We start from the raw sequence: 72,089 nt of genomic DNA on the forward strand, positions 1-72,089 counted from the left end.
CTTTAAGATGACAACTAATAGAGGAAAGACCATTTTATCAGCATTCAAATCTCCAAAAGTTGTTTGGAAAAAATATGATTTTCTATCAGTATATTGCATATACCACATTGCATCTAACTTCAATAAAAAATTCAAGAATGTTGAGGTGAAGAGACAATTGATAAACATGGGTATTCTTAATTTAATTGACTTCTATTGATTATTCTTGTTGCAACACAGTGAATTGAAATCATTTCATTTTTCACATGCTCACAGGTTACGAAATGAAACAACCAACTCTTCAGGAAAAGTTGTCGGCTCTAAGATCACAATTTCAACAAGCTTTTTCCTAAATAGATCAAATACCTTTGGAAAAATGGACACAAACATATGACGGAGGCAGCATGTATGACCACATGACAACAAATTTAACTGAGTTCATGAACTATGTATTAAAAGGGAGTACAATCGTTAGACAACTTTTGAAAGAACTAGATCTTGGTTTTTTGAACGAGGGACGAAGACGAAGTGCATGTTACAAACTGACCATCAATATTCAGAAGATATTACTACCTTGGTACAAAAAAATGAACAACAGTCTGCTATGTGTCATGTCCAAATGTACAATAGACAAAATTCACAGTTTAATGTTTAAGAGCTACCCACTCCCCAATTACGATACTTACCTATGTCATGCAAAGTAAGACTTAATGACTAGTGGTGTGATTGTGAGGAGTTTCAAGTTCTTCGGCTTCCCTATGCTCATGTCATCGTTGTTTTTTCGGCATGTCATTTACTACTAACAACATTCGTTGACCTTATCTAGAGTCTATAGTATATTTTGAAGGCTTACGAAGTTCAATTTTCATCAAACTCAAAATCAAGATTATTGGTCTACTTATATGAGACCGAATTTCATTCCAGACCCCCCACATGCATACCAACAACTTAATCATATATATAATGAAATGGATGAACGACTTCAAAATAAACCAAATAAATACTATTATTGTAGAAATGAAGGCCACAATAAACCAATTGTTCATATCAACAATAGTAGAATGTAGACTCTTGTACCATTTTTCTACTTTATATGAGAATTAAAATTTTCGGTTAACGTTTTAAGTTTTAGCGTTTCGATTAAATTTTCCAATTTGTTTTTAACGTTTCAGATTTAGAATTTTACCAACTTAATTTTTTATCATATAAATTAAATTTAGTTTGATCATTTTTCTTAAAATAGTTTATTATATTCTTTTATATTATTAAAGTATTATATCATTAATTTTATTAAAAATTTAAAATAATTTTAATATCTTAAAAACCATAAAGTTATATTTAATTTTTTAATCATATATAAGAAAAAAATATTTTCTAAAAAACCCTATTCATTCAACCATCCTTTAATTATATATAATAATAAAATATAAAATCTATTCAGCCATTTTTTAATTATATATAATAAAACAATATTTTATAAAAAAATATTTTTCTTTAATTATGTTAAAAAAACATTTTTAAAGCGTACACATATACGAATTCATTTCAAAATCGTAAATAATATATACGATTTTTCATTTTTTTTAATTCTTAAGATTCTAATTTTATTTTAATTAAAATTTTATTAGTTAAATAGGATTTTAAACGGATATACGAGTTCTTTTATATTTTAAAAACTCTTATAATTTATATATGATTTATCCATTTTTGAAAAAAAAAACTGCTTTTTCTAGAATTTTTGTTTTAAATTACACTACACATTGAAAAAAAAAACCATATTTACTCGTAAATATTATAAACTATATGGCAATCCATATTGAAATGAAAGATAGTGTAGAAACTAAAGAAAACAACACTTGTGGACTATTTGGATTCGGGTGATTGCTATTGAAATGCAAAGAAAGTGAGAGAGTATTCTCTCCTTAAACCACTCACAAACCTAACAATCTTTGACTCCTCACTATCATGCATATAAATTTTGGTCAAAGTAGTTTCTAAGTCTTTAAAATATTCATCTACATTCCTAGGTCCTTGTTGAAGTCGTTGGAGCTTCAAGAAGAGTTTCTTCCTATAATAAGGAGGAGAAAACCGCGCGCACATGCATTTCTTTAAATCATACCAAGACCACGACTGACCTCTTGTTCAAACCAATGTCCATTACAGTTTGATGCCACCACTGCATGACATAATCTAAAAATTCCAGGGAATCTAACTTAACCTTTTGGTCCTCTTGGACCTCATACACATTGAAAATTTGTTCTACTTTAGCTTCCTATCCTAGATACACATTGAGATCACTTTCCCCACTAAAACTAGGCAATTTAATGAAAGGAAAAGAAGGTTTGGATGTTGGGTGTTGGTGGCGCCTCTCTTCAAATTGATGCATTCTCCATTCTTGGTCTTCTTCTTGGCTCCCATATCATGTGTAGCTTCTAGAGGCTCTCCTTTGGTCCCATCCCCTTCCTCTAGGTTGCCTGTCTTGAGCTGCTTCAAGTCTTTGTAACCTTTCCACTAATTGTCGCATCTCCTCCTCCTTTTGGGCAAATGTCCTCTTAGTTTCCGCAAGTTCTCCCAAAAGAAAAGCTTTTGGGGGAGATTGAGGTTTGGAAGATTCTCCTAAAGACAAATGAGCCATAATTTTGCACAAAAGAAAACAAACAATTAGTGAAAAAGATTAACAATCATCTCCTCACTTGTATCACTCGGTTGTGTAGATAGAAGGAAAAGTAATGCACTCAAGAAATAATTTCTCTCTCAACCAAGGGTCTACACTTGGGTAACAAGCACTTCAAGTGAAAGATGACAAAGATCTTACACTTGCTTACCAAAGATTCTCACAACAAATTTAAAGAAAGTTTGAATGACAAGTAAGAAAAACTTAAAATCAAGAAAACTAAACCAAATTTGGAAATAAGAGAATGACAACTTTTAAGAAGACAAACAAGAAAAGCACTAAATAAAGACTCAAGGAAACTTACTTAAACTTTAATTATGAAGGTTTGAAAAAAATTTAGAAAATGTGAAAGCAATAAGGATTAAATTCCACAAGTATGAACTCAATTTGTCATATACTTATAATCCTTTTTAATAATTTGCAAAATGAAAGTTGAAATGTGAATGCTTCTCAAAACTCTTTTATCTTTGTTTTTATGGATTCAAAAGTTCCATATCCTTGATTTTGCATGCATATATTTTTTTTTTTGTCATTCCACTTTTCACTTTTCCGAAAAAGGTGTTAAGTTTGGATTCAAATCATATGAAAAATAAAGTTTATGACAATCATAAACATGGTCCGAAAATTTTACATAATTTATATTTTTTCGAAATTAGCTCGAACATAGTATCGAAAATAATATTTCAATTGCTGAAAATAATATTTTAATTAAAAAAAATTATAATTCACAAATAATCAATTAAATTAATTTTTTTAATAATTTTTAAATGCAAAGAAAAATGTGTAAAGTTATATTTTTATCAATTAAAAAAATACAATTTCAATCACACCCATCACATTATTCACAAATTTTCATAAATTTTTCTTATACTTTCAACTCTATTTACCTTAATCCAAACATTCTAACTTTCTTTACAAATTATTTCAAATCCACTTCGACATTTCTATTCCCAAATTTAAATAAAATATTAATTCCCAAATTCAAATAAAATATTAATTTGATATGATCCAATGTCACTCCCACACATTTATCAAAATTAAGTGTTTGATGCGGTTTTGGGATACTCAACTTGCTGCCAAGTTCTATTTGTTTATTTGGACTTTAATGAATGAGACTAAATCATTTACTTTTTACTTTTCACCTAGGAAGCTCATTGCTGTTTTCATGTCTTTTCTTCAGACAAAGTCAGTCCTTTTGAAAGCAAATTCAGTGAAAAAAAGGTAATCAATGCATTGATTGCTTAACAAAAAAGAAAAGAAAAGAAAAAGAAAGAACTCCTTTATTAATTGAAGGCTTTAATTAAATGTCTTTTTACCCTTTCAGTGACTGCATTATATAAACTGGAACACTTGACCACAATAGCTACTCTCATGAAGGAAATTTGAATGGAAAAGTTTTTCTTTTCAGATGAAGCACCAAAACAAAATTCCTCTTGTTCACACTTCAAATCCGAAAGCCTCATAAGGGTGGAAGCATCAATGTCCTTCTCAGTAGGCAGTACCCACACACCACATCCATTTTTCTTCTCATTGGTTCAATTTATGACATTAGAAGACGAAGATAAACAGAAATAATATTTTTTTAGTAATCATTCATTGATAACTCAGATTTTTCTATAATTCCATTACAATTTTCAATATTATTATTTTAATTTTTTATATCATTTAATTCTAAATTTACCCTTTATTATATATATATTTATTTTTAAACACATTATTACATAAAAAATTATATACAACTCCATATATGTCAAAATATCATATTCATAAAAAATAACATTTTTTTTAAACAATGAAAATATATAAAACAATAAAAATAAAAAGAGTGAAAAGTTCTGCGAAGAAAAATCATTTTTAATAATTTAAGCTACTTTATTAAATAAAATGCAACAAATATTACATTATATTTTAAAATAATAATTAAATTGATAATAAAATAAAAATATTAAATTAATTAATAAAATAAAATAAATTTAATATTTCATTAATATATATTTAATGTTAAATAAAAAATAAAAATATTAAATTAATAAATAAAATAAAAATATTAAATTAATAAATAAAATAAAAATAATTAAATTTGAATGATTTATTTTAATATATTTTTATTTTAAAATATTACTTTTTTATTTATTAATATTTTATAATAATTTTTTGTTTTAATGTAAAACTTATTTTAACTTTAATTTATATTTTACAAATTTATTAAATATATTATATGTTTATTATATATGTTTATACTTATTATATTAAATATATTATATTTTATATTAATATTTCATTAATATTTATATTTATATTGTAATAAAAAATAATTAATTATATAATAATATAAATAACTATTATGAAATAAAAAAATAATAATATAAAAAATAAAATGAAAATATTAATAATATATTTATAAAATAACAATAATAAAATAAGTAAAATAATTATAAATAATAAAAAATATTTTATTTTGTCACATCACTCGTAAACTTTTATAATTTTTTTTCATTTTTTACTTTATTCACCTTAATTATATAAAAAAAGAAAATCACTCTCGAAGAACATGCCAAAGAGAAGGAGGGTGAGACCCTTTTTGGGCATATTTGTATCCCTAGAGGCTACTGCATCCTAGGCAAAGAGAATGGGCTACCCTCTGACTTCCACGCTGCCAAACTGATCTCATCACAGACTTGTGAGCACACCACTGATATGTATCAGAAATCAGTCTTGAATTCATTCAAACCCATTTTTATTTACCCCTGTCACTAGTGGACCCCAATGTCAAATAGCTGTTCCAACTTCACTACCTTTTACATTCTTTACTTATCTTTTTCAGAGTATATAAATAACACATTTTATATATACTTTTTCAAAGTAAATAGAAAGGATTCTGAGTTTTACACACATCAATTTGTGAACTTCATTTAAGTTTTATGGACACATGCTTCAGTTTTGATTTTCCCTCAGAAATTCTTGGTATCCTGGGCAGGCCTAAGGTCCTGCCCAACATAACCCTTCAGTCTAATATTATTATTTTGGGCAGTGAGGCAGATAAAGAGAGGAATCAAACAAAACCGTTTTCCCATCTTTTGGTGTTCCCTTTTTTTCAGTTTCATAGAGTCACTTTCTTCACCTATCTTGTCCCACACCCTATATAAACATTCAGTTTCATTCAGTCTCATACATATCAACACCACAATCCCAACCCTTTAATAGATACACCATCTCACAGACATGGCTCTTCAAGGTTCAATGTCTTTTGCTGCTTTCACTCTTTTCTTGGTCCTCACAACAGTCTCTCATGGCAGAAATATCAACCCTCCCGTGTATGGTATATGTTCCTCTTCTGTCATTCTGCATGGATACAAGTGCCAAGAACACGAGGTAATACACTCTAAACAAATGCTTTGCAGTGGTGTTTGGAGATATATATGATCAAAATAAATGAAGTTCAGACTTAAAATAGTGAGACATTTTTGCAGGTTACAACCAATGATGGATATATTCTGAGTGTGCAAAGGATCCCAGAAGGTCGTGCTAATGGCAGTGGTAGCAGAACCAGGAAACAACCAGTGATCATACAACACGGAGTTCTAGTGGTAAGTGGGAAACTCTATATTATATATGCATCTACCCAGTTCCTACTTTCAAATTCAATTACCCTTTTCTTGCACCTTTCTATGGAATCTAAACACACTAATAAGCTCTTCAGCTTTTTAAACTGTTAAGTAAAATTAAACTTTTTAAATTCTTCATTGTTCGATACTTGATTATGTCTATACCATTCTCTTAATGAAAAAGTTTAATTATGTAATCTCCTACATTATGTATATCTACCCATCAAACACCTTTGAAGCAGTGCGTCATAATTTTTTTTACGTGTTTTGTTATAGTATTTAGGATAAACGGTTTATAACAATGCTGAGATAGCTTCAAAAAATAATTTTTGAAAGGTTATATAACAGATACATCTATTTTAATGATCTTATGTTCATTAAATTTTCTATACATTATTTTTAATTATATATATCTCGGATATTTTTTTTTCTCTTTTTTTCTTTCTTCTCTTTCCACCTAAACTTAGTGCAGCATGAATTAGAAGGGCAAAATTATATGTTTAGATTTTTTTTTAAATCTAATATTTTTTGCATCTCTTTTATAATAATTTTTTAAACTTTTTTTCTTCTCACGCAACATTTTATTCTCTTTTTATTCCTTTTTGCCCTGCATTCATTAATTTCACACCGTTTGCCATTCTTGAAACAAACGTTACCACAGGTTTATGATAAGGTGGCGAAAGTTCGGCGTCTGTCAAAATAAATTACGTGATGCTCATATGTCTCGTTGCTTAACGCATTACTATAAGTTACACTTTCTTTAGTGACGTTACAATTAAGCAATAAAAAGGTGCAATCATCACAATAGATTATTTTAAAATAAGTTTTTTTTTTCAATCCATCTCTTCTATAAGTCTTATCTTAGTTAAGATAAAACATTTATTAATCATCTTTATAAATGTTAAACTCTTTTGTAAAAAAAAAGCAATTTTATTACTTTACTCTTTAGTTAAAGCATGCATTCATTTGATTAAATGAGGGTCAACAAGCGTTGACCATTGTCAATGAGTGTGATCCAGCTGTTGAATTCCGCGTCATATGAATTTGATTTCCTTTAGACATGTTTCAAAGTAAAAAAATCATGATTTGTTTTTTTCTTTTTTCTTTTGTTACTTTTCTTTGTATACTCCCACAATCATCGGGGCTTCGAATTAACGACAAAGTGTATGAAAGCATCAATATCCTATGTGGTTTTTTTCTTCATTTTCATAATTTTCAGAAACCCAATCCTGAAATGATCCTTTTCATATTAGGAAATATATATATAAAAAGAGACACAGTGCAAGTGTCGGCCATGTTACCCATGATAAGTGTCAATATTGTTCTAATAAAACAAAATGTATTAAAAAGATTTTTGAATAGTCTCATATTTCCTTGATCAAGCACTAACAAAGCATGCTTGTAAAATTGAAAAAGCTATATTCACATTCTCAACCCTTAAGCAATGATAGAAACCCCACTCATGTCATGCGTACAAATTAAGGTTATTATGTATCTCTGTCACATGGATTATCAAGGTTGCCTTCTTCCCAACCAAGATAGCATGGAACATGACCCCCACTAAATGGAAGTGCACTTTAAAATTTTGAAGATCTTGTTCTTCGTATTATAATTTACTTTAATTTTTACTACACTTGTGTTTAATTTCTATCATAATTATACTCATTAATTAACAAAAAAAATAAATACTTCACTGTCCAAATTTTGTACGAAAGTGGGATAATTTTTCCACTTTTTTTAATAAAATTAGATTATTTAAAAAAAAACACACAAATATAAAAAAGTTGTGTTAACGTAACACTTTGAAATGGAAAAAAATGGTATCACTTTGATGCAACTTTTCACATATTCATAATTTTTTTAAAACAATCCTATTTTAATTAAAAAAGAAAATTACCACACTTTCATAAAAAAATTTACTATCCTCCCCAATGTTTAAATACAAAGTTAATAATAAAAGCTAAATAATAAAAGTGAGTGCTTGAAAGAATGTGGTTTAAAAAGTGAAATTATAGGTTTAAAATAAAAAATTATAGATAAAGTTATGAAAGCAAATAGAAAAAAAAAAGTGTCGACCAAATCTTATATAGTCTCTACATATAGTTATATACTTATTTATTGATTGATTAAAATAATACAATAATTACAATTTGCTATTATTATAGTAGATAATTTTGTTTCTTAAACCTGTGGTAAGAACTTTAATCTGTAGTTTTTAGGGAGAAAAAAATGTCTAGTAGGAGAAAATTAAAACTTGTTACAATACTTTTACAATACCATGGATGCAGGATGGTATGACATGGCTTCTGAACCCTCCAGAGCAAGACCTACCTTTGATTTTAGCTGATAATGGCTTTGACGTTTGGATTGCTAACAGCAGAGGAACCAGATTTAGCCGCCGACACATCTCATTGGACCCCTCTAGCCCGGTTGGTCTTTTTTTTTGTTTTTCTCCTGCTTTCAGGTTATCTTCTCTTCTGTTTTTCCTTTAATATGCTAAATTAACTCTTCTATATCAATCACCCAGGCCTTTTGGAATTGGTCTTGGGATGAACTTGTCTCCTATGATCTACCAGCCATCTTTAATTATGTATTCACCCAAACGCAGCAGAAGATCAATTACGTTGGCCATTCCTTGGTATTGCATTTGGAACTTATTAATAGCTTCAACTTTTCTTACAATCTTAATATAAATTATCATATATGTTATGTTCTCATGATTTCTAATTCATATTCATAATGTTAAACTCTTTATATTAACAATGTTTGATTAGAAAGTTGTTAGTTAAAGATAAAGAGTAGAATTTAGTTCTGAAAGTGATAGGCCATGTTTGGCAGGGAACTTTGACAGCTTTAGCATCCTTTTCCGAAGGGAAATTGGTTAACCAGCTGAAATCAGCAGCCTTGTTGAGCCCTATAGCGTATTTAAGCCACATGAACACAGCACTTGGTGTTATTGCAGCTAAGTCCTTCGTTGGTGAGGTACGTGGCACCTCTTGTTACTGTGAAATCATGTTCATACACACATAAATGAAGACACATTTGTTGATTCTGGGAAATGATTTTTGTTTTGCCAAACAGGTCACTACCCTCTTCGGTCTGGCAGAATTCAATCCAAAAGGGTAATGAAGTTGTCTCCTTATATGTACTTTTAAACCATAACCATGATTCTTACCAACTCCATGCATTGTATAGGTTACCTGTTGATGCCTTCCTCAAGTCTCTCTGCGCTTACCCTGGGATAGACTGCTATGACTTGATCACTGAACTAACTGGTCTATGTCTTTGCCTAAACTCCTTCACTACTTGTTAACCATTTGATTTTTAATTAAGCATCATATATTATTGGACACATTTTTCTTAGAAGTAAATCAAGGTTTAATATTATTGTTAATACCACTAAATATGGTGAATGTTAGTTTTAAAGAATTGATAATAGTGATCATCTAAAAAAACTAAAGAGAATCAAAATCCCAAATAATTTAAAGAATTAAAACTGAAAATCTCCATATTTCCACTGAAAACTTGGTTAAACCATAAATTAAACTGTAATGTTTTCTGACTATATCTGTGATCGGATTGTGATGTCCTATTTAGGTAAAAATTGCTGCCTCAATTCTTCTACTGTTGATATATTCTTGAGGAATGAACCTCAGTCAACATCAACAAAGAATATGGTGCACTTGGCTCAGAGTAAGATTTTCCCATCTACCAACATAACTCGTTTCTGGTGTTCTGAATTCAATTGCTTTTATACTGATCAAGGAAGCTTATATTACAATGTTTTGCAGCTGTAAGACGTGGGGTGTTGACAAAATTTAATTATGTGAGACCAGATTATAATATTATGCATTACGGAGACGTATTCCCTCCTATCTACAACCTTTCCAATATCCCTCATGACCTTCCTCTCTTCATTAGCTATGGTGGCAGAGATGCACTTTCAGATGCTCGAGATGTTCAGAATTTACTTGATAACCTCAAGTTCCATGATGTGGACAAGCTCAGTGTCCAGTTCATCAAGGAATATGCTCACGCTGACTACGTGATGGGGTTCAATGCCAAGGACTTTGTATACAATGCTGTTATTTCATTTTTCAATCATCAAGTTAACACTTGATGCCAAGCAAACTACGTCATAGAAAGAACCACGTGGCTTCATACGCTAGTGATCACTGAGATCAATCAAAAGTTATCTAGTGAAGATTAAGTAATGACCAATTACAAAAGTAATGAAGTATCACTACACCAGTGATTTGCTTTGGTGTTTCAATGGCTGTGTATCTATTGTAATGCAGAAGAAATTGGCTATTGGCCTCAACTATGTAACATGGAAACACGTGGATGAGATTTATCAAAAGAACTATAAACTAAGCTAGATGCATATGTGTATGTATGCAAATTACTCGCCGCTATTTACATTCTTAGTAAGAAGGTTCCAAATATATACATATCCCAATGGATGGTTGAAAGCTCACATCACTAAAAACATTTCGTAATTGAAGCTCATTTGAAAATCTAGTGTGCCAAATATCAGTTTATCATTATGAGCTACATATTCATATTTACTAAGATTTTCTCTGGGACAGTCATTTGCTTATATGCCTTCAAGATAAGGACCCTTTGGAGACCCATGAATCACTTTTCTGTTTAATATCTATATTCAAACGCCTACTACTGATTATGACCACTTGTTGTGAAATGAAAATTTTAACAAGTACCCATATGTATTTTTCCTTTTAATTTTCCAACTGGTTTTTTCCTACTCTATGCAGAGGTATAGAAGCTTCTCTGAGTTTTAGAAACTTAAGTTAATAATGAGTAAGATAAATTCAGAATAATGATATTAATGTTGGGAAAAACGGGTAATTTCTCCACTAAAACAGAACACTAACAGAGCTATCCGACAAATAATATTAAATAAACAGAGCGAAATAATAAAAGAGATAAAAAGGAAAAAACACACCAAAAAATTGTTAACGGAGTTCGGCCAATTTAGCCTAATCTCCGAGAAACAACCCGTTTTTATTATGAGAGAAGATATTACAACTTGGGATATTTAACAGTGAAGGAGGATATGTTAATTTATAACCCTCAAACCTCCTTCCCAAACAATGAACCCACCGATGTGGGACTTGGAATTAAGCCAAAATCAACAAATCTCCACTTTGGATTAATTTCAAGTCCCACCTAATACAAATCTTCTCAAAACATAACAAAAACAAACTTTGCAGTGCTTCAAATTTGCGCCTTTGGGCACCAACTTCAAATGTGCAAGATATTAACCAAGTCTAAACAATGTTCAAACTTGGCCCTTGTAACCACCTTGGTGAGCATATCTGCAGGATTCTCCGTAATGTGAATCTTCTGGAGAACAATCTCCTCTTCTTCGAGAATCTCACGCACAAAGTGATAGCGAACATCAATGTGCTTCGTCCGTGCATGAAAGACTTGATTCTTGGCTAAATGAATAGCACTCTGATTGTTAGAATATAACTCAAGTTGTTTCTGACCAACTCCCAAGTCTTTTAGCAACCCATGAAGCCAAATTGCTTCCTTCACAACCTCTGTAATCGCCATATACTTTGCCTCTGTTGTAGACAAAGCCACCGTAGACTGCAAGGTAGACTTCCAACTAACTGGCGCTTTTGCTAAAGTGAACAAATAGCCAGTTGTAGACGTTGCTTATACAAATCACCTGCATAATCAGAATCAAAATATCCAACTATGCATTGACCAAGTGATTCATCTTGCTCAAATGCCAATCCAACATCTAAGGTATTTTGGAGGTACCGTAGAATCCATCTCACAGCTTGCTAATGACCCTTACCCGGATCATGCATATACCTGCTAACAACACTCACAGCCTGTGAAATATCTGGTCTCATACACACCATTGCATACATCAAGCTTCCAACTGTTAGAAAGTATGGCTTTAAACTAGAGGGGGGGGTGAATGGTTTAAAGAGGGATTTCGAAAACTTTTAAGCTTTGAATGAAATTACTTTGAGAATATCTTGATTAAGAAATCAGTTTTTCAAAACACAAAGCTAAAAGCACAGCACCAGAAAAACAATCGGTTGTTTCGCAGAAACAATCGGTTGTTTATACCAGTTTACAAAAATAAAAACTAAATTTAAAGAGTTAAGGGATAGAGAAAAAAGCACACAGAGATTTATACTGGTTCACTCTAAACCCAGAGCTTCATCCAGTCTTCTCAGAACTCACTGAGGAATTCCACTAAGCAATCAAACCTAGATCACTTACAGGTTTTGTATCTTCGTGTATACCAAAATGTTGTAGTACCTTCTGCAAATACTGCTTCTGTGACAACCAAAGTTTTCCCCTCTCTCTGTCCCTGTTTATCTCCATGCCGAGAATCTTCTTGGCTTCCCCCAAATCCTTCATCTCGAACTCTTTACTCAACTGAGCCTTTAACCTGTCAATCTCAACTTGGCTCTTTGCTGCAATCAGCATATCATCAACATATAAGAGTAAGTAAATATAGGAACCATCTTGAATTTTGCGCAAATACACACAATGATCATATTTGCTTCTCTTGTACTTCTGATCCTTCATGAACTTATCAAATTGTTTGTACCACTGTCTCGGAGATTGTTTCAGTCCATACAACGATTTGCTAAGTTTACAAACCCAATCTTCTTTACCAACAACCTTGTATCCTTTTGGTTGAGTCATATAGATTTCCTCATTCAAATCACCGTGTAGGAACGCGATCTTTACATCAAGTTGAGCTAACTCCAAATTCAACTGTGCTACCAAGGCCAACAAAATTCGAATGGAGGAATGTTTAACAACTGGAGAAAACACCTCATTATAATCAATTCCCTCCCTCTGAGCAAAGCCTTTAGCAACCAACCTTGCCTTGTAGCGAACATCTTCTTTATTAGGAAATCCTTCTTTCTTTGCAAATAGCCATTTGCACCCAATTGCCTTCTTACCTTTTGGTACTTATGCCAGCTTCCACGTCTTATTCTTCTTCAAAGACTTCATGTCCTCTTCCATCGCACCCGCCCAATTACCACTCTCTGAACTCAGAATGGCTTCTGGGTTAGTGGATGGAATGTCATCAACAACTGAAAGTGCATAGGCAACCATATCCATGAAACGAGCAGGCTTTTGAATATCTCGTTTTTGTCTTCTAACTGCAATTGGCGCTGATTGTTGTTGAGATTCTTGGGTAGGAACCTCTTCCTTATCTGACTCTTCTTCTGCCATAGAAGAGTCACTTGTGGTATTTCGTGTTGGGATCACCACTGTCTGTTCAAACTCCACCTACTTCCGGGCACACTCCACCCGTTACGGAGTACTATCAGCTCCTTCTGGATTTACCTTATTTAACATGGCAGATTCATCAAAGGTAACATCCCTGCTGATAATCGTCTTCTTTGCCTCTAGACACCATAAACGGTATCCCTTCACTCTAGGACTAAAGCCCATGAAAAGAGCTTTCTTTGCCCGTGGATCCAACTTTGATTCAATCACATGATAATATGCAATAGAACCAAAAACATGCAAATAATCATAATCAGTTGCAGGTTTTCCAGACCATACCTCTAACGGGGTTTTGCCATCTATAGCAGATGATGACAAACGATTGACGAGATGTTGAGCGTATGTCACAGCCTCAGCCCAAAACTCTCTGCCTAACTCAGCATTAGACATCATACAACGAACTTTCTCCACAAATGTCTTGTTCATACGCTTTGACACCCTATTCTGCTGTGGTGTTTTTCTAACAGTGAAGTGTCGAACTATGCCACAATCTTGGCATACTTTCAGGAACAGATCACTCTTGTATTCTCCTCCATTGTCTATTTGGAGAACCTTAATCTTCCTTCCTATCTGGTTTTCAACTTGAGCTTTCCACTTAAGGAAAATTTCAAGCACATCATTTTTGTTCTTCATAGTAAACACCCAAACTCTCTTGGAAAAATCATCCACAAAAGTGATAAAATAATGCCTACCTCCGATTGACAGAGTCTTGGCAGGTCCCCACACATCTGAATGCACATAATCCAGAATACCCTTGGTATTGTAAATTGCAGTACCAAACTTCACTTTTCGTTATTTTCCCAGAACACAATGCTCACAAAACTCAAGTTTGCAAGCCTTCCTACCTTTCAACAATCGCTACTGTCCCCACCACTGTACTACCTTGATAGTAATACAGATTGTTCTTCCTCGCGCCTTTCAACATCACCAGTGCTCCTGAAGTTGCTTTAAGAATTCCATCTCGCATCGTCACAACTAGGCCTTTAGATTCTAAAGCCCCCAATGAGACGAGATTCTTCTTCAACTTTGGCACGTACCGTACATCCTGTGAATCCATCATGATTCCGTAACTTGATTGAACCTATCCCAGCTGTCTTGCATGGATTATCATTACCCATGTAAACAACCCCGCCATCAAGTTCTTGAAATTCAAAGAACCATTCCCGAATGGGACACATATGATAGGTACAACCTGAATCCAATATCCACTCATTTGGATACGATGATGTTGAAAGCGAGACAATTAAAGAGATATCTGATTCCACATCACTTTTGCATTCTGCAACATTTGCATCTTGCGGAGCCTTCCCTTTCTTCTACAGTTTTGGACAGTCTTTCTTCCAGTGTCCTTTCTCATGACAGAAAGCACACAAATCTTTGGCAACGGCTCGACCTTTAGAATTAGACCTCCCTCTTCTCCCCTTTGTATGGCTTTGCTAACGACCTCTTGCCACCAATGCTTCTTCTGATGTCGTTGATTTGGTTTTCATCTTATCATGCTTTCTCAATTCATGACTATATAAAGCAGAACAAACAACATCTAAGGACACATTCTCCTTCCCGTGAAGGAGCGTAGTCTCCAAATGTTCAAATTCACCAGGAAGAGATGATAACAACATCAAAGCCAAATCCTCATCCTCGAACTTCACATCTAAATTCAACAGGTCTGCTACTAATTGATTAAACATAGTGATGTGTGCATTCATAGTAGTACCTTGTTGGTAGTCAAATCGGAACAACATTTTCTTCATCCAGAGCTTATTCTGACCACTCTTCTTCAGAAACTTGTTCTCCAATGCCTTCCACAGTTTGTGTGCAGAAGTCTCATTTTTTACAGCATACTTCTGCTCTCTGGACAGGCAGGATCAAATAGTTCCGCATGCCAACCGGTTGATGATGCTCTAGTCTTTCTCCTCTACCTCTTCTAGTTTCTCTCCTTCAATAGCAATATCAAGACCCTGCTGAAAAAGAGAGTCCAAGACCTCTCCTTGCCACATGCCAAAATGTCCAGTGCCATCAAATATTTCCACCGCCAATTTCAAAGTGGACACCGGGAACCTCGACCATGATGACGAGGAGCCCGACACTCTGGATACATCCTTCACTTCTTCTTCTTGATTTTCCATTACAAACTCAAAATATAGTATTCAATATTACAAATAATTTCAAACAACCCAAGGGCGAACCTTCGACTCTGATACCACTTGTTGGGAAAAATGGGTAATTTCCCCATTAAAACAGAACACTAACAGAGCTACCCGACAAATAATATTGAATAAACAAAGCGGAATAATAAAAGAGATAAAGAGGAAAAAACACACCAGAAAATTGTTAACGGAGTTTGACCAATTTAGCCTAATCTCCGAGCACAGCTGAAACAGTCCGCTTTTATTATTATGAGAGAAGATATTACAACTTGGGAGATTTAACGGTGAAGGAGGAGATGTTAATTTATAACCCTCAAATCTTCTTCTCAAACAATGAACCCACCGATGTGGGACTTGGGATTAAGCAAAAATCAACAATTGATATCAGTCTTTCTTTTACATGTTCGTTTCTTAACTATTTTACTCATTCTTAAGGCCATCAAACTTTCAATTGCTTTATTTCTTCCCCAGTGGCACTTTTTCTTCCATTTCTTGAAGATATCGGAACTTAGAGATGAGATGCATGCGACCCCAACTTGTTGAGGCTAAAAATTATAGAGCGCAAAGAACATGAAAGAGGACTTTCGTAGAGTAACTCACTGTATTGATTTGAATGAAAAAAAGAAACCACTGAGTTTGATACATGTTCTATTTATAGAGCTTATTGAAGAAGTAATTAATAACAACAAATTAACCAACTAATCTCAACAGCCACAATTAACCAACAATTTGTAACAAAAGAAAATCAGGTGAGTAATTTATTGGCCATATCCACCAATTTACTCATCACTCAGGTGTAAAAATACCTGCTCCTCACCATAACCCTGTTTGGTTCTAGTCTTCTAGATGTATCTACCCATGATTTCTTTTTTTTCCTTTCCTTTCTTGTTGTGCCATTATCTGTCATAAAAATTGAAATTTGAACTTCGAGAGACTACCCCTTCAGATGATTCATGCTAACTTCGTTTGAACGCAAAGCTTTCACAACTTCTACCCACCTGAGTTTACTTGGCGGCTAATGCAAACACTTGAAACGAGGAAACTACACAAAAATGCTTTGCTTCTTTTGCCCCAGAGACCAAAAGCTGGTCAAGCTATGTTGAGCCAATTAGAAGGAAACATTCTTTATATTTTCTAACATGTTATTGTACAATAACTTAAATATGACATTATTTTTGAACATACATAAGATAACCAAATAACGTAATGATATCATATGTTAAGTTGTTAGAGGTGGGGTATAGATTTCACGGATTGTTGGCATAAATAGTAATGGATTACAACAAGGTTCACACATAACCAAGATAATAAAAAAAACACAGAAAGCAGAGAGACCCAAAAAGAGAGATGGGGCGCAAGAACACAATTTTCTTGGCACTGTTTGTTGCTTTGATTACAAATGAGGCCATGGCAGAACAACATGTAGTTGGTGGAAGCCAAGGTTGGGATGCATCCACAAACTTTAATTCTTGGGTTTCGGGCCAAACATTTAATGTTGGCGATCAACTTGGTACGTTTCTTACACAGAATTTAAAGGATTCATTTACTCAGTTACTTTGAGAAAAAAATTACTTTCAGTTCATACAAATTTAACTCTAATTTAAAAACTTAAACGATGAATTGGAATATTCCCCTGAAAATTGATTTAATTTGACTGATACTTTTATTCCTTTTTGTTTTGATAGTTTTCAAGTACTCTTCTGGGTTGCATAGTGTGGTTGAACTAGGTAGTGAGAGTGAGTACAAGAATTGTGATCTTGGGAATACAGTGAACTCAATGAGCAGTGGCAATGATGTTGTGAAACTGAACAAGCCTGGTGCACGTTACTTTGCATGTGGTACTTTAGGTCATTGTGGTCAAGGTATGAAGGTGAAGATCACAACAGTGTCTGGAACATCTTCCCCTGCATCATCATCATCATCATCGTCATCTTCTTCTTCTTCATCTTCAGCCTCACAATGCTTCAGCTCTCTTGTGTTCATTTTTGCATCGTTGATTGCCTCTCTGCTTAACCAGTTTTGATTCATGATTTGAGTTGAGCTTGTGAAGTTTTTCTAGAATGGACTTTTGGCCATGATTTCATTGTCTATGTTGAAATTATAGTTAAATAACAGGGGTCATGGGATATTTCTTTTAATCATTTTGGAAATTGCTATATACATAGAATATACATAGGGTTATACTGTTTTCCATCAATTTTTATGTCATTCTCCATTATTAATATTATTGTCATCTTATTAACCATTTATAAAACCAAGTACATTAAATTATTGTAAAAAGTTATTTCTTTGAGCATTCTAAAATACAAAATTAATAGTAATATTAATATCTTTAACACTTTTAATTCAATTTTTTCAACAAGTATGAGACAAGAATTTTATAGTTAACCCAAAAACGTTATCAAGGAAAATTGTACACCTTTTCAATGAAATGGAAAATAATGAATATATGTGTTCAACAATTTCAAAAAAAGAAACAACTTTAATAGTTGTGTTCGGATCCACTTGTGGCGAAAGATGGAAATGCGATTTGGATTGGAAAGTGAAAAGTTGAGGGTGTGAGAGTGTGGAAATGTGAAGATTTGAAAAGAAAGTTGATGATGTTTGGATTGGGGTATATTAGAGTGAATGTAAGAGAAAAATTGAAGTATGTGATGTAGTGGTTGTAAGGATATTTTGAATTGTTTTTAATGATGTAAATTGTAAGATTACAAATTTATCCTTATCCATAATAAAAAAATAATAATAATTAATTTTGTGCATATTTTAGTTAATTAAAATAATAAAAATTACAATTATAAATAAAATAATATAAAATTAAAATAAATAAATGAAATTAAAAATTTAAATATAATTATATTATTTTTCATTTTATTAATTTAAATTAATTTTGTTAGTTAAATTAGTGTATTTAGATTTTAATATTGTTTATGGTTATTTAATTTATATTATATTATATATATATATATTAAGTATATGTTTTTTATATAAAAACACAAATATTAATGATAATTTTTTGAATGGTTCCTATTCAAATACTACACACCGTCATACACATACATTTACTTGGGGTAAAAATGAAAATTAAAAGGTCCCAATGTGACTTTCCCATAATGTTTCATTTTCTCTTTAACTATGAGAGGATACCTTACGTCCCTCACTCACATTTCTTTGCTCCTACATCCGTGCAAATGATTAAGAGTCTGTTTGCTCCAGGGTGAGTCTTGTGCATGAGGACGAAAAGGAGGGGATGATTTGCATTTGGTTTAAGGGATATGCGCGAAAGAGAGAGTAAGTATACAAGCGTGAATAGTAAAATTGTTTCTCCTCCTCATAGCACAGAAACAACGAGAAAGACACATAACCAAATGTAATTTCCAATTTTGTCCCACATAGTAAACAAGTTTCAGTAACTTTATATTAATAAATTTGATTATCATAAAGTAAAAGTAAAAGTATATGAATTTCATTCTCAAATCTTTATAATAATATAATATAATAATAATAATAATAATAAATCATATAAATTAAATAATAAATAATTTTTAAAATAATGATAATAAATATAAATTAAATAAATTAATAATGTACTGAACAGAGTGCTCAATGCTTAGGGGTCAGAGCTCAGTGCATGGTGTGGGTAGGTCAGTTCGGCTGTTGGACTTTTAAAGTAGGTCATGAGTTTGTTCCAGTTACGTTAGTAAGCCCGTTGGAGAATAATTGAAATAATATTTTTATACGCTAATATAAAGTTAGTAGTAAAAGATATTTCTTAACCTAAGAGTGTGTGTTAGTACACGTAGTGGTTAAGTCACGTAAATATATTTTAACCTAAGTGTGTGTTTAGGGCACGTAGTGGTTAAGTTTCATACATAGTGAAAGATAACGTTGGACCATGAGTTAGGGTGCCCACGTAAACATAATATTTTCATGCAGTTAGCATCTGAAGATAAGTGGTGCCCCGTTAGCAAGTGATTTTTCTGTTGTTATTTTATGCTCTCATTAGAGTCAAGATTCTTTTTTGTTGTAGCACCCTGAGTGGAGGTGCCCATAAACAGAATGTTTTCTGTTACGTATGCTTCGGTTGAGATTAAATTCTCATGAGAGAAAACTGTTACAAGAGATAAGCTATAAAAGGGGCTTGAGACCCAAGGTAAATGTACGTTGTTTTTTAGACTGAAACTGAATACTTCTTTAATTTTAGTAAGCTCTTACTGATTTGATCGTCAGATTGTGATCAACAGGTATGACCCCCTCTGTTTCAACAGAGTCACGTTTCAATGCAACAATAAGATGTAGAACAAACTCCAGAAGAGACAGATCAAAAGTGGAGCTTCTCACCATAGTCAACCGACGAGAAAGTCAACTGGAAAGAACATTTAGCACCCACCGTGGGGCCTGATAAAACTTGATCCCATCCAAATTTGTGTTTGAGTTTTCTAGCGATATGAGGAACACTAGGCATGGACCGCTAGGATCTGAAGGGAATGATGCCCCTTCCCTACAATAGCTCATGGACACCGTGAGAGCTCTCCAAGAAGCCAACGAGCAGTATAGGCAAGAGCAGGAGTGGATCCAACAAGAGGCCAAAGCCAAGTAGGAAAGGCTGATGGCGGAAGCCAAAGTCAAGCAGGACATGCTAATGGCAGAGGCTAAAGTCGAACAAGAAAAGCTTATTGCAGAAGCTTGATCTGAGCAAGTGCTTAGGCAAGATCAACTGATGGCGAAGATAGATGCCTCATGAGCAAACAATAAGGAATTGCACAAAAATCTACAACAACTTGATTAACACTCTACAAGGGAGTGAGGTTTGAATGCGCCCCCAAGATCTCGTCCCAAGTCATTCTCACAGGCGATCATGGATGCGCTTGTGCCGCCACACTACATCACGCCTAAGATCGTTTTCACGATAGTAGAAGACCTTGAAAACCATCTTACGACGTTCAATGCCCAAATGATTATTTCTGGGGGAGCAGATGTTGTCCATTGCAAGATGTTCATGGGTACATTCACAGGTACAACGCTATAGTGGTTTAGTGGGCTTCCTGATCGTCACATCACCTCCTTCAACCAGTTTTCTGAGTTGTTTAGGGAACGGTCTTTGTCAACCAGGCCAAACCTCTGATTTCATATGACCTCTTCAGCGTGAAACAAAGACAAGGGGAGTCTCTAAAAAACTATTTAAACAGGTTCTGGGTGTTTATATTGAAGCTCCATACCCATGACGAGGCCCTGATGGTCAACGTCTTCGAACAAGGAGTCATGGAAGGACCATTTAGCGACTCATTGATTAGGAATTCGGCAGAGACATTCGTCGAAATACGACGGTGGGGGGTCGCCCATATTAACCTGGAGGAGGTAGTGTCCATGAAGCAGAACACCTTGTATCCAGTACAGAACAAGCCCAAGGAAGGGAGTCGATCCCGACCTCTAAGGGTCAACGAAACCACGATCGAGAAGAGGACGGACTCGAGGCGCGCACCATACCCAACCAGGAAGAACGTGCCCAAGGCGAAGGCCCGGGAGGACTTGACATTTCGACCCAAGTTTCGGATATCTTACAAGGAATTGATGAGCGTACCAGGGGTTGTGGAAAAACTTAAGTTCCCCGAGAAGCTTGACAAGAATCTGGGGTCGTGAAAGGAGGCCTGGTGCAAATTCCACAAGGGATTTGGGCATGACGCCGAGCAATGTATAACTTGTTAGAATTAATGGCCTAAACAAGAGGATGATGAATTGTTTGACAAAAGATTTTCGCAAAGATTGGATAGGAATGAAGTTTTATCAACAATCACAAAAGAAGTAATCAAGGAAGCCAATCAAACAAGGTAATTGAAACTGTTTGCAAAATATCAATCGGTTGTTTATGGAAGCAACAATACAAATTCAAATCAAACAGTTTATAAAGAGTGAGAGAGAGAGAAAGGTTTTACACAACCAATTTATACTGGTTCACTCAACCCTGAGCTACATCCAATCCCCAGAACAACCACTAGGTTTCCACTAGTAATCAATCACAAATTACACACACTCAAAGCCACAAAGAGGTGTTCTTGAAACCACAAGAGCACTCACCCTCTTTGCCTTCACACAACCTTAGTCAGAACACCCTTTGACCTTACAGGTTCACACACCTTTTACAAGTATAGAAAAGAACTATTACAAGAATGAGAAAGGAACAAATTACACCTGATAATTCAGGAATCACAAAGCTCCTAAGATTAGATCTTGAACCAATGCACAACTACTTAGCAATCTTGCAAAAATTTGATTTGAATCTGTTCTAAAAAACAATTTCAATCTCACTTTCTGTTTTTTTTAACACAAAGAGAAACCATATTTATAGCTCTTAAAAGTAGTCGTTTTAGGCAATCAATCATGAGCCAAAACAGTTTTAATTCAACTGAAAACAAATTTAACAGGTTTTTGAAAAGCTGTTAGGAAATGTGACAATCAACCGGTTGAAATATCGTTTTAATCGGTTGAATTGGTTATGACAGTTAGTCAACCAAGTCAAAAACAGTTTTGAAAACCTTCAATCAAGCTAAGTGTAAAACAACCGATTATATCGTGATTTCAACCGGTTGTTTTTCTCTTTGCTTAGAAAAACATTTTTCTCTTTTAACATAGATTGATTTAGCTTTGTGCATAGGACAAGAATGATCTGTACAAGAATTCTAAACACCCTAAAACTAAGCTCCAACCAAAAATACCAAAGCATAAACCCTTCAACACAGATTTGGAAGAGCCGCAAGGAGAGGTTGCTTCCAGGGACCAAGTGCATGAGGTACCGATCCATGGAGAGTTGAACACCATCTTAGGAGGATTCTCGGGAGGAGGGTGCACTGCCTCCAAGCGTAAGAGAAACGTGAGAGAAGTGATGAGCATGGAGGCGAGGAGACCTGACCATCCATTAGAGCCCACCCTCTGCTTTACGAGCTCTAACTTAGAGGACGTGATCCCTCATGAAGATGATCCGGTGGTGATATCTGTCATCACTGTTAGAAGAAAGGTACATCGAGTTCTCATCGATCAGGGGAGCTCAGCTGATTTGATGTTCTGGTCGGCTATGGTTGCTTGTTTGGCTTTGCGGGAGATCAGGTGGAAGTACGCGGATATGTTGAGCTGAGGATGACTTTTTTAGATGGCACCTTAGCTCAAACGATTAACATCAGGTACAATGTAGTTAATGCCTTTTCAGCTTATAATTTGCTTTTAGGGAGACCCTCTTTGAACAGGTTGGGTGCGGTGTACTCAACGAGGCACATGAAGATGAAGTTGTCTTCCCTTGATGGAGGGGTGATCACCATCAAGTCTGATCAGAAGACGACAAGGAAGTTCTACGAGAGTAGCTTAAAAAGTAAAAGGGAAAGGTACTCAATCACTGTTCAAGCAGGAGAGCTAGAGGAGATTATGCAAGCTGAAGTTGCCAGTGAAAGGCGACCTGGACCTGCTGGTGAGATTCAGGAAAAGGAAATAGGAGGCAAGAATATCAAGCTCGGCACGTCGATATGTCAAGAGTTGCAGTACAAGATACCCGAGATAATATTGAAGCACATGGATTCTTTCGCTTGGTCATCCGCAAACATGTCCGGGATAGACCCAAAATTTTTATGTCATAGGCTCACTATGGATGAGAAGGTCAGGCCGATAGTCCAGAGAAGGAGGAAATTCAATGAGGAAAGGCGCCTGGTCATAAAAGAAGAGATGCAGAAGCTTCTGAATGCCGACCACAAAAGGAAAATCCAACATCCTGAGTGGTTGGTGATATGATTCCACTAGCACACTTTGAATGATTCTTGACATTCTTAGGAATCATCTTGAGTTGGTTATGAGATAGGCACTTTATCATAGAATTGGATCAAGGTTCTATGAACAAGAACTCACCAAAACTAGTACCAAAACACAAACTCATATGGAAGTTCCAATTATTGTCAAATTGAACCGATTAAAATGGAAGGAAAAGCAAATGCACCGAACAAAATGGAATAGAACTGAATTGAACTGAACATAAAGACTAGAAATGAAGAAGAAACAATGTAGAACAGCAAGGAAGCAAAAGAACCGAAGCAAACACATAAGAAATGAAAATTGCCGAACTGAAAATCAAAGGAAGCAAGCTAAGACATGAACAATTGAAAGAGAAGGAAGGAAGGAGAAGAGAAAGCTCATGAAGATGGAGGAATGGTTGGATGATCACGCCACTTAGAGGATGGTGACTCCAAGATGAGTGTGCAAGCCGCCACTTGAGGTAACCATGGAAACTCTCAAGATAAGACTAGTGAGGAAGGCACAAAGCTCTCGAATGCTCTCTCAAAAATTGAGTATAGTTTCTCTAATCAAAATTCAAATCTGAATTGTACAAGCTAAGCACCTTTATTTATAGCCTAGAGGTGCTGAAAAATAGGTGGGAAAATTCAAATAAACTCATTTGAAATTCCCACAAAAAACAAGTCACATGGGAGGTGTGACCTTTTTCTACTATGACACCTCCTAAAAACTACACCTACACCACTCTCCTAAGTCACATGGACAATGTGACTTTATTTTACATTTTCACACTCCTTTATTTAATAACCACACCTCCTAAAACTATACAAGAGTATTTCAAAGCTTGGCCTTGCCCCTCATGGGATGGACTTGGGCTCTTTGGGCTTTGGCCTTCTTGGGCTTGGGCTTTGGGCTTGGGCCTCATCTTTATTTTATGTCTTCTTTTAATTTTGAGAAGACTAGAAGGAAGAACTTCAAATGTGAGGGTGGATGTCCTCTTCCTCCATTAATAAAAGCCTCCTTTATTTGATTCTCATCATACTCCTCGAGTTGGAGAGAATTCGTCCACGAATTCTAAATCCCTGCATATAACAAAGTCAGTTTATTCTTATAATTAAAAGTGGAAGAGTGTTGTCAACTGTTGAGTTTTCTTGGTGTCACCCCCTCATTGGCCCAAATCCTCTCCTTTATGAAAATGACAAGTGGCAAAGGCTCCACATGCTTATGTAGGAAGAGGCTAATCCTAACTTGTCAAACCAAGGTTTTTAACCTAATTGACACCTAAATTTCTTCATAGGATTAGATTATTTGACCTAATCTAAGTTTGACCCAAGTACAAGGTCCAAAATGAAATTATATGTTACTTGATCCAAAATACAAGATCCAAAACAATTTCTAAACTACTCAGTATAATTTTTACAAAATTAAGAAAAAGAAAAAGACTTCAAATATAGGTACTCTTCTCGAATAACGATTCATCTTCTTCTATCCTTCTTAGTCAATAATTTTGAGGTTGTTCTCATATTATAACGATGTTAAGTGACAACAACCTCTAATTATTTTATTTACTATTTTCTTGAATTTTAAATCTTATTTTTTTTAATACATTTTTGAAATTTCATACGTATCCATACTTTTGTTTCTCATAATGTATTTTTCTCAATTTGAGAACTATTTTTTTTGGAATAAGATCTTTGTTTTCCAATTCTATTTCAAAATTTAATTTTCATAATATAAAAATTTATTTTCGATTTTTTTAAATGTATTTTTTAATTATGGATTTTCAATTCAAGAATGTAAGATAATTTTGAAAATTCAAAATTTGATTAATTTTTTTACATTTTAATTCTGGATTTCAATTCAAGAAGTAAACTTAATTTTGAAGATTCAAAAGTTAACTGGTGCAGGTAAAATATTAGTGGGTGGAAGAAGCAATTAAGTGTTTAATTTATCCCTACCGTGAGCGTGATGAACCCTGACCCCCTCACTCAAATTTTCCCAAAATTTTTGAATCGCTAAAATTTCAGGTTTCAGTTTCAATCTGCATCTCTTCCTCGACAACAAGGTCGTTCGTTAGGTTTGGTCGTTCTACTTTTACTAGTGCTTCTGGATTCAAATAAACCATAATTGTCCTTATGCAATTCATTGTTGTCATCAAAACTTCTCATTTTTTTTCAGTTACTCAAACACTCAAAAAGCTTTTTCTAACTGATTATACTGTGAAGCTTAATTCAGTTCCTGATTGTTTGTTTCAAAATTTCTGAAAGTCACCCTCATGCATTCAATACTATATCGTGCTATTATTGTTGGTGATTCCCGTTGCATATGTTATACATCTAGGAATTTTTGTTCTGCTTTAGGAATTAGACATTTTTCCCATAAAGAACAATGTGAAGAAGAGCTTACCAGGTACCTGGACATTATCACTGTGAAACTTGGCAAAGGAAGCAGTGAGGAAGAAACCCTTCACACCCTCTCCAACGATCAAGCTTGTGACGCCATACCCATCTCCCAAAACCTTGTTCATCTGTTGCTCCAGCGATACAAGGATGATTGGCAGTGTGCACTGGGGGTATTCAGATGGGCTGGTTCACAGTCGAGCTTTAGACATTCGCCGGAGTCATACGATATGATGGTCGATATATTGGGTAGAATGAAGGTTATGAAAAAGTTGAGGGATTTGTTAGAAGAAATGCGTAAGAGTGGTGTGGTCACTATGAATACTGTGGCTAAGGTAATGAGACGGTTTGTTGGGGCAGGGCAGTGGGTAGATGCAGTGAAGATATTTGATGATTTGCAAGCTCTTGGGTTGGAGAAGAACATAGAATCCATGAACTTGTTGCTTGATACCCTATGCAAAGAGAAATTTGTCGAGCAAGCTCGTGAAATTTTCTTGAAGCTGAAGCAGCACATTGCTCCTAATGCTCACACGTTCAACATATTCATTCACGGATGGTGCAAAATCTGCCGTGTGGAGGAGGCACATTGGACAATTGAAGAGATGAAAGGATATGGTTGTCGCCCTTGTGTTATAAGTTATTCCACTATCATTCAGTGTTACTGTCAAGAAGGGGATTTCAGCAAGGTGTATGAGCTTCTTGATGAAATGCAGGCTCAAGGGTGCTCAGCTAATGTGGTAACTTATACTACTATCATGAGTGCACTGGCAAAGGCTGAAAAGTTTGAGGAAGCTTTGAAAATACCTGAGAGAATGAGGTCTTCTGGATGTAGGCCTGATACACTTTTCTTCAATTCGTTCTTATATACATTGGGGAGAGCAGGTAGATTAGATGATGCTGCCTATGTATTCAACGTGGAAATGCCTAAGGCTGGTGTTTCCCCAAATACTTCCACCTATAATTCATTGATTTCTATGTTTTGTCATTATGCTCAAGAAAAGAGAGCTTTTGAAATACTAAAGGAGATGGAAAATTCAGACTATTGTAAGCCTGATGCTCAGACTTACCACCCATTGATCAAGTCTTGCTTTAGAACTGGAATAATAGATAGTGTGTTGAATGATATATTAAATGACATGATTAATAAATATCATCTCAGTCTTGATCTTTCAACCTATACACTTCTAATTCACGGGCTTTGTAGAGGAGATAGATGCAATTGGGCGTTCTCTCTGTTCGAGGAGATGATTGATCAAGATATAGTTCCTAGATTCAGAACTTGTCGATTGCTATTGGATGAAGTCAAGCAGAAAAATATGTTTCAAGCTGCTGAGAAAATTGAGGATCTTCTGAAAAAATTGTAAATGCACGAGCCTCTTATTTGTGTGCGCACACTGCATTGTTGCACATTATTTTAACCTTTTGATACAAAACCAGGAGAAATAAAGAAGAGAATGGCAAGGAAATTTTTAGAATAGTATGTCAATGGCTCCAGTGCTCAGACCTTTCTTATCTGCTTAGCCTTTTAGTTGCTTCCCTTTGATTAATACAAGTTTACGAGATCCTTGTTCATATTTGCTCCCATATTGTGCATCATAGCCTCCACTTTTGAAAAGAATTTAAAGGTCATGCGCTATCCCTTTTATTTCTATTTACTTGGGCCATATTATCTTCCTTGGATTGCTAAAAAGTTTCTTCTTTGCAGTCATGACTGGTTTAATAGATTCCGGGCTTAGATTGAATTAGATACCTGTCCACATAATCTTTAATTTAGGCTCCTTTAGAGTAGATAAAGGAATCCCTTCACCTATCCTACATTCGCCGCATTGCAAAGCATATAAATAAAACACGGATCGGCCAAGGTGTAAGAATCATGTTGAGCTATATCATGCAAATTTTGGCTCAAAATGTGCATTGAATAGCTAAAAAACAATTAGCAGGGGAGAGAGTGACTTTCAAAGTATTTTTGTGAAGTGGAGTCTATATTTATGGGAGCCAAAGTGAACATATATAACTCATAGGACATTCCTTTTACAGATGAAGATTTTGCTAATTGTCATACGTATGAAGGATTTCAGAAGACAAAGAAGGATAGGAGCAGGAAGCTAGTAAAGTAGATGAGCAAAATGAAGAATGAAGTTGGTCTTATAGTAAATGGGATAAAACTGACTATGCTTAGAAGATAGCTTTAGTTCAAGCTTTTTGATAGTTATTTTGTGTTGGTGCGATGTCTTTAAAGTTTTCATTTTGTAAAGTGGTGATGATTTTTAGTTAGGATGTAAATGCTGTGAATTTACAATTTGGGGATTTACGGTCATTTGTTAAGTTCTTTCTCCAAGGAAAAAAAAACAACTTTCATCCGGGGAAAAAACTCTTTGATGCAGCATAAGTTAAACCTTCATTTGTTCGCTTACTAGTGTTATTAACCCGTGAAATAGACAAATAATTTTATTTATTTTTAATTAGTTAACACATACATTTATTATGAAGTAGAAATAAAAAAAGTGGTATACTTTTTTAAAGACTGAGTTTATATTATAACAATACTATTATACACATTTAATATATCAGTATTAATCATAGCATTATATTAAAAAAGTAAAATTAATTATAACATTATATTAAAAGAGTAAAATTAATTTTTATTCATATTATACTACTAATTATACTATTGTTTCAGAAACAGAGGTATTGAACTGTTTTAGTAAAATAACATTCAATTATTGGCCGATGAATCATAAAAAATACATTGAATTACAAGACATCTTTCATAAACCACAATTCTAATAAAATTCAGTTTGTACATGGTCAAAACAACAACTTACACAATATGAAATTGTGGGACATATCCATGTTGTCATTTTGTAATATAAATTGAATGTCACAATATGATTTAACTTCAAACTATAATTCAAGGTGTAACATATAATTGGGTTGCTTTCAAATATTGTCAAAAACTTCAGTATAAACAACATTTTTGGCTTGTTTGTTACATTTCCATCTTCATCGAGAATAAGAATTCTCAATCTTTTCTTCGTTTTGACTTTAGAGATTGCTACATACAACTGTCCATGTGTGAAAACTGGACGTGCAAGATATATACCAATTTTTGTCAATGATTGATCTGGGCTCTTATTAATTGTCATTGCAAAACATAAAGCTACTGGAAATTGTCTTCTTTGAAATTTAAAGGGCATACCTGCATCTGAAGGGATCAATATTTTCTCACTCGTATTTGTTCCTGTTAGAACTGTTGCACGAATTACATTTTTACTCAAAGTAATAACTTGCAACCTTGTTCCACTAAAAATTTTATTTATTCATGAGGGTGCATATTACAAATAATTTGAAGAAAAAATACAATAAAGAAAACAGTAAAAAAAACAATATAAAAAATTATTAATATAGTAATAATACTTCATAAATAGTTATACTTGTATTTCTTTTCCAATACATGTATTTATACACTATTGCAGCAAACATTGTTCAATGTGCACTGTTCACCTAAAGTCTAAACCATATTAAGGCATATTTATCTTCTATCTTCTATACATAATACAACTCACTTTCGATTTGGGAGCCCAATTTAAACACCATTCGGGCACTTGGTTGACTTCATGCAACACATTACAATAGAGCTGTGCCATACAAAAGGGACTTGCCATGACACAACTTTTTCTCTAGCTCACAGAACTTCACAGTTGTGTTATATACAAAAGGAAACCTGCAGATAGTTCTTGAAGTGTTGCAATAGCTTTATGACCTTTATACAATACTGCATTATAAAATAGGCAAAAAGTGATCATAAAATTTTCAAAATGGTCTTTTCAATTCCGAGACAAATTGGAACACCATTCAGGCAAGTTCACTGCACAACTTTTTATCTGGTTAAGTCAACTTCATTATATTTGGCAGCTTTGTCACATGGTTGCAACTAACATGTCCAATATAACAAAGGAAAAAATTCAGCAGAAACAAATATCCACAAAAATACTTTCTGGAAATAATAAACCTGGTAAAATGCATAATGAAAAATCATAAATGAATCTATAACAGAGATGAAGACATAAAAAATAGTAGAAAATAAAGGCATAAATCATACATTTTTTGGTTAAATGTCAAAAAGAAATCCTAATAGAATAGAAATAATTTTAACCATCAAAATAAAATATCACAAATGAAAAAACACTATGAGAAAGAAACCCTAATAGAATACACAAATACCAAACAAAATTACCATAAAAACGAAATATGAACTGAAATATATAACAGATGAACTGAAAGAGATAGATGAATTGAAAGAGATAAAAAAACAGTAGTAGGATCAAAATGAAGTAGCTCACTTGAAGAAATGTCATAAACAAACACTAAAAGAATAGACAAAAAGGGAAAAAAAAAACTTGTTTCGTTGCATGGCATAGTTTCTGAACAAAAGAAGAATCTGTGCAGAGGGTTTGCCATAGGAAAATGAAGCAGCAAAAGAAAGACACTACCCATTATATTCTAATTTTAATAATAAGTCCAACTTTAATTATTATAATAATTTAATATTAATATTAATAATAATATAGAATATAGAATATATAATATATAATAAAGTAATAATAATATAATAATATAATAAAAATGTTAATATAATCATAATCATAATCTGTATATATTTTTAATTGTCATCAAGTTTATTAACCTTGTCATCAAGTTTATTAACCTTGTGAAGAGGTAATTATTGAGTGCAATACTATTGTATAACTCCTATTAAGTTCACTTATGAATTATAGTTACAATTAATTAATTACCCATTTTATTCCATTTTATGTATTAATTCTTGGGACTTATAGTTGATTCAATTTTCAGAAAATGACATGAAATGAAAATCAATGACATTATTTTTTTTATCATTTAAATGTAATGTTAATTACATTTAATATGTAATCTGTATATTTGTTTAAAAATAACTTTATTAACCAAAAGTTAGTATCCATACATCTTTCTACATTTTTATGGAGAAATCAAACATAATTAACAAAATACAACAAAATTAATTAAGAAAATACAAAATACACTCTACAACATTGGCTTTTACTTCTATTCGTATATCCGTATCCATTGTACAACATAAAACATAATAAAAAAAAAACAGATTACATTTAACCCTATTCGTATCACAGAACCAATATACTATGAGGGGCTTATGCTTACATGCACAATGCCACCAATGATTTGCGTTTTGGTATGCATAAACACATTCATAAAATAAACCGCAAAAGATATAAAGAAGATGGTTAGAAAATATCATAGTAACAACTTTGATAAGAAAACATTGAAAAAATGCAAACCAAAAATGAAACGGTAGGGAAGAAAATGGGGAAAGCGCAAGAGCAACAAAAACCCTAAACAAAATATGAAATGCTTCTTCAGTAAAGATGAAAGTTGACAACTTTACTCACAATCCGAAAACCATAAACAGAAAAAAATACAAAAACAGAAAGAAAAAACAAAAAAAGAAAGAAAAAACCAAAACCGTAAAGAAAAATTCAAAGGAAGGCAAAAAAGATAAAAGTTCCAAACTTTCATCAATAACAGAACCAAAAACACAGAATCATAAACAAATTGAGGAAAAGGAAGAGAAAACTTTTTGAAAACAAAGAATGAAATAATGACAAAGAAGAAAATGGAGAAAAAGCTAGAGAAACAGAAATCCTAAACAAAAAATGAAAGGCTTCTTCAGTCAAGGTGAAAGTTTGCAACTTTAAACCCTAAACAGAGAACCATAAACAAAACAAAAATACAAAAAAAGAAACAAAAATTGAGAAAAAGCAAGATAAAACAAAACCGTAAAGAAAACATTGAAAAAATGCAAACCAAAAATGAAATGATGACAGAGAAGAAAACGGAGAAAACGCTAGAGAAACAAAAACCCTAAACAAAAAATGAAAGGCTTCTTTAGTAAAGATGAAAGTTGGCAACTTTAATCACAATCGAGAACCATAAACAGAAAAAAAAAAACAAAAATAGACAAAAAAATAGAAAAAAGAAAGAAAAAACCAAAACCGTAACGAAAAATTGAAAGGAAGGCAGAGAAGATAAAAGTTCCAAACTTTCATCAAGAAAAGAACGAAAAACACATAACCATAAAAAAAACTATGGAAAAGGAAGAGAAAACTATTTTGCAAACAAAGAATGAAATCATGACAAAGAAGAAAATGGAGAAAAAGGCAAAGAAACAAAAACCCTAAAAAAAAAAGGCTTCTTTAGTCAAGGTGAAAGTTGACAACTTTAAACCTTAAACAGAGAACCATAAACAAAACAAAAATACAAAAACATAAACAAAAATTGAAAAAATGCAAGATAAACCAAAACCGTAAAGAAAAATTCAAAGGAAGACATAGAAGATAAAAGTTCCAAACTTTCATCAATAACAGAACCAAAAACACAGAATCATAAAAAAATTGAGGAAAAGGAAGAGAAAACTATTTTGAAAACAAAAAATGAAATCATGACAAAGAAGAAAATGGAGAAAAAGCTAGAGAAACAAAAATCCTAAACAAAAAATGAAAGGCTTCTTCAGTCAAGGTGAAAGTTTGCAACTTTAAACCCTAAACAGAGAACCATAAACAAAACAAAAATACAAAAACAGAAACAAAAATTGAGAAAAAGCAAGATAAAACAAAACCGTAAAGAAAACATTGAAAAAATTCAAACCAAAAATGAAATGATGACAGAGAAGAAAATGGATAAAACGCTAGAGAAACAAAAACCCTAAACAAAAAATGAAAGGCTTCTTCAGTAAAGATGAAAGTTGGCAACTTTAATCACAATCGAGAACCATAAACAGAAAAAAATAAATACACAAATGACAAAAATAGAAAAAAGAAAGAAAAAACCAAAACCGTAACGAAAAATTGAAAGGAAGGTAGAGAAGATAAAAGTTCCAAACTTTCATCAAGAAAAGAACGAAAAACACATAACCATAAAAAAAACTGTGGAAAAAGAAGAGAAAACTATTTTGCAAACAAAGAATGAAATCATGACAAAGAAGAAAATGGAGAAAAATGCAAAGAAACAAAAACCCTAAACAAAAAATGAGAGTGCTTTAGCTTAATTCTAGTTTTGTTTCGGTTCTTCTTCATTTCTTCTTAATTTGTTCGGTGCATTTTAGTTTCTAAGCTTTTTAATCGGTGCTTTTGTATTCTTACCTCTTTTAATCGGTTCAATTGGCAAGAAATGGATCTTCCATGTGAGTTTGGTGTTTGGTGCAAGTTTTGGTGAGTTCTTGAAATATAGAACATTGATCCAATTCTATTAAAAGTGCATATTCATTCTCCAACTCAAGTTGATTCCATAAAATGTCAAAGAATCATCTAAATCTAGCTAGTGAAATCATATCACAGTTTCCGAATTGGTGAAAATCAGTAAAGAAAAAGGAGAGAAGGAAGGACAAAAGATTAGGGTTTGAGAGAGAATGGGGAAATCGTAATGAGAAAGAATGGGGAAAACGAAAAGGAATGAGAGAGAAAAAAAAGTGAGTTTGAAGAATTGGTATGTGACAAGTTGTGGTTGGTCCAGGTGTCAAGATGTAATTGGTGAAGCTTTGGTCCATTTTCCTCTTTGGGTAAATTTCTTTTTCAATTTTTTTTTTCAAAAAATTTGAGATTGTGATACGTGTCTAAATCGACCTATTTGTGCTCCCTCAATTGTTATATATATAGATATAGATATAGATTATCGAGTTAAATAAATTAAAAGATATAAGAAACTACAGGCTCAATTAATCATGTCATAATTTGTTACACTTTCGAAAGAGTATCCAGCCCCAAAGATTAGCAATTGATCACAAATCTTCATGCTTGTGTATGGGTTGTTTCATCCTGCACCTCCATAGATTTGGCAAAAAGACCATTTTGTCCTTAAAAATAATACTTTCTAGACTCTACAATTTAGAAATGTTATTTTTTCTATTTACACCTCTCGTATTCCCATATTGTAGAATTCGGTCTAGGACATATTTTTTTCTTAAAAAAATTTATTCTGGATTACAGAATCTGGAAGGTATTTTTGGATCTGGTAATAGCTTGCAGATTGTACAATCTGTAACACTCCTTTACTAGAAGGTATTTTCATTGGAAATAACTTACAGATTGAATCCAAAATACATATTATAGTAAGAGAGTGTTACAAATTTTACAATCCAGTATAAACAAAAAAAAATGAAAAAAAAAATAAGCGAATGCAAAATGAACAATGAAGACACCACAAAACTTTTCTCAACCATCAACATTCACCACCAGTAATTACAAGTGTTCACCATCAACGACCAACGTTCACTACCAACAACCACTAACGGTCACTACTAGCAACCACCACAAACAACTACAAGCAACCAAGACTATTTAAAAATAAAGAAGAAGTCACCCTATTCTCCACCAAAATAAAAACTCTAACATATACTTAAAAGGAAAAGGTTGGAACTAAAGAAATGGAGGTATAGGAAGAAGGTACAGAGGCTTAGAGTTTAGACATTGCCTTTTAGCTTGCCATAAATTATCAATAATTTATGATTCACTAATACAATTGAATGTCTTATAAATATGTGTTTGAATAGGAAATTTTATAATTTTTTTTAAAAATAAATTGTTTTAATTTTAAATTCTTGAATTTTTAAAATGTAGATAAGGAATGTAAACTAATTGAATTTTAATTTTATTATTCAGATAAAGTATTTCAAATAGTACTAAATATGAGATGTTAATTGGAAAAATTCCTAAAATATCGATAAAAGAAACTATTACAAATTTTAACTAAAAAATGTGGTTGCATCTAGTAAAAATATTCTTAAAGACATTGGTCGAGAGAAACATGAAAAATGTCAATTGAAAACCAATTTTAACTTATATTGACAGATAAATAATTTCAACAATTTGAACCAAAAAAAATAATTTTTATGAACATTGATGAAACAATCTTATTTACATTAACAAAAAAAAAAAGTTTTATTTTCTGTTGATTAAAAGACTTTAATGGCATGGGTTGAAAAATAGTTTTGTTATTGTTGATAGAGAAGATTTTAATTAGAGTGGGTTTAGAAAAAAAACTTTTATATATGTTTTAACCAATGTTAGTAAAAAAATCTTGATTGACAATACCTGAAAATAATTCTAATTGATGTTAATGGAAATTTTTTTATTTGACATTAGTAAAAACATGTTGTTGATTGTTGATAAATAAAATCTTTGTGGACCTTAATGACAACCAAGAAGTAACCACAACATCATATGAGAAAATAATGTTTAGCTAACACTTGACGTTGTCCTAACCAAGATCAAACTTAGGAAATAATATAAGAAGAAGAATCATAGACTCTGAGAGATGAAAAAGTATGAGAAATTTGAAATTCTTACTTTTTTTAAATAGAATTTGAAATTATTTAATGTTAATTAACCACTCTCATTTTGTCATAAATAAATTCTAAATCTTTATAAAAAAATGTTATCTTCTAAAAATTTCTCATCCAAACACACTTTATATCTTTCATTTCAACATCCCTCTACTAAACTGACAATCTGGTTTTATTATTTGAATTTGAAATTTAAATGGATTTTACTTTCTCCTCAGTTGGCTTTCAATTTACTAAAATTTTCTAAAATCTTCTAAATATTAATATAGGATATAATTGCATATTTTACTATTTGAACTTTTACTATTGCACTTCTAAGCTTTCAATTTAGGAATTTTACTATATGAATTTAAAAATTATACATTTATAACTTTTTCTTCAATTTTCTAACAATGTGAGGTGTCATTAATAAATAAAGTGCAAAAAGTGATGTTGTGATAACATGACCAATAAATTATCTGGAATTTTTTCATATTAGATTGATTAGAAATTATAATATGTTAATATTTTTTATTACTTTAAATAAAACAAAATCACATTGTCCACTATGAAGGTCTTAAGAAAATTTATAGTTTGAATGGATGTTACGTAACATTGTGATTTGATGCTCTAAATATAGGTTTGAGTTTTGATGCCATTTCTTTACTGGGAGGATTAAGGAAATGAAGCAATTATGAAGCTAAAATAGTGTAAAATATTAATTCATGAACTTTGCATAATTCATTGTTATAATTTTTGTGCTATCTAGTAACGCAATATCTTTATTGATTTATTATCATTAGATGGTAAAAATAATTTTTAAATGATGAATTAGGAGAAAATTAGATTAAATATTTAGGATAGTTTTAGATCAAACTAATATGTTAAAAATATTATCTATTTTTGTGAATTTATAGTAGTTATTTTTACATTTTTAAAGAAAATATAACTTTTAAAAATTTTAACTTTTGCATTTTAACTAACATGTATTAAATTTAAATAATTTATTCAAAATGTTTGACTCTAAAACTATTTATTGAATTGTCCACGATTGTACAGGTAATATAATTTAAGTTAGAAGATAAAATATGAGAAAATCCTCAATATTATTTAGGTTTTATTATTATTTATTATTTAAAAGCAATTATCTCAGTAAAGGAGCCTTACTTGATTATAAATAATAAAATAGAAAGTCAAATAAGGTGTCTGATTTGGTGGTGAGCAGAGAGACAAAATCTATGCCAACTTTATTTGGGAATTTGGTTTCCTCGTGCTTACATTTACTCCTGATAGGGTTTTCTATCTACTAATACTATAATTCGCCACCTTCTTCAACCAAACTTCAACTACTCCCCCCATAAACCTTTTCTTCCTCAAATAGCCCCACAATTTTTCCATCAACGATTAGGATTCATAACTAATCAAACCAAACCAAAATTAATTTCAAATTTGGTTTCTGTCCTGTAGAAGACCAAGATCATGTGGGACTTCATGATCCAAATTCATTGACACTATATAAATAGGTTTAACTTGGAAAAGTAACAAGATATATTTGAAAAACCTAACTCAACCAACCGATTCATAAGGTGAGATTGGTTCATAAGATGATATTTATACATACTTATATATATTATGAAATATCATTATCTATAATTGATGTGAAAACGTAAAATTATGTAGTGGATGTAATCCTATAATGCGTAGTCTGATAAACTTAACAAACTCTCTGCTAGAATAGACTTTAAATGACTTTGATACCATATTAAAAAATAAACTTTTAAGTTTAACTTATCTTAACAAAACTAACTCACTTAAGATTTGCAGTAACTCATATACTAAAAAATATCTATACTATAAAATATCTTCAAAACATTAACATGTATCTTGGTTTAAATTCAGAACGCTGATGATAAAGTTAGTAGTGGGACATTCAAAACATAGTTGTAAATGAAGAAATTTCATTTAACCGAGTTTGAATTTGATAATGAAGTTTGTACACTTCTTTTAATAGTATTTTGACGAAGTAAAATGTTAATGATACATGCTGATTTGACAATTTATGCAAGTAATACTTTAAAACGAAATTGTATGGAGCCAATGTAGATGATATTATTCCACTGATATGAAACAAAAATCTCATTGCTTATTGACATACAACATCTCTTCAGTTTGTGAACATGCTTTCAAATTCATATTGCAACTTGGCTCTTTACAAGGATAAGGTTAAAGATGTACATTATGATATTGAATTCATTGGACCTTGATGATCATGTCTAAGCTTTTCCATTAGCTGCTATTGCAGGACTTGTCTTTCTCTTCCTCTCACTGAAGCTACGGCATGAAGCCAAGCTTGGAAGGCAGCACTGCACAGATTTAACTGTTTTTTCTCTAAGGGATACATGATCACCATTCATTGTTCTCTCACTACTACAACCAGAGTTGCCCCATGAGACATAGGGAGTGCTGTGTGCAGATCTAGGAAGAAGGTCATGAACAGTTGTTGCTTTCACTTCTTTCATTTCATTGTCAAAAGTGTTCTCAGCATCTTCACTTTGGTTTTCTCTCACACTTTCGCGAAAAAGTTCCAACAACTTTTTCTTTTGTGTTGTTGGAGATGGTTCAGGTACAGAACCAGGCTCAGAAGAAGGGGTTTTATTCAGAAAAATGTGGTGCACTGGAGTGCTGCCACGAGATGGGGTAAACTCTGGATAGAAACAAAGAAATAAATAAACAAGTCATTTGAAGGGAAAAGGGTAATGGTAAAACATTCAGAAGAGAGAAAATATAGGAACATGGAAATGTATTCACAACTCTTCATAAAAGTGGTTATATAAATATGCTCATGCTGCTAAAAATTGCTTATTTTTTAAAAAAAAACACTTCTTCAAAAAAAAAAAAACACTTCTTCAAAAAAAAAAAAAAACACAAACAAACTGATCCATAATGTCCATGACAAATCAACTTGTCATATTATAAATCATGAACCTTTCATCCATGACAATTTTGTTTCCTTCGATAGTCTTACCTACACAAATGATTAATAATGCAAAGTTTCACCTCCTAGTCTTAGTTTAGTACATAATTAGGCCAATTAAACAGATTAAGATACTAGTAAAAGAATGCAAAAGGAAAAGCATTGCAGAGCATCCTTACCACCCTTGACACTGTAGAAATCATCTTCACAGTCAGAATCCAACCAGGCCTTTGAGTCAAAAAATGATTCATCCTTTCCATCTGTACAGTATAAGAAACCAAGTTCAAAAAATTGTGTTAGAAAACTGACACCAATATTACCAAAAAAACAACGAATAATACAACAAAATGAGGAATTGTTAACATGGATTTCATTGGATCAATTAATGAAACAATAAAAATATAATTAAATCGACCAATAAAATGATAAGTTGGCTGGCTTATTGATTCTGGAATTTTACAAGTTGGTATTTCATAAGGACAATGTAGTCATTTAAGTCCCTTTGTTGGAAGGGGGCAGCATGTTATTGCTGACAGAAAACCATGTCCAATTAATCTTCCATCTCAATCACAACACACTAGACTCTGTAAACAAGCACATGATCCAATTCAAGGCTGCATATGGGACTCATTTATTGCAGAAACAGTTGAGTCTACTTTCAGTTCTAGTGTGTTAAGAATACCCAACTCAAGATAAAACAAAATATAGTGGTTCAAGAGCAATAATTGTTAGAACAGATCAGAAAAGGTAGATTACAAACTTTGGACATTTCTCATATTTTCCTACAATACAATAACAGTTACAATGAACTACCAAACAATATCTATCATCTTAATCTGTTATTAAATTGAAATTTTTCTTTCACCCAATTTTAAGATATTACTAGTTATGCAATTTTCCCTCAATAGTGACCCTCACAAGACCTTCTTGTTGTGGTACATAACTTGAAGTTGACTGCAAACATGCACAATATCTGTTGAAAAATACTTATTCACATATAGAGACATAAGAGTGATGCTAAACTACTGGTCCCCAATAGGATAAAACCTCCAAAAGACAGGGACCAGGATCGCTTATAAGCATTACCAGAATGTAGTAATTAACAGTTAATACGAAAACCATCATAAAAGGCTCCATCAATTGAACCTAAAATCACAAGTAGCAATCAGAGCATGACAGGAAATCAGGAAACACTTTGTCACTGAAATAACCACATGGTGCGTGATGTTCATTCATTATGTGTCATAAACACACAGTTGAATGCAAATATTATTAATGAATGCTAGATATAGCAAGAGTTAGGAGTTAGGATACATGGAGTTTATGTCTCCCCCAAACAACTAGAACAAAGAGCTGGATTAGTAAAACAGCATCTTCAAGGGCATTTTGTCATATTTCAAAGCAAAAAATTTGTATAATGGATTCCTTGCTTAAAAATTACTCTGCCAGCAAAGTCATCCACATAAAAATTACCATCAATTGACTTATGAAGAAACATTCCTTATGCCTAAATACAAAAATACTAAAGAACAAAACACTATTCCTCAAATTAATCATGTAAGAGAGTTAACAGATTGTTGATGTCAATACTAGCTCTTTCAATTTCGACCACTCCAGACTTTATTATTATTATTATTACTATTATTATTATTATTATTATTATACAATAACTTATTAAGAAAAATATCCCACCTCCAGAGAGACCAAATAAAGGTAAAAAGATTCCATAGACTGCGTACCCAGGACTAAAATCTATCGTAGTATTCTTATTATCACCAACAACAAAACAAAAAATAGCATGGAACTGAAGAAGCAATCTCAGCACATTTTAAAACATAGGTTCCATTGAAGACAGTAAGAAATAGACTGTGATGTGAAAAACCATAATAATTTTCTACAACAGATATTTAATTTAAATAATCGGATCGAGATTGTGGAAAAACAATCTAATTTAGAAGGGGAAAAAGAAAACCCCCTCCCCACAAAAAGTACACTCCAACCATGAAGAAAATATATATCAAAATACAAATTTTATACTGTAAATAATCCCTTGGCCAGGTCAAAAAGACCAAAATTGGTGAAAATACCAAAAGCTGTTATTATAAAAAGAGATTAATAAAAAAGGAGTAATTACAATAAAAGTAAATTTTTTATATAACATAAAGATAAATAAGGAAACCCCCAGATAAAAAATTTCAGTTTTGACAATTTATATCAATAAAACAGCTTCTTTAAATAAAATAAAAAAACTTTATACCATGATGATCATGACGATGGATGAAAATAAAAATAAAACTTTTTATGATGATGCACGAAAATAGAAAGGTTTGAAGGAAGGAAGAAGCCCAGAGGACCCTACCAACATCCCCACAGTCCGTGACTGAGAAGGTGGTGGTTGACAGAGAGGGTGACCACTGAGACTTCAACGCTGCATCATCAGCCACAAAGTTTCCTTTTTTGGGTTTTTCTTTCAAGGGTGATGAAGGAATCACGAAGTCTTCAGCTTTGGAGTCCAAAGAGAGCGTGAGGTGCTTCATGTTGGGTTGCTGGTTTCGGTGGACAGAAGAAGAGGAACCCATTTCACTGTTCAAGAGGAAAGAGCGTGCAGCATATAAGAAGCGTTCATGGTGTGTGTCTGAGAGAGGGGGAGAGAGAGAGAAGAGTGGAGTGGAAGTGAGAGAGAGAAGAGAGGTGAAGAATGATCAAAGTAAGGGTAGGGAAGAGAAGAGAATGAAGGAGTTTTGGCGTTATGAGAAAGGGTGAGTGCGATGGAAAAGAAGAAAAAAAATGCGTTGAAAAGAAAAGTAAAACGCCCCAATAAGAGAAGAAACGATGGGTGAAAGGAAGAGGTGATTGGACTTCAAAGGAAAGGGGTTGCATCACAAATAATGCCAACTATATATGTTTACAACTTGTATAGATTAAAATTATTTTTTCCACCATTCAAAATATAATCATTGCTCAAAAATATCAAAAAATTACACTTCTCTTATCTCACATGTTTTCTTAAATAACTCTTTTACTTCTATTCTATTTTTAATAAGATTTAATTACTCATTTATTTTCTATGTTAAGGATAAGTTAATCCCAATTTTTTTTTTAAATTTAATATGATTTCAGATTATTTTGAAACTATTCACTCTGGTTAATCTGGTTACTTATATTAGATTCTTTTCGTTAGAATAGATTTAACTAAATGATTCTGTCATTATATATGTTATTATTATATTATTTAATAAAAAATAGAACCACTGCATTGAATTATTTAAATAAAACTAAATTCTTATTTTTTCCGAGAAAATTTGGAATAAAATAAAACTAAAATGACATTAAACTTTTTAAAATATATAAAATGAAATTATTTTTTAACCATTAATATAGGAATTAAAAATAATTAAATCTTTTAATAAACTAATATTTACATTTTTTTTAATAACTAATAAATTGTGTACTACACTCAGGCAGCTTCTGTTTATCTTTATATTTGTATTACAATAACATGCAAATATAATAATAAATCAATGAATTTATTCATATAATTTATAACTTGTAAAAATGATATATAATCTTAAAATAATTATTAAAAATTATACCTTTTAATGTATGCAAAATTATAATTAGATAATAATAATGATATAAAAAAATTTCACAGATAATATATATGAATTAAATTCTTCAAAATTCTTATTAAATAGATATAATTTTTTTTATTTTAATAATTTAACTTTTAATCAAAACTTTTAGTGAACACATTAGTTATTAAATAAATAAATCATGCATATGCCTTTATTAAAATACAATAAAGTTAATATCTATTTAAAAATTAAAAAGGCATATGTATATAATTAAAACTATTTAGGTTTGTCAGTGTTATACTTTATCTAGCAAGTACAATTACAATAAAAAAAAATCACATAGCAAAAATAAAATGAGTGAACTATCAAGAATTTATGATTAAAATAGAGATATATTATTTAAACAAATCAATTCATGTCCATTCTGATCTATTAATGTTTCAAGATTTTATTGGTCTTGAAAACTTAGCTTCAATAAATACTTTTAGAATACTTCTATCAAACATGTTTTAACATAGATTAATGTTTAATTTATTTTAAGTACTTTTATCTACATATTAAGTTTATTAAACACATGAGTCCACAATGTAATAATGATGTAAGAACTTTTCTCTGACTTATCACTACCTAATATTTTAATATATATGATCTAGACCATCATATAACAAGTTTATCTCATTTTAATAATGATTTCATGTAATTAATATCAAGTACTATAAAGTGACTCAATATAACCTTAAGTATTTGATATCAAATTATCTAATTCAAGATAACATACAACAATTCAATACAATTATCAAACACATCTTTGCACATGTTTAATTCAAGATATAATTTATGGGACAAATTTAAATAGGAAATTATCCTATTTTTCATGGGTTGAGATTCGTCCAATAATTTTTAAAATTTTTTGAGTGAATAATTATTTGTTAAGTAAAATATTAGATCCAAGTTCAACAAACCATTTTGTTTGATTGTTATTAAAATCCAACAATTTTATAGTTTTGATCAAGTGCTTTGATTAAGTTCTTGTAACAATAAAGTACAAAGCATGAAAATGCTTCGTCCGAAAGATAAGAAATTATGAAAAATAAAAAATCATGCAAGACGTAAGTGTGTCGTATGATAGACGAGACAACACATTGCAGTCTTTACTTTGTTTGATAAGTAAAAATTATAACATATGATAAGTGTATACAGTCTCTAAGCTTACTTTGTACCTAATGAAAATATTCTTAAAGCTTATTATTGTAGGGAATGTCTTCGCTTAGAACATGAGCTAAAGTTGTTTCATTTCAATAACCATCCTAACACAATATTATGTTAACTCTAGTTGAACTTAAAATCTTATATCCAAGTTCAACAAACCATTTTGTTTGATTTTTATTAAAGTCCAACAATCTCATAGTTTTGATCAAGTGATTTGATTAAGTGCTTGTAACAATAAAGTACAAAGCATGAAGATGCTTCGTCTGAAAGAAAAGGAATTATGCGTAAGTTTTTTGTCTGATAGACGAGACAACACATTGCAGTCTTTACTTTGTTTGATAAGTAAAAACTATAACATATGATAAGTGTATACAGTCTCTAAGCTTACTTTGTACCTAACGAAAATATTCTTAAAGCTTAATATTGTGTTACAAGGAATGTCTTCGCTTGGAAGATGAGCTAAAGTTGTTTCATTTCAACAACCATCCTGACACAAGCTTATGTCAACTCTGGTTCAACTATATTCCCTAGCCTTACTTTTACTCTTTTATTTAGTATAAAGCTCTCTAACCTAGTGTTGGTAAGTATTGACAACTATTGGGATGTTTCTCGAGGAGGAGAACGCCATTTAATGTTGCATAAACTACATTTAATGCACCTCTACATCCACGCTTGTCTAGCAAAAAAGGATGAAGTTATCTAAGTTCAAAAGCTCTTAATGGCTAGAAAGGGATTTGCAATGACTCTTTCTCCCAAGTTAAGATAGAGAAGTGAATGATTGATAAGTTCCAAAACACTGTCAAAATCTTTTGGTGACCTTAAACACTTTCTAAAGAACAATGTTTTGTTTGCATATCAAACTAAAAGAGACTTCATATATTTGTATACGTTATAAGATGCTAATACTTTCTAGTGAGTAAATCTTTGTGATCATATTCTTATAAAAACCTAGTTTGTTTAGCCAAAAGTGGATGCATTCCAAAAAATATTCAGTGTTTTAGGCATGAGTGAATGTCGTTCAAAGAATATTTTGTATTAGGTAGGAGAGGTTGCAGTTTAAACAATACTTAAGGGGTTATCCAAAAGTGGTTGAGGTCCAAAAAATACTCGATTTTTTAGCTAAGAGTGGTTGTGTTCCAAACAATACTTAGGGTTTTTAGTTAGGAGTTGATGGGTGTTCAAACAATACTTGGATTATTATCTTGAAATGGTTGTACTCCAAATAATACTTAGTTTGTAACTTGTAGTAATAATCTGCATAGTAAAACTCAAAAGTTGATTGAGAACTGGACATAGTCTACACCATCAAACGAACCAATATAAAAATAAAGAGATTTTTTTTTCCTTTATCCTTGTTTATTGCTTATTATTGTATTGCATTGACAAAGAAATCTTTACAAATCAATTTTTACAAATGATTTTTGACATATTTCCTACAAGCTAAAATTATTGTCTAATTGCTTGTTATTAGATGATATTGCAAAAATTTCAAAGAATATTTAAAATACAATTCAACTATCCCTTATTGTTTTTTTTACCTATTTTTCATATTTGCTTTCAAAACTCAGCCTCTAAAAGGTTTAACACCTCACAATGACTAGAGTAAATATCTAAGTAATAACATGGATGGAACAAAAACTAATAGCTAAAGGAGCACTTCTTACAAGTCCTTTAACCTTTCTAGGAGAAGACTTTCCGATGGAAGACCATCCAAGCCACCATACACAAGAATAAAAGAAAAATGAACCGTCTGTATAAATACTAGAATAAACCTGTATAGGAATTGTATTTTGGTTTGTTTTCAAGAGTACTTTATAGATGAAACAAAGACACTATAGTAACCCTAACTTGTCACACAAGTAAGGGCTTCTAGAGCTTCTCAAATGAGCATACACAACCTCCTTAAAACATTATACTTACCTTAATTAAGTCTACTTAACTAAAGTTATGACAACTTAAGGAGCAAGCTACCTTCATCTATAAATACCCTAAATTCCACTCATGTACCAAATTTGCAAATATTTAATGAAGAGTTCAGAACTTGAATACTCATTCTCTCCCAAATCTCTCTTGCTAGTGATCCTATTTAGCCTAGTGAACCCAGGGAAGGGTGGCCAAACCTCTTTCCCCTTCATTGCACCTTCAATCTCACAAATTCTTCCACCTCATCTTCATTTCGGTACACTTGCTTCAATCCAATTTTGCTACCACTCCAATCAATCTATCAACCACAAGCTTGGACTGCATCACTTTCCTTACTAGAAAGATCATACAAAGATGTACATTAAGTTTAGACATTACTAGTTATGGCAGATCATCAGCAAAGGAGATATCAAGATCAAATCTTCAGGAGAGGGTTGGGAAGAGGAAGAGTTTAACTCCATGCAGTTAAACAAGAAAGCAAGTTCCACCTTCATATGTGCCTTATTTAAACATAAATATAAAAAAAGGTTTACATGTTGAAAACCATTAAGGAAATTTAGTATTGTCTTAGATAAATTAAGAAGGTAATGAAGATGTGCAATTAAGAAAAGTTGCAACACTCACATGTTAGTATGAGTTTATCAATATGAAAGATGGTGAGACTATAAATGACATGTTTGGAATAATGTAAATTCTTCTAAACGATCTAGAAGCTCTTGTTGGGCCAACCAGTATGGCTTCATATTCGGCCTGGTTATTGGAAGTTTTAAAATCAAACTTTAGGTATTGCTCCAAACGAAGGCCGCCCGATCCCTCCAAGATGACTCTTGCTCCACATGATTTTGTATTGGACGATTCGTCCACGTGTAAAGTGTAGAACAAGGTGATTTGATGTCTCCAAATTCAAGAAGATTTCTTGAAGACCTTGTTGCTGATTGTGTGTGTGTCTAGAAGTATTTGAATTTGTTAATCCACTCTTTGTGATGATCCAAGGTTAATTGAATCTTATTCCTTTTGAAAAGTATGTGTTTTCTAAAGAAAGTGAAAATTCAACCTATTGAAATGTCGATTCAACCGGTTGTTTTACACTTAGTGGATTTTGAAAAGAATTTGAAAAAGATTGACTTTGTTTGACTTTGCTGTCAAACCAATTCAACCGGTTGTTTTGAAAATTCAACTAGTTGTTTTGAAAATTCAACTGGTTGTTTTGAAAATTCAACTAGTTGTTTTTCTAGAAACTTTAACAGAATTTTGTTAAATTGTTCAAATCTATTTTAAATGATTCAAACTGTCTTTGGTTCTTGAATTAAATGCTTTGACCATCTGATTGTTGTATAAAAAGGTTGTTTTACGCTTCTGGTTATTAACTAACTAAGAAAGATCAATCAAAATTAGTTTTCAAGATTGCAAAAAGTTTTTAGATCATTCTCAAGTGTGGAATAAGATTCTCTGTATTATTTTTACTTTAATTTTTGATTGTATAAGGTGTATTCTATTCCTTTCTTCCTTAATCATTGTATTTCTCTATGACCTGGTGTTGTGCAGTTTCAGAGGGTTGTTATGCAAACTGTGTGTTCTTGCCAAAGGTGGTGTGTGTTCTTGAAAGGTTCAAGATCATCACTTTGGTGTGTTGTTTGTAATCAAAGTTTGATTACTTGGTGAATTCTCAGTGGTTAACTGAGGACTGGATGTAGCTCTTGGTAAAGAGTGAACCAGTATAAACATCCTATTTGAATATCTCTATCCTTATTCTCTTTAAATTGCTTTTGCTTTGATTTAATAAACTGCTGGTATAAACAACCGGTTGTTTCACAAAAACAACTGGTTGATTTTCTACAATCAAATTAAAAACAGTTTTCTAATTGATTGATTTTTCATTGTCTTTCTCTACCTTCAATACTTGCAAAAATCTTTCAAAAACAATTCACCTCCTCTTGTTTAAGGCCTATAATTCTAACATAACGTCCATTGTATGTCTTCATCATTGGGTGTGGGACTTAATTCTGTCGAGAAGTCAACGAAATATTGTGACTTGATTGCCCCCCTCGGCTTATACCGGATATCAAACTCTGATAGTTAACCTAACCATCTGATCATTTGTCTCGCTAAGTCAAGATTAGCCAAAATTTTCATGATAAGGTAATCCGATCTCACAATTATCTTGTGATTTTGGAAGTACATCCTCATTCTTCGGGAAATGATTATGAGTGCCAAGGAAACATTTTCTATCATCTGATGTATGGTCTCAACATCGTGTAAGATTCGGCTAATGAAGGATACTGATTATTCCTCTTTATCTACATCTTGGACAAGTGCAACACTGATGGCTTTGTCTGATACCGACAAGTCCACAACAATTGGTCATTGTGGATCCGAATTTTATATTTCCAGGGGTGCTACGATGAAGGCTTTTGGTTGAAGGAATATTTATTCACATTTCGGGTTCCAATTGAACTTAACGGCCTTCCTCAGTAGCTGGACGATTAGTTTGGTTTTCTCCATAAGTTTCAGGATAAATTTGGACAAAGTGATTAATGGGTCGATCATTTTCTTCACCTCTTTTATATTTAGGGGGTTCCTCATTTCTTTGATTGCTCTACATTGTTCTAGATTGACTTCTATGCCACAATGTGTTAGCATGAATCCTAGAGAATACATTCGACCCCGAACGCACATTTCTCGGGGCTCAACCTCATTCCATGATTTCTCAATGCTTTGAAGACTTTTTGAAAGTATTCTACATGTTGTACACAAGAGTTGGATTTGACTACGATATCATCTACATATACCTTGATATTTTGGCTAAGCATCCTCTTGAAGATTTTACCTATTAACCTTTGGTATGTGGCCTTAACATTTTTCAAACTGAACGACATTACTTTGTAGTATAAGTTAGCGCAGTTGATCATAAAGAATGTTTTTTCCTTGTTCCTTTGATGCATCCAAATCTGATTATACTCGGAATACACATATAAGAAACTTTGCACAAAGTGGCTGTCGCACCGTCTACCAAGCGATCAATGCTCAACAACCAGTAAGCGTCCTTTGAGCAAATTGTATTTAGATCCTTCCCTTCTCATTCACCTTCTTCACCATCACCAAATTGGCTAACCAAGTGGTGTATTATGCTTAGTAGCTTGTCGATATCGCTTTTTGCCGCGTTACATTTTTCTTCACCCATTTTCCTCTTTTCTGGGCGACTGGCTGGGCTTCTTTGTACACGGATAACTTGTGTGTAGTGACTTCGGGGCTCACCCCAACATGTTGAATGCGGTTGAAGTAAAGAGATTAACATTCTTTACCAACCCTTGGCTTAAGATGGTAGCATCGTTTGCAGATAATGACGTTCTCATGTTAGTTACAACTTCAAGGTCTTCTCGTGGTTCCAGCCAAACGTCATTCATCCAGGGATCAAGGTCCATAAAGGCGACCATATGCTCCCTCCTTTGAGAAATGGGTTCTTAGGACTGTTCTCTATTTTTTGGTTCTACCTTCAAGCTAGCCAAATAACACTTCCTTGCCACCTTCTAGTCCACATGTATCCTGATGATATCATTAGAGGCCGATGGGAACTTCATGGCCAAATGTGGTGTTGAAACTATGGCTCCCAAATGGTTGAAAGATGGTCATCCTAACAAGATGTTATAAGAGGTATTGGCTTGAAATTTAGGTATCTTATCTTGATAGTCTGAATCAAATTCTTTCCTTCCCTAAACATGGTGTAGAGATCTATGTAACCTCATATGTCCACCCGTTCTATAGAAAAACCAACGATTTGATCATCAAAAGACTGAATGTCTTCCTCCGATATCCTCATATTTTTTAATGTTTTCTTGTACAGTATGTATACAGAACTCCCCTGATCAACAATTGTTTCATAATTGCAAAATTATCGATGTCCACCATGATGACCATAGGGTCATCCTATGTCAAATCTATCGCTTTGAAATCCCCATCTGTGAAGGTGATGGGGGCCTCCTCAGTTGGGTTGAACCGGAGGCCAAGTTCATGGATTGTATGACGCAAATGTGTTTCTTATGGGCAAAGCTTGAACATCCTCCTCTCGCAAAGCCACCTACTATTGTGTTAATAATTTCTCTATAGCTTCGCCATTTTGGTTTGTCCCTTCTAGGGGTTCACTCATTCGATGACGTTAATTTGGTTTTGTATCCTCATGGCTTCATTTGGAATAATAATCACAAGGCCCTTCTATTGAATAAAGGGAAAGCTAAGTTCAAGAGTGGGGGTGAATGGTACTTAGAAAGATTTTTACAATTAATTGTTTACAACAATTATGACAGAATTTTAACAGATTGATTTTATAGAAAAGGCTTTATCTTTTGTGGGCAATGATTAAAGGTGAAAAGAAGAAATTTTAGATCTTCACCTTACTCCCTCTGACTTGCATAACACATATTTCTTCCCCTTTCTATTCATCAAACAAAAAATATGTACAAAAACCTTTTGAATGGATGTACTAGTCCATCAAATAGCAATAAGCATACAAATATAACAACAATAACAGTAATAACAATGCTTAAGGAGAATATAAAATGATCAAGGTGGATACACCAACACCATACAACCCAAAGTAAAAACCAGAAACTTAAAACAATTCAGCATATGAAAATATAAACCAGTAACAAGCCAAAAACAACTGGTTAATCATCATGATGGTAAAACTCAATCAATTGCTCTTGTACAACTTCAATCTGGTCATCAAGATGTTGAAACCTTGTTGTAGTCATATCATAATATGCTTTTTGCTCTACAGAAAAGGTGTCCAACCTATGAAGCATAACCCTCTCGAAAATTGGTAAAAGTTCACCCTTCTCTACTGGTGGTACATGTAAAACATGGAAGCTTTGATGAAACCAAATCTGTGATATGAGCTTGATGCTTTGTTGCCTTGATTGAAGCTTAGTTTTAGGGTGTTTAGAATTTGTGTAAAGTTCATTCTTAATCCTATGCACAAGCTGAATCAATCTGTTTTGAAAGAGAAAAATGTTTTTCTAAGCCAAGTGAAAAACAACCAGTTGATTTCACGATTTAGTCGATTGTTTTCCCCCAGTCGTTTGAAGGTTTTCAAAACTGATTTTGACTTGGTTGACTAACTTTCAAAACCAATTTAATCGATTAAAACGATATTTCAACCGGTTGATTGTCACATTTCTTAACAGTTTTTCAAAAACCTGTTAAATTTGTTTTCAGTTGAATTAAAACTGCTTTGGCTCATGATTAACTGCCTAAAAAGGCTAGATTTAAGATCTATAAATATTGTTTCTCTCTATATTAAAAAATACACAAAAGTAAGATTGAAAACGTTTTTGAGAAGAGATTTGATTCAATGTTTTGCAAGATTGCCTAAAGGCTGTGCATTGGTTCAAGAGATGATCTTAGGAGCTATGTGATTCCTGAAATGCCAGGTGTAATCTGTTCCTTTTTTATTCTTGTAATTGTTTCTTTTCTATACTTGTAAGTTTGTTAAACTGTAAGGTCAAAGGTTATTCTGACTGTGGTTGTGTGAAAAGAAAAGAGGGTGAGTGTTCTTGTGTGGTCAAGATCACCTCTTTGTGGTGTTAAGTGTTTGTAATCTGTGATTGATTGCTAGTGGAATACCCAGTGGTTTTCTTGGGACTGGATGTAGCTCAGGGGTTGAGTGAACCAATATAAATTGATTGTGTAATCTCTCTCTCTCACTCACTCGTTATAAACTGTTTGATTTGATTTTTGTCTCTGCTGTTATAAACAACTTATTAAAACGAAATTTCAACCGATTGTTTTTCTGCAAACAATTTTAATTGCTTTAATTGTTTGGCTTCCCTGATTGCTCCTTCTGTGGTTGTTGATAAATCTTCATTCTTAGCCAATCTTTGCGAAAATATTTTCATAAACAATTCACACCCCTCTTGTTTAGACCATTAATTCTAACAGTACATAGGCTACCAGAGCATTCATCTCAGTTCCTTGTGAATCTTCACCATAATTGCTTGATTTAGAAATGTCTGTAGCATCACCATTTTTGATGATCCATAAATTATTGCTAATTGCATCCTCTCATCCGATTGCACATTTTTTTTTGAATTATGAATGAACTTTGTGGAAGCTAATGGAAGAAATGGATCAAGGATGGCTCCAATTGAGCTATGGATTCCTTGTAGTTGCATGGAGAGTATGAAGAGTGATTGGTTTAGCCATATCACTTGGAGAAAATGAAGAAGAAGAAGGTGTCTATTCTAGAGAGGTTTAGACAAATGACTGTTTAGGCTAACAATTTGGCAACATAACACTCATAAAATTGATCTTACTTTTCATGAGCCAAGCACATCAATTTATAGGAGAGAGGGCTGAACGTTTTGGAGCCAAATTTGAAAATTTAAAATAAAACTCTCAAATGAGAAGGTGCCATGTGGACTCATTCTTTCCATGTTTAGCTCACACCTTCCATGCTAACTCTTTTCCACTCCTAGGCTACCATGTGGATGTTCATGTGCTCTATGCCAAGGTAATTTTGTCATCTATTATATCCTAGAATTTCTAGGGTTATATTGGGCTCAAAGAAGCCAAATTGTTACCCTAATGATACAATCTAAGTATCCAAGAAGAGGACCAGGAACTCAAGAGACAATTTACACTAAGCAGTCATATCAGTAATCAAGTCAAGGCCCTACCAAATATCAGACGGACCTCACTAGATGAAGAACTTGGCATAGACGAGAACATCAACTGTTCTTTCTACTAGTTTTCTTTAAATAAAAAAACATGTTTGTAAATAATTTGGGCTCACTTTTGGGGTCCAAATAGAAAAATAGGCTAGAGTAGGTTCACATAGCAAAAAAGGGAGTGTACTTAGCGAAATGGGCTTGTACCAAACCCACTTTTTCAAGACAAGGCACCTAGAATTAGGGTTTTTAACCTACCTTCTAGAAGCTGTGCCTAAAGGTGTGGTTTTGACCATGGTCAACACCCTAGGCACCCTCTCTCCCTTGCCATTTCTACCCTTCACCCATCTTGCCCACCAAGGCACCCCTTCCTATAAATAGGGTGTCTTGCCTTATGTATTTTCAACTTGATTTTGAATAGTAAAGAAACTCTGTAGGAGTGATTTTGTGAGACTTGTGAGCTCTCATGTTGGGTCTTATGTTGGATGGGTAATATCTCAAGTGGTGGCTCAAGTTATTTGGCTCTTATCTTGGGTGGGTAATATCTCCAATGGCGGCTCTTGCATCACTCATCTTGGAGTCCCTTTGCTCCAACTGGCGTGACTTCCTTTCTTCCCATAGGATTTCTTCATCCCTTTCCTCTTTTATCTTTTATTTACGCCTCCTTCCATTTCCATTCATGTCTTCTTCTAATATTTAATTTTTTCTTTGCTTTGTTCTTCTTCTTTACTTATTCCTTGTCTTAATTTTCGTTGCACCATTTTGCACCTTATAATTGTCTTTTTCTCTTTACCCTTCTGAGGTGAACCTTCAGACTTACTTAACCACTTGGTTAAGTTCGTGTCCATTGGAAATCTTCTTAGGATTCTCACCATAATTGCTAAACAAAGAGCAACCAATAAAATGTGCAATCCTAAAATTAACTCACATCACCTAACTAGTCACTTTTAACCCTAACTAGACCTATTTTACTATTTGGTCCAATTACTTTTTGCTACTAGGCGCAATACATGGCCCATGAAATCCTAAAAACCTTTAAGTTAAGGCTTGGCCCAAAAATAATGTTGACTAGTTAGCCGAAACTCAGTCTTCTTGTGTTCTTCTGATCAAAGCTCTAGTTTATGTTTTGCTGAGTTGGAGGTCTTCTTGGATATATTTTATGCATTCTTTAATTCTAGATTTGTCCTCTTGATTGAACCTACAAAGATAAACAAAAGCCCAATTAGACCCATTTTTTCAAATAAGTCCATAAACAAACTTTAGGTCTTCATCTTCTTTATTATGTGGTTGTGTGTGGTTGGGGGCTTTACCATCAATTGCTCCTTTGAAAACCCATTTTTAGTAATATAAAGCAATCTATTTCACTTCTAGCTTTGATAGTTTCATTAAGCTCATCTTTTATATCAACTTCAAAGTATTCCAAGAACTTTGAAACCACAATAGCAAAGGGAAATTTGTAGTCAACAAGTCTCTTGGAATTAATCATGTGTTCCTCCATCACATGAACCCGATTTACCTTTATTTTGTTCATAAGGCAATATCAAGATAAAATCTTCCTCGATCAGCATAGCATGGTTGTTCCCCTTGGGTGTTAGCTGCCATGCAATGATATAGGCTAAAAATGTAGGAGTTAGATTTAGATTACCTACATGAAACCAATTGAAAGGAATATTTTGATCCTTCAAACAAGGGCGGTAAAACTGCATCTTGTTGAACTCATTGATTTCATTTGTGTTTCCTTTGCCAACCTTGAATCCATTTTGCTTTAGTCCAATTATATTACTTGACAAGGTAGGTGTAATTAGCATTTAGACCCCTTTAGTTGAAACTAAATTCTTGCAATTAAAATCTAGGTTAGTGTAAAAGACTTTAATAAAATCTGGATATACATTTCCTGTCAACTTCAGAAAGGGCTTCAACCTTTGAAGCATGAGAAGTTCCATTGCATCATCTAGTTTTTGTTCTTTCATCTAGGAAAATTTCAGCACCTGAAAAATATTGATTTGTTTCCTGCTCATCTCATGTAGAAATATTGTCATGGCATCTTCATCACCAACAAAGATGATCCTCTGGACCTCTTTTTCTTTTTGTGAGGAAGCCATTTGAGAAATCTGTTATGAAATGAATACAAGTAGAGAGAAGAAAACAAATGTTTGGTGTTGTGCAATGTTAGATTTTATAAGGGTGAGAGCAGGCATCAATTAATCTGTGTTTAAAAATATTCAACACACTTTTATTGGAAAGAGAGAATTTAATCAATGCATTTGAAATTTTTCATTGACTAGATATTGAAAAGTTGTTGTGGAATATTTTGGTATGCACCAAATCCCAACAATAAATCACGTGAATGCACATTTATTCAGGCAAAATAGAAAAATAATCATTCGATTAAAAATACAATGATTAAAAACATAAATATTCAGTTATAAAAGCAAACAACAGTTTAAAAATAATCATTTGATATTTCTTTTAATCAATTAAAATTTTATGAAGAACTATTACTTAAACTGATTATGCCTAATTTAGTTCTAAGATAATTTAACATATCTCTTGAAAATGGTTTAGTATACAAATTAGGTAATTAAGTTTAAAGAAACATGATTATACAAAGCCTCTCGAGAAGCAGATGACCAAGGACACAACAAACACTTCACAATTAGGTCAATCATCTCAGCATACAAGTAGGCCCCACCAAACCTCAAGAGAGCCTCAGCAGAAGAAGAACCAAACGTAAACCAAAATATCATATATTCTTCCTTCTAAGACAAGTTTGAGTAAATAAATTGGGCTCATTTTGGAGGTGCAATTAGAAGAATAAAGCTAGAATAGAGTGTACTTAGTATAATATCGGGCTTGTGCCAAACCCACAAAAAACCTAGCTTCTAGAAACGTTTTTTTCCAAAACTACCCCTTAACCTAGTTTCTAGAAGATGTAGGCTAGCTTGGGAGGCCCTCCACTTTGACCTACCTTATAGAAGATTTGTCACAAATAACACCCCTACCCCTCTATCTTGCTCTCCTAGACACTCTCTCTCCTATAAATATAGTGCCTTGCCTCATGTATTTCACACATTGAATTTTGAAAGTAAAGAAACTTTATCAGAGTGTTTAGGGAACTGAGACTCCTAAAGGTTCTTGGGTCTTATCTTGTGAGTGTAGTGCAATTCAAGTGGCGACTCTTCACCACTCATCTTGGAAGCTCACATCCTTCCAAGTGGCGTGATCAATCTTCCATTCCATAAACTTTCTCTCATCTTTCTCTTTTTCTTTGTTCCATTACGCCTTCTATAATTCCATTTCCATTTGCTTATTTGTTCTTCATTTTTTATTCGGTCATCATATTTCTTCCTTACATCTTATGTTATTTTAATTTTTGCACCTCATCATCATCATCACCTTATATTGTGTTTTTCTCTTTGCTCTTTAGAAGTGAACCTTCACACTTACTTAACCATTTGGTTAAGTTCAAGTCTAGTGGGAATCTTCTTTGGGTTTCTCGCCATAATTAGTAATTTCAAAAAGCTTAAACAAAAGTGAAACCTCTAAAATGTTCCAATATAAAATAAACTCACATCACATGACAAGGATACCACAAACCAACTCTTTTAGTTCTTTGCAAGTACTTGAGAATTCTCTTTTGGCAGCATTGTAATGTGACTCCTTTGGTGCAAATTGGAACCTTGCACACATGTAAACAACAAACATAATATTTGGTCTACTTGTAGTAAGATAAAATAGTGAACCTATCAATCCTCTATACTTGGTTTGATCTCCTAACCTTCTAGCAACATCTTGATCTAGATGACAACTTGTTGATGTAGGAATGCTTACAAATTTACATATGTCCATTTCAAATTTTCTCAGCAAATCCTTACAGTACTTTGTTTGACAAATAAAGATGCCATCCTTCAATTGTTTTACTTTAAGCTCACCCATCAAAGACATTTCAAATTCACTTTTCATAGCCTCCACAAAAGCTTCACACAGAAATTTGTTGGTTGAACTAAAAATGATATCATCTACATATACTTGTACCATGATGATGTCATCTTTCTTTTTCTTAATGAAAAGTGTCTTGTCTGTCATGCCTCTTTCATATCCCTGAGATAACAAGAAATTACTTAACCTTTCATACCATTGCCTTGGTGCTTGCTTCAGTCCTTACAAGACTTTCTTGAGTTTGTACTCATGATCTGGAAATTTATGATCCTCAAACCTAGGTGGTTGTGATACATATACCTCTGAATTGATATAAGCATTTAGAAAGGTACACTTCACATCCATGTGAAATAATTTGAATCCACTCATACAAGCAAAAACTAAGAGAAGTCTACATGCTTCCAACCTTGCTATACGAGCATAAGTCTCATCATAATCAATGCCTTCCTCTTGCTTGTAACCCTTTGCAACAAGCTTCGCCTTGTTTCTAGTGATGACACCTAGTTCATCCATCTCTCTTCTGAAGACCCACTTTGTACCAATTATTTTCATCTCAATTTTTCTTGCAATCAGAGACCACACTTCATTCCTAATGTACTGATTTAACTCATCTTGCATAGCTAGAATCCAATTTTCATCTTGTAGTGCTTCAATAAATTTCTTTGGCTCAACTTGAGAAATAAATGCCATTGCACCTTCTCAATATTCCCAATGACATTATCTAAAGTAAGATCTGTTGGTGTTTTCCATTTTATGGGCAAATATGGATTTACAACTTGTCCTTCAACAAAAATAAATTTGTTGTTTTTGAATCAATCAATTGCTTTTTCTGAAGTATAGTTCTTAAATCACCTGATTCAAGTTAGGCTTATACATATACATGATCAGATTCTTCAACAGTTAAAAGCCTTCTATTATAGATCCTGTATGCATGTCCATTCGAAGCATAACCAATAAAAATTCCTTCATTAGATTTTGCATCAAATTTTCCATGATTATCCTTACCATTATTTAGCACAAAGCATTTACAAACAAACACTCTAAGATGACTTATATGAGACTTTCTACCCTTATACAACTCATAAAGTGTTTTCTTTGAAATTGGCCCAATTAGAGTTCTATTTAAAACATATGTTGCAATAAATACAACATTAGACCAAAAATACTTATGAAGATCATATTCATTTAACATAGTCCTAACAAGCTCTTCTAGTGATCTATTCTTTCTCTCAACTACACCATTTTGTTGTGGGTTCTAGGAGCATAAAAACTATGTGTAATCCCATATTAAATCTTTTATTACAAAACATATTAAATCTTTTATTTTGAAACTCTCCCCATGATCACTTCTAATGGATTTAATACTACAAATATTTTCATTTTTGTAAAACCTTAGCCAATTTCTTAACCAGATCAAATGCATGATTCTTAGAAGCAAAGAATAATATTTAGGTATATCTTGAGAAATCATCAACAATAACCAATGCATACAAATTTGCACCAAGACTAGCAGTTCTAGATGGTCCAAATAAGTCCATATGAAAAATGTCTAAAGGCTTTTTAGAAGAAATTACATCTTTGAGTTTAAAGGAAGATCTAGTCTGTTTTTCGTTTTGACATGCATCACAAGTTCTAATATTCTTAAATTTTATTTTTGGAAAACCAGAAACTAAATCTTTAGAATTTAACTTGTTCAAATGATCAATATGAATATGTGCAAGTCTCCTATGCCACAACCAGGATTCATCATATTTTGAAATAAGACACTTATTCATAGAGATATTATGATGAATATTAAAGATATAGATGTTATTGAACCTTTTACCCATGAAGACTACCTTACCAGTGTCTACAATGCAGATTTGACAATTTTCAAATTCAAAATTCACCTTGTATCTCTTGTCACAAAGTTGACTAATGCTGAGAAGATTATGTTTCAACCCTTCAACATATAGAACATCTCTAATGAATGTTGATGCTTTAGTTCCTATATCTCCACTTCCAAGAATCCCGCCACGATGTTGTCATCATAGGTAACATACCCTTATGATTTTAACTTCAATATAACAACATGAGATATATGTCTTGTCATGTGTTTAGAACACCCACTATCAAGATACCATTGGTTTAACCCTCTTTCTTCTTATGTTTTCTACAAAAACAGATGTAAACCAATAAAGATGGTACCCTTAGTTTTGGGGCAAATGAGTTACTACCTTTCCTTAGGTAGCCATTTGGTTAAACCCTTGGGAACAAGATAATTTTTGAGCCTGCAGGACCTAGAAGTATGACCATTCTTCATGCAATAAAAACATGATATTGAATGCATATTTTTAGAACTTTTAAACGAGGCATACTTTGTTTAAGCATGAACAAAAAAACTAGATAACTTTTTAACATTGTTTTACTTTCTAGGTTTATATCCTAAACAAATTTTACCAAACAAAGCATTTTGTGATCCTAGCCTAGTTTCAAGATTAGCTCTTCCCATGGTAAACTTAGATAATATTTTCAAAAGATATTCTATCTTGTTTCCAAAACTTTGCAGTTTTTACAATTTTTCATTTTACTGGATTCAACACATTTAAACGAAGCATAAGCATATTAGTTCAAGATTAACAAGTTGTGTTTGAGCACCATGCTATTCTTTTTCTAAAGATTTTTCTTTTGATTCAAGAAAGCTATTTGCACTTTTTAACTTATTTCCTATAACAACAAGCTTATTTGCCTGCATGTGTTTCATGAATTGCAAGCAACAGTTGATCATAATTTTCAAAATCAGTTGAGCCAAACACGAACTGAGTCACTGTTCAATCCTCCATTACTAGCCATGAAAAAAAGATTGGCCTTTTCACTCTCTAAAGAGGTATCATTGGATGAGGACATGCCATTGTCTTCCCATGATATGCTTTCTTGCCTTTGCCCTTGTCTGCTTTTCTGCTTAGAGATTTCTTCTTGTTTAGATTTCTTGAACAATCTACTTTGATGTGTCTTGGCTTGCTATAACAGAAACAAGTATAGTTAGCAGAACTAGACTCATTATGTTTAGAAACATACCTCTTTCTAGGCTTAAACTTTTTACGATTTTTCTTCTTTAGGAATCTGTTAAATTTCTTTATGAGCAGGCTTAGGGTTTCATCTTGATTTGAATCCTCTTCATCATCACTCAAGTCCTTCTTTTGTGAACTAGCCTTGAGAGCTATGCTCTTTACTTTCTTTTTATAAGTTTTCTACTATTTCAGTCTGTTAAGCTCTAGCTTGTGTTCTCTCAACTTTCCAAATAAACTTGTTGTAGATAGTATTGACATATACTTGGATTACGAGATTGTTGTAACTAAGTGGTATTACCTAGAATAGGATTTAAATTTTCTTGTGCAAAAGTAGTGTAGATTTAGAGTCAGGGTTCTAAAACCTACCTAGGGTATAATTGGGTTCAATTACAACCCACATTAAACCTTAAGTTGGTCATTAGACCTAAATTAGTCACATGGAACACACACCTTCACACTCTTGGGACTTAGAATAGATGCCACTCTTGTGACTTAGAATAGACGCCACTCTTGAATGTTTTATTTTCCAATTTTCCCACCCATTTCTTTGTAACCTTGGTCAGCCCCTTCTACTATAAATGGAGGTGTTTGGCTATGGAAATTTGAGATCATTAAATATAAAGTTATTCTTCCCATATGCAAGCAAAGCTCTCCTTGTTTCCTCTCTCTAGAGTAGACACCTATTTGATCTCTCTCTCAAATTGTTCAAGTGATTAGGCTATCCTATCCCTTTCCACACTCTTGACGACATTCCTAGGAGCCAAGGGTTATTTGCATCTCTTTCTTGACCTTCATTCTCCATTTTTTTCCACCAATCACTTCATCAAGCTAAGAACCAAGCCAATCCATAGAGGTTTTAAGCTATCATTTGGTATCAGAGCTCGGCTACGGTTCAAGTTAAGTTTCCTTCAATTCCTCTTTGACTTGTGTTGTTTTAATTCAATTTTTCTGTTGTTCATCATATTCCTTCATGTCTTAATGTTGTTTCACCATTTAAATTGTTTTTTATTTGCTTTATTTAGTTCAATTTCATCCATTCTACTTGAGCTATTCATATTTTCAATTTAGGAATTCAATTGAGTAAATCGTGTAGTTTGTGTTATTTTTGCTTAAGTCTCTTTTAATTGTTCGGTTAAATGCTTTGTGTTTGAGTCATTTTGATTTCTAATCCATTTCTAGTGATGTCAAGTCATGTTAATCCATATATGTCATGAATTCTAAATAGTACGTTCATTCAAATTTTCATTGCTTGTTTTTGATTTTCGCAAGAGTCTAAACAAAAACTTGAAGAAATTGTAATTTGTTGTGCCTTTGATTTGATTTGATTTTTATTTCCTTAATTGAGTTCTATACTTGTTAATTACTCTAGTAACAAGTTCATAGTGTATGAATTTCTATGGTGTGTTGAGATTTTTGCCATTTTATTGCATTCTTTTAGGATTCACACTATGAAAAATTTCCAGAGTGTTAGCTAATATTATTTGTCATAATTTGATTCGTTATAAAAAAATTCTGAAATTTTGGATTTAAGTACATTGATTTTTTAGCAAATAATAGAAAAGATAAGTATATCAAAATTCAAAATAGAAAAAAATATGAAACTTAAATGTGAAAGGATATAAGATGAACTTTGCCCTATGATATTTTGAGTGATAAAAATTCTAGAAGTTGAAACCAATTACATCTTTTATGATAAATCATGCAATTGTGTTAGTGTTTTGACTTCAATTCTTTAGTAATTTTGGTTTTGTTAATCTACTCTAGTTCCAATCTTAGGTTTTATCTTTGTGTTCCAAATTTTAATTCAGTACCTTAATATCGGTTTGTCATTTTTTTCTTACTCTTTTGGTGTTTGTCAATATCAAGTCCTTTTGAATTAGTTCAGTTTGATCTTTTGTTGCCTTTTTAATCTTGTTTGACTTCTATTTGGAGTGTTGGAAAATCTTTAGTGTTGTGGAGCTATGCTTGGGTGAAGAAATAATCACTTAAAAAAGTAGAGCAATTGAATATTGAAGGTTGAATACCTTAAGGAGAGAAAAGAAAAGGAAGAGGCATCGTATTTTTTACCTAAAAACAAACACTTGGAGAGCATAGTGTAGAAGAAAGTTGTATAAAAAATACTTGTTATTGTATTTCTCTGAGTTGTATTTGCTTTAAACTTTCAATCAGTGGTTTAATATTATGTTTAGTTCAATGAGTGTGTCTTCTAGTTCCAAAGGTACTAAGAAGCCGCCCCTAGGGAACGCTTAGTGATGCAATCCAAGTTCTTGATTGTGGAATTGAATGGAGCAAGGCAGCAAAAAGAATTGGAGAGAGGAGCACCAAATGCTAATGAAGGTGCTAGGTTCGGTAGTTGAAGGTGCAATGAAGGGGAAAGATGTTTGGCCAACCTTCCAAGGTTCACTAGGCCAAAAGGGGTTCACTAGGCCAAAAGGGGTTCACTAGCAAAGAGAGATTTGGGAGAGAATGAGCTTCTAATTCAGAACACTTCATTCAATTATGTAAAATCTTAATACATGAGGTTTATTTGAGGTATTTATAGATGAAGAGGGTGAAGGTAGCTTGCTTCTTAAACTACCATAACTATAGTTAAGCAAGCGTAACTATGGTGAGGTTTTGTGGTTTAAGGAGGTGCGTGTATGTCCTCTTATGATGCTCTAGAGACCCTTGCTTGTGTGACAAGTGAGGCTTTCTAGAGTGTCTTTGATTCATCTATAAAATACTCTTAAAAGTAAATGAAAATAGAGGTCATATCCATGATGATATGATTAATAACATGATAAAAATGTTTCATTGACATGTTATGGATTTAACTTGAGTTGGAATATGATTAGGCACCTTTAGAAATGGATCAAGATTCTTTACCCTTTCAAGAACTTAATCAAGAACTCAAGAACCAAGTCAAACTCACATAGGAACCCATTTTGAACAACAAACCCATGGATAGAAACTCAAGAACACAACATATACCAATTATACCCATGGAGGACGTGACAAAAACAGAAAGAACAACCAATTTGCACCGATTAAAATTGAATATAAGTGCAGCAAATGAAAGAGGACATCACAAGGAAGAGATTGCACTGATTGAAAGTGAAAACAAACAAGTAGAACAAAAATGGGTAATTTGGAATGAAGGGAAAATGGATGAAGAAGATGAAATGAAATAGGGAACTTATGTGGTTGGAGTCCTTGGAGAGGAAGACGCCACTTGGAGGATGCAAAGCTCCAAGATGAGTGTAGATGCGGCCACTTGAGACTCCAAGATTGCTCTCAAGATAAGATTAGGGTAAGAGAAGACACAAGTCTCTCAATCACTCACCAATTTGGGAGAATTTCTGCACTCAAAATATCAAATCTATATTAGAAAGACTCAAGCCCTCCTTTTATAGGAGAAGGACCGGTCATGAGTGTACAAAAAGCTTACAAAGGAAGGGATACCTTGCAACTCACCAAGGTTACCTTGCAACTCTTCCACTTCTAGCGCCTAAAGTGGAGAAGGAAGGGATACCTTTCTAGATTTTTCTAAAGCTAATATCTAAAGATGCTTTACACAAGAGGTAGCTTTAGGTTTCCCTCTTAGCACCTACCTAAACACTATTCTATATTATTTACAAATTTATACAAAATAAACTATAAAGAGAGATATTAATTGAAGCCCATTCTTGAAAGCTTGTAGTCTTCTTTTGGCTTTAGGCTTGGTCCTCTCTTTATTTTAATTCTTCTTTAATTTTTTAGAAGACTAGAAGGAAGAGCTTCAAATGTTTGGGTGAATGACCTCTTCCTCCATTAGTAAAATCCTCTCTTATTTGATCTCTATCATACTCCTCGAGTTGGAGAGAATTCGACCACGAATTCTGAATCCCTGCATATAACAAAGTCAGTTTACTTTTACAATTAACAGTTGAATAAGAAAAAGGAAAAAGTGACTTAGAATTTGTAAGCAGTGGGAGTTCCGAAAAGGAGTTCCTATAAACATACCAAGTTGGAAAAAATTGTTTGGGAATGATGATATTTTTTGGAAAAAGGCCTCTTAAATGGTGAAAACCATTAGGAGGTATGAAAAAATCATCCCTAACATTCTTTAACCAAGTTGGTGTTGAAATAGGAACCTTGGGTAATGAAAAAGATAAAGTAGAAGAATACCTTTGAGGTTCAACTTTAGGCATAGCACGAGTCAACATGATTGATTTAGTGGATAAAGTGGTGTGACTCGGTTTAGTACTTACTTCTTTTGTTTTCTTATTTTTTCTTTTAGTTTTCATTTTTATTTGGTCCTCATGAACCTCCTTGGGAGAGAGGGGTTTTAAGATAACCTTGTGCCCTTGGAAGGAAAAAGACATTGTATTGGATAGGCCATCATGTAAAACATGTCTATCATATTGCCAAGGCCTTCCTAAAAGAAGATGAGTTGCTTCCTTGGGCACAACATCACATAAAACCTCATTTTTATACTTGCCTATTGCAAAGTTAATGAGGACTTGTTTGTTAACCATGATTTCACCTTCGGTACTTAACCATTGCAATTTATAAGGCTTGGTATGAGAGATAGTGGGTAAGGATAACTTCTCCACAACTCTTGTACTAGCCACATTAGTGCAACTACCCCCATCAATAATCAAGGAACATAACTTGTTGTTGATAAGACAGTGGGTGTGAAAAATATTTTTTCTTTGGGTATCATCCAAAGATTTTGGAATTGTTCCCAACATTCGCCTTATCATCAATAAGTCACCTTCACAAGGACTTTCGCTCTCAATCTCATTTGATGGCTTAGAAGGTGAAGAATGCCTAGATGAATCAGAATCATGCTCACTAACTACTACCCCATTATGCACAAACATATTCCCTTTAGAAGGGCAATTAAAAGCTATGTGACCATATCCTAAGCATTTAAAACATTTTGTACTAGACGATTTGATTGGTTATATATGAGTAGAAGTAGAAGGCTTAGACTCTTTAGGGTTGAAAAAAGAATCTTTAGAAGGAAGGTTTGAAAAAGTTTTTTTATTTTTCCAAGAATTGTTGTAGTAGCCATCATTGGGAGAAGTTTTAAAAGCATTTTTCTTTACAAGTTGGGATTCAACCTTCATTGCGAGGTGAACCAAAGATCCCAAAGATGAATACTCTTGAAGTTCAACAATATCTTGAATACCCCTTCTTAGACCACTCACAAACCTAGCTATCAAAGCTTCCTCACTCTCTTTCAAGTGTACTTTAAGTAAAAGCGTTTCTAACTCCTTAAAATAAGCATCCACACTTAGCGTGCCTTGTTGAAACCGTTGGAGCTTCAACATTAGGTCTTTCCTAAAGTGTGGTGGCACAAATATAAGGCGCATACACTCTTTCAAATCGTTCCAAGAAACCACGGGAGGTCTCTTGTTATATCCAATGTCCATTACAATACTATGCCACCAATTCATGGCATAATCTATGAATTCTAAAGAGGCTACTTTCACCTTTTGGTCTTCATGGACCTCATAGGCTTTAAAAATTTGTTCACATTTAGCCTCCCAATCTAAATACACATTAGGATCACTATCACCATTAAAGCTAGGTACTTTTACAAAAGAAAGTTGAGGCTTTGCTTCTTGGTGATGTCTTTGTTCACGGTGATGGCTTTCTCCATGGGAATGATGATGATGCCTCCTTCTTCTATAATCTTCTCCATGGCCGTGAGCATTGGAAGAATCCTTAGAAGAACGTCTAGGAGAATGATGTCTTCCATGGATGGAATGTGAGGATCTTTCATGCTTCAATTCAAGTTTTGCTAATCTTTTCCCCATGTGTTTTACTTCTAAAATTGAAGCCTTGCCTCCATTTGTCTCAATTCCTCATCTTGTTGTGCAGATATTGTTTTAACTTCTTGTAATTCATCAATGAAGTATGCTTTTGGAGGGGAATGACGTTTAGAAGGTGCTGAACTTGATAAGGTATCCATTGCAAAATCAAAACAGCAAACACAAAAAGAACAAACTATTGCAAGAAAAACAAGGTTAGAAAATGGAACAAATATAGTGCTGGAACGAAAATTAAAAGACACTCAAATCACTCAAAGAAAGAATATTTCCCTCAACCAATCTGCTCTTGAGACCTTAGTAACCTCAAATGAAAGATGTCAAAGCAAAAGCACTCTATCTCAAAGCCAAAGCACCACAAAACTTAAAGAACAATAAAAAAACAAACAAGAAAAGGTGTAAACAATAAAGGCTATAACAAAAGGAATACAAGAGATATGACAAACACAAAGAATAGTGAGTAAAAGACAAACAAGAAAATAAGGGACTCAATGAAAAGGATGACACACAAAAGAAACCTAGAGAAAAGCACTAGAATAGATGAAGGAAACAAAAACAGAACTACTGGAAAAATATTTTTGTGCAAACTGTCCGTGACTTCATAGATTTATCTGGAATTGTATAAAGTGAACTGGATTATGAAATTGGAACCACAGAAAGTTCAAGATCTTATATCAACAATGGCACTGGAATTACACAAAAAAAGTAAGCCAATTAATTGCGATAAATTTTGCAAAATCATTGCCAGATTACCGTGTTTTTTTTCGGCAGAATTACATACTGAACGTATTTCATTTATCATTTTTTTTGTACTTGGAATTTTGATGTACTTATTTTTTCTAATTTTTTATAACACTATGAAGAACTCAAATCCAGAATTTCAGATATTTCCAGTAAGCAAATAAATTGCAATAAATCGAAACAGTCAACACGTTTTAAAAAAACAGAAGAAACCTAACAGGAATGAAAAACAGAATTAAGAACTAGCAAAGACATAATAGAAATGATGTTTAAGAACTTGTATATGTCTATTACACAAGTATGAACTCAATAATAAAAGGAAAATGCACCAAAGGATCAAGAAACAAACACATAAAACTGTACTTAACACAAAATTCAGAAACAAAAATTACAACAAAAGGACCACATAGAATTGATAACATTTTTTGGAGAAACATGACTTCGACAAAACTTATAAGGATTCAAAAATCAAAATGACACAAACACAATGTAATCACAATAAGAAAACAGCAAGAAATACCCAAAAATAAACCTAAAACAGAAAGGTAACAACAAGAATGTAAAGTTCTTGAATTAAAAGTGCCAAAACAACTCAAACACAAACAAGAACAAACCTAAGACTCATGATACCACATGATATGATTCCAATAACATGATAGAGATGTTTCATGGACATGTTATGGATTCAACTTGAGTTGGAATATGATTAGGCACCTTTAGAAATGGATCAAATTTCTTTACCCATTCAAGAACTTAATCAAGAACTCAAGCACCAAGTCAAACTCACATAGAAACCCATTTTGAATAACAAACCCATGGATAGAAACTCAAGAACACAACATATAGCAATTATACCCGTGGAGGACGTGACAAAAACAGAAAGAACAACCAATTTGCACCGACTAAAATTGAATATAAGTGCAGCAAATGAAAGAGGACATCATAAGGAAGAGATTGCACCGATTGAAAGTGAAAACAAACAAGTAGAACAAAAATGGGTAATTTGGAATGAAGGGAAAATGGATGAAGAAGATGAAATGAAATAGGGAACTTATGTGGTTGGAGTCCTTGGAGAGGAAGACGCCACTTGGAGGATGCAAAGCTCCAAGATGAGTGTAGATGCAGCCACTTGAGGCTCCAAGATTGCTCTCAAGATAAGATTAGGGTAAGAGAAGACACAAGTCTCTCAATCACTCACCAATTTGGGAGAATTTCTGCACTCAAAATATCAAATCTATATTAGAAAGACTCAAGCCCTCCTTTTATAGGAGAAGGACCGGTCATGAGTGTACAAAAAGCTTACAAAGGAAGGGATACCTTGCAACTCACCAAGGTTACCTTGCAACTCTTCCACTTCTAGCGCCTAAAGTGGAGAAGGAAGGGATACCTTTCTAGATTTTTCTAAAGCTAATATCTAAAGATGCTTTACACAAGAGGTATCTTTAGGTTTCCCTCTTAGCACCTACCTAAACACTATTCTATATTATTTACAAATTTATACAAAAGAAACTATAAAGAGAGATATTAATTGAAGCCCATTCTTGAAAGCTTGTAGTCTTCTTTTGGCTTTAGGCTTCGTCCTCTCTTGATTTTAATTCTTCTTTAATTTTTTAGAAGACTAGAAGGAAGAACTTCAAATGTTTTGGGTGAATGACCTCTTCTGTTGAACCTTGTGGTGTTCAAGTTTTGAAGAATCCAAATCCTTTGAAGGATGTTGAAGCCTCTGCTTTGCTTGATGTTGTTGTGCTGGTTTAAGCTTTGTTCTGGGGTAGTTTATATGTTGTAATCCACCCTTTGATTAAATCTAAAGCATTAGCATTCTCAATCTTTGTGAAAATAAAATATTTTTCAAACTAAGTCAAAACAACCGATTGTTTTGTCGAAACAACCGATTGTTTATACTTAGGTGTTTTGAGAAAAAGATTGAAAACTGTTTTGAATGGTTGAACTGTTAAAATACCAAAACAATCGATTGATTCGAGGAAACAACCGATTTTTTGTTTTGGGACCATAACAGAAAAACTGTTTTCTCTTTGACTGAGCTTTAAATGTTTTAACTGTTTACGCTCCAGTCATTAAATGCTTTGACCAATCTTTTAATGCAATTTAAGAGTTTGTTAAGATTTGATAACAAACTACATCTTTGAATAAATTCAGAAAAACAGATTTGACAATTAAGAATCTCTTGACAAAGTTTTTCCAAAGAGTTTTTCAAAGTGCTGAGATTACTAAGAGTTTGTGATTGATCAAAGTGTTGGAATAGGATTCTGCTTGTATTGATTTCAGATTATCTTCTGTAACCAGTGTAAACCTTGTACTCTGTTGAACAAATTTCGTTTCTGTGTTTGCTTAGATTGGCTGTGTGTTCTTGAGGTGTTCAAGATCAACAATCTTAGTGTTGGCCAAGGAGAGTGTGTTTCTTGAGGTGTTCAAGGTCATTCTCTTGGTTGTGGTGTAAGTGGTCAAGTGGTGATTGCTTAGTGGATTTCCTCAGGGTTTCTGAGAAGACTGGATGTAGCTCTGGTTTGGAGTGAACCAGTATAAACAACTATGTACAATCTCTCTATCTCTAACTCTTTAAATTCAGTTTATTTGATGTTTGCTGGTATAAACAACGATTGTTTCTACGAAACAACCGATTGTTTTTCTGGTACTACAACTTTTGCTTGCTGTTTTGGCTAACTGAATTGCTGAATCAATTGGTTCCTGAGATAAATTCATTCTAGTTTTGAAAAATTGCGAAAACCCTTTTTAAACAATTCACCCCCCCTCTAGTTTAAAGCCATCTTTTCTAACATCTTCCTCCATTAGTAAAATCCTCTCTTATTTGATCTCTATCACATGAGTATTCTACTATTTATACAAACAGTTCTTTTATCTTTATTCTTATGTATGGTGGCTTGGATGGTCCTCCATCACCTAGTTTAAGCTTTCTAGTTTTAAAATTTTAATTGGTTTCTTTTATTTCTTTAAATTTCTTGCTTTTATTAATGTTTACATCTTGTTGTGTTTCTAATAATTTGCTTAGAGAGAAATTTTTGAAGTGTATTGTGACAATATCTAGCTAGGAAACGCTTGGTACATAAATGATCATCAACGGTCCACCTCCCTTTCCTAAGAAACTACCTAGTGCACTGAACTTAGATTTGCCTTTTGGGAATTGTTCTTAACATAAGCTTTTATGATGTCTAAACAAACTACTCACCTTAGTGAAAGTGACTTGAGTTCTACTAAAACTCTTTTAAAACAAATGGCTTAAGATCTCAAATCACTTTAACTAAGGCAACTACAACATGAGAATCAAATTATTGAAGATAAAAGAGAAAGAGATTCTCATCTTGTAGTTTTAGAGGAGGAGTTAAGAATGATCAGAGAAAGAGATTATTATATTGGAAAACATAAAAAGACTCAACCCTCTAGTTTTAGGTGTAATGACTCTCAGTCTCAAGAAGAGAGTCTTGGAATTGTGGTTATCAAACTCGCGAGTTAACTCGTTATCTCGTCCGAGTTTTTAAGAGTCTACTCCAGGTCACAAGTCAACTAGTGAACAAACTCATTTTTCAGCAGAATCAAGCCATACTCGGTAGAATCAGTCAAACCCACGAGTCTCTAGCCAAGTGAACGATTTCAATTGTATTTTGTTTCGAACCTGTGTTCATTTGTGTTTCATTTGAGGTTTTCATTTTCGTTCTCGTTGTCGCTCACTATTGCCTCGCCATCTCTCATCATCGTCTCGTCGTATCTCACCTTTGTATAATAGGTGCCTTGCCTTCGTTTCGCGTCGGGTCGCCTCACCTGTGTCATGGCTAGGTTTCACGATTTTTTTAGAGTTGGGTTGAGTTCGTCATTTTGTTTGGGGTTAGGGTGAATGGAGAATTTGGGGTTGGGTTTGTGTTTGCTATTTTTTTTTGGGGTGAATGGTGAATGTAGAATAAGAAATGGCAATGGTATGTGTGGTTTCGGGATGGAGGTTTCATCCATAAATTAAATAGCAATTTTGGAGTTTTAGGAGGGGGTTTCTGGAATAAAGTGATTTGGGATTTTTTTAGTGTGCCTAGAAAATAAAGTTAAAATAATTACTTTTTTATTGACTGTGTTTAGCAGACAAAGCTTACTGATGTCTGGGAATGGTTCAAATTTTGCCAGTGTCAGTACATCTTCATCACTTCCACCTAGAAATAAAAATGTTGGATGGAATGTTTTGGATAATGGAAAAAAATTGAAACGTAATTACTGCTCCAAGACATTTAATGGAGTTATTTTCAAATCCAAACATCATCTTGCTGGGACTATATATGATTTTGAACCTTGTGTTTCAGTATCAGAAGAAGTTAAAGTCTTAATGAACTTGTTGTTGTATGAACTTCTTTATTTCAATATTATGTAATTGGTATCATGATTTTTTTTTAATTTTTATATGAAGTAAACTCTTACGAGTCTACGAGTCGTGTTTACGGACCTCCCACGAGTCTACGTAGACTCTCGAGTCTGATAACCTTGCTTAGAATATATGATTACTATCAACATAACTTAGAAGAACAAGAAGAGAAATCACTAGAATAGAAACCAGAGTTGACTTACGTCATTTTTATTGGAAGGAAAATGTTGAAATCTACTTAGATTTGGAAATGAAAGTAGAAAACTCATTGTTGACTGTGGCTCTTGTTGCAACTACTGTAATTTTAGGTTGTTAAAAAACTTAACCTACCAGTTATTCCCCACCCCAAGCCTTATTAATTACTGTGGTTAAAGGAAGAAGGGGATTTAACTGTAAATAAACAAATAAAAGTCAATCTTTCTATGAGTAATTATAATGATAACATTTTATGTGATGTAGTACCCATGGAAGCTTATCATATCTTATTGGGAAGGTCTTGTAAATTTGATAAGAAAACTACACACAATGGCCTTACCAACGAGATTAATTTTACCCATAATAATAAAAAGTTTGTACTTTTCCATCTAACACCTTCACAAGTAGTAGAGGATCAAGTACAAATAAAATAAAAAGAGGTATTGAAAATAAAAATTATCGAAAATCAAAGGGTAATCCTTAGGGACAATGCTAACGCGTGGGAGAAGAGTGCTGCTTCCCACGAGGTCAGTTAGATAGAAAAATTTGATTAAAAAAAAGAAATTAAGAAAATTCTTGTATCTGAACAACCTCTAAGTCTTCTTCTTTGTAAAGAAGCACATACAACCACTGTCACATTTTCAAAACTTAGTGTTCTACCTCCTGAAGTTAAAAATCTTTTAAAAGAGTTCGATGACGTGTTACTTAAAGAAGGACTAATTGTACTTCCACCTTTCAGGGGAAATAGAACATTAAATAGACTTGTCTGGTGCTAGTCTACTAAATAGACCAACATACATAACTAATCCAGAAAAAACCAAGGAGACAGAATCCCAGGTTCAGGAATTGTTGGATAAGGGCTGGGTACAAAAAACCGTAAGTCCTTGTGTTGTACCTGTTTTGTTGGTGCCTAAGAAGTATGGAAAATGGAGAATGTGTTGTGATTGTAAAGTCATCAGTAATATCACCATCAAATACAAACACCCAATTCCTAGACTTGATGATATGCTTGATGAATTGCGTAAGTCAACTGTGTTTTCTAAAATTGATTTAAAAGTGGTTATCACCAAATAAGAATTAAAGGGGGTGATGGACGAAAAAATTGCTTTTAAGACCAAATTTGGACTATATGAGTGGTTAATAATGCCTTTTGGTCTTACTAATGCACATAACACATTCATGAAGCTTATGAATCATGTCCTTAGGGATTGTATAGGTAAATATGTAGTAGGTTACTTTGATGATATTCTAGTTTATAGTCACAGTCTAGAAACACATTTAGTTCCTCTTAAAGAAGTTTTATTAGTTCTTAGAAAAATAATTTGTTTGCTAATATATAGAAATGCACTTTTGTGTTGATAGTGTAGTTTTTCTAGGTTTTATAGTTAACAAAAAAGGGTACATGTTGACCTTGAGAAAATCAAAGCCATCCAAGAGTGGCCAACACCACAAAATGTAGGATATGTTAGGAGCTTTCATGGTTTAGCAAGCTTTTATAAACACTTTGTTGCCAACTTCTCTACTCTAGCTTCACCTCTCAATGAGTTGGTGAAGAAAGACATTCCATTCTATTGGAATGAGAAACATGAGCAAACCTTTCAAAGGTTGAAAGCTCAACTCACCGATGCAACCATTCTAGCACTTCCAAACTTTTCAAAAAAAATTGAGCTAGAGTGTGATGCATTGAGAGTAGGTATAGGTGCAATGTTATTGCAGGGTGGGCACCCAAATCACAATTAGAAAATCATTAAATAGTAACCAAATTTAGAGACAAAAAATAATTAGTCACTCTATTGACTAAATTAGATACTAATTTAGAGAATAACAAATTATTTATATCTAATGTGGTTTCTATTATTAATAAAATATTATAAAATGGTTTCTAAATTGGTATCTAAATTAGCTACCCAAGTTTTAGTTACTAATATTTTAGATTCTAAATTAGTCTTAAAATACTAATCAAAAATAATTTAGAACATAAGTAGTTAATAGCTAAAACCTTGATAGTTAATAGTTAGATACAAATTTAGAAACTATTTTATAGATTTTAATTAATAATAGAAACTATTTTAGATACTAATAATTTTTTAGTTTATAAAATGGTCTCTAATATAGTCAATATAATGACTAATTATTTTGGTATCTAAAATTAGTTTATATTTAATAATTTTCTTATAGTGATTGCTTATTTTAGTGAATTGATTTAATTAAATTAGTTTTAAGGAATTCATTTAATTAACGGAGGTTTTTTTAACCTCTGTTAAGTTCCAAGGGTTATTCTAAAACCTCAGCAAAATAACAAAGGTTCTTTTAACATTCGTTAAATTTCAAAGGTTTACTTTAAAACATCAACAAAATAACAGAGGTTTTTTTAAAAATTTGTTAAATTCCAAAGGTTTATT

General features: G+C 32.9%; 4 protein-coding genes across 4 annotated transcripts; 3 read left to right on the forward strand and 1 right to left on the reverse strand.

Annotated features, from left to right (window-relative positions):
* Positions 1-5,206: 5,206 nt before the first annotated feature.
* Positions 5,207-10,663, forward strand: LOC137813703 (triacylglycerol lipase 2-like). The gene is made up of 9 exons (XM_068616086.1): positions 5,207-6,025; positions 6,124-6,240; positions 8,547-8,687; positions 8,786-8,896; positions 9,097-9,240; positions 9,340-9,380; positions 9,454-9,533; positions 9,856-9,951; positions 10,050-10,663. Exons 1-9 carry the CDS (start codon positions 5,876-5,878, stop codon positions 10,376-10,378), a joined length of 1,209 nt encoding a protein of 402 aa, XP_068472187.1. The 5' UTR covers positions 5,207-5,875; the 3' UTR covers positions 10,379-10,663.
* Positions 10,664-16,981: 6,318 nt separating this feature from the next.
* LOC137813704 (mavicyanin) lies at positions 16,982-17,839 on the forward strand. Its single transcript, XM_068616087.1, has 2 exons — positions 16,982-17,211; positions 17,387-17,839. The coding sequence occupies exons 1-2, from the start codon at positions 17,049-17,051 to the stop codon at positions 17,722-17,724; spliced, it is 501 nt and encodes a 166-aa protein (XP_068472188.1). The 5' UTR covers positions 16,982-17,048; the 3' UTR covers positions 17,725-17,839.
* A 7,555-nt stretch (positions 17,840-25,394) lies between these two features.
* On the forward strand, positions 25,395-27,544 carry LOC137813705 (pentatricopeptide repeat-containing protein At3g04130, mitochondrial). The gene has a single exon (XM_068616088.1). The coding sequence runs from the start codon at positions 25,747-25,749 to the stop codon at positions 27,232-27,234; it is 1,488 nt and encodes a 495-aa protein (XP_068472189.1). The 5' UTR covers positions 25,395-25,746; the 3' UTR covers positions 27,235-27,544.
* A 9,783-nt stretch (positions 27,545-37,327) lies between these two features.
* LOC137813706 (uncharacterized protein At3g27210-like) lies at positions 37,328-41,087 on the reverse strand. The gene is made up of 3 exons (XM_068616089.1): positions 40,577-41,087; positions 38,397-38,477; positions 37,328-37,947 (listed from the first exon to the last, which is right to left on the reverse strand). The coding sequence occupies exons 1-3, from the start codon at positions 40,794-40,796 to the stop codon at positions 37,517-37,519; spliced, it is 732 nt and encodes a 243-aa protein (XP_068472190.1). The 5' UTR covers positions 40,797-41,087; the 3' UTR covers positions 37,328-37,516.
* Between the last annotated feature and the right edge of the window lie 31,002 nt (positions 41,088-72,089).

This window comes from Phaseolus vulgaris, chromosome 1, assembly GCF_000499845.2.
Source record: "Phaseolus vulgaris cultivar G19833 chromosome 1, P. vulgaris v2.0, whole genome shotgun sequence".
NCBI classification, from domain to species: Eukaryota; Viridiplantae; Streptophyta; class Magnoliopsida; order Fabales; family Fabaceae; genus Phaseolus; species Phaseolus vulgaris.

What these genes read in the sequence shown, in the direction of transcription:
- LOC137813703 (XM_068616086.1), top strand. Translation starts at nt 5,876, where the DNA reads ATGGCTCTTCAAGGTTCAATGTCTTTTGCTGCTTTCACTCTTTTCTTG. An exon ending in CATTGGACCCCTCTAGCCCG is followed by an intron (nt 8,688 to 8,785) that starts GTTGGTCTTTTT and finishes TCAATCACCCAG; the next exon opens with GCCTTTTGGAATTGGTCTTG. An exon ending in CTAAGTCCTTCGTTGGTGAG is followed by an intron (nt 9,241 to 9,339) that starts GTACGTGGCACC and finishes TTTGCCAAACAG; the next exon opens with GTCACTACCCTCTTCGGTCT.
- LOC137813704 (XM_068616087.1), top strand. Translation starts at nt 17,049, where the DNA reads ATGGGGCGCAAGAACACAATTTTCTTGGCACTGTTTGTTGCTTTGATT. An exon ending in TAATGTTGGCGATCAACTTG is followed by an intron (nt 17,212 to 17,386) that starts GTACGTTTCTTA and finishes TTGTTTTGATAG; the next exon opens with TTTTCAAGTACTCTTCTGGG.
- LOC137813705 (XM_068616088.1), top strand. Translation starts at nt 25,747, where the DNA reads ATGCATTCAATACTATATCGTGCTATTATTGTTGGTGATTCCCGTTGC.
- LOC137813706 (XM_068616089.1), bottom strand. Translation starts at nt 40,796, where the DNA reads ATGGGTTCCTCTTCTTCTGTCCACCGAAACCAGCAACCCAACATGAAG. An exon ending in CACGGACTGTGGGGATGTTG is followed by an intron (nt 38,478 to 40,576) that starts GTAGGGTCCTCT and finishes TATACTGTACAG; the next exon opens with ATGGAAAGGATGAATCATTT. An exon ending in TTTCTACAGTGTCAAGGGTG is followed by an intron (nt 37,948 to 38,396) that starts GTAAGGATGCTC and finishes GTTTCTATCCAG; the next exon opens with AGTTTACCCCATCTCGTGGC.